A 72089-nucleotide genomic window follows, 5' to 3' on the forward strand; every position below is an offset into this window, starting at 1 on the left:
TCGCAAATTAAAATTAAATACTTGATTTTAAAACAATGATTTATGATTTGACTCTAACAACAATAACTCTATGATTAGAAGTAAAAATCCTCGAATTTGGTATTATAGTGACTTTTTCACTTTTTTCATGTAGGGTGATTTCAGGTAAAATTTTCGAAATTACTAATATTTTGATATTGCTTCATGTTGTCTCTCTATTTGTGATTTGGCCTACGAATCTCAGAATTTCACATAATATTGCGTTTTTAATCAAGTTTTTTTGCATTGTGTCTTGTACATATAATCATCGAATTTAGCAATATTTTTAGTTTTTTTTAATCGATGTTTCCTTTATGAACTTTCATCCAAATATCTACGATTTAGGCAAAATTTGACGGTTTTCCACGTTTTCAAGCATTTTCGGTTAATATCATTATTCATTAAATTTACGATAAAAATGATGCAAACACGAATATAATTGCAAATTAACCTTAAATACAAGTTTTTCAATCAACTATTTGTACCTCGTTAAAATAATAAGTTAGGCATTGATAAGGAGAGAATTTCGGTTTTAATTGCATATTTCGACGTTTCAGCCGGATTAGAGTGGTTTTACAAGTACCTCTTCTTTCAGTAATATAAACGGAAATTCAGAAACATTTTAGTTAATTCTATTGAAAACACATTGTTTATTATCATTTGAATTGAAAACAACGTTTTCATGTGCCTTTTTATTGATAAAAATAATTCGCAACCTCGCTATATGATTTGAAGTAAAAATCCTCGAATTTGGTATTATAGAGACTTTTTCATATTTTTCATGATCTTAGGTAAAATTGTTCGAATTTACTTATATTTTGATACTACTTCATGTTGTCTCGCGATATGTAATTTAGCCTATAAATGTCAGAAATTCGAAAAATATTGCGTTTTAAAGAAAGTTTTCTTGCATTGTGCTTTGTACTTAATATCATTGAATTTAGTAATATTTTGAGGTTTTTCATGTTTTTTTTTATGAGATTTAAACCAAATATCAACGATTTGGGAAATATTTTGCCGTTTTTCTGCGTCTTCTAGCCCTTTCGGTTTAGTGTCAATAATTCAATAAATTCACGATAAATATGATGCAAACACGTAATTAATCGCAAATTAAAATTAAATACTTGATTTTAAATCAACTATTTGTACCTCGTTAAAATAGTATGATATTGATTAAGAGAGATTTTCTGTTTTATTGCATATTTTGACGTTTCAGCCAGATTAGAGCGGTTTTACGAATTCAGTAATACGAACGGAAATTTAGGAACATTTTAGTTAACTCTAAAGAGAACACATTGATGTTTGTCATTTAAATTGAAAACATCGTTTTCATATGCCTTTTTCAATGATCAAAATAATACGCAACCTCGTTATATGATTTGAAGTAAAAATCCTCGTATTTGGTATTATAGTGATTTTTTCACGTTTTTCATGTAGGGTGATTTTAGGTAAAAATGTTCGAATTTACTTATATTTTAATACTACTTCATGTTGTCTGGCGATATGTAATTTAGCCTCCAAATCTCAGAATTTCGCACAATATTGCGTTTTTAAGCATGTTTTCATGCATTGTGCTTTGTACTTAATATCATCGAATTTATTAATATTTTGAGGTTTTTCATCCTTATTTTTTTTATGAGAATTAAACAAAATATTGGCGATTTAGGAAATATTTTGATGTTTTTCCGCGTTTTCAAGTCTTTTCGGTTTATTGCCATAAATTCAATAAATTTATGATAAATATGATGCAAACACGTAATTAATCGCAAATTAAAATTAAATACTTGATTAAATCAACTATTTGTACATCGTTAAAATAGTAAGATTTTGATTAGGAGAAATGTTCTGTTTTATTGCATATTTTGACGTTACAGCCAGATTAGAGCAGTTTTACGAATTGAGTAATATAAACGGAAATTCAGGAACATTTTAGTTAACTCTAAAGAGAACATATTGATATTTATAATTTCAATTGAAAACATCTTTTTCATATGCCTTTTAATGATCAAAATAATACGCAACCTCGCTCTATGATTTGAAGTAAAAATCCTCAAATTTGGTATTATAGTGACTTTTTTCACTTTTTTCATGTTGGGTGATTTTAGGTAAAATTTTCGAAATTACTAATATTTGGATACTACTTTATTTTGTCTCTCTATTTGTGATTTGGTCTACGAATCTCAGAATTTCACATAATATTGCGTTTTTAATTAAGTTTTCTTGCATTGTACATAAAATCATCGAAATTAGCAATATTTTGAGTTTTTTTAATCGTTGTTTCCTGTATGAAATTTCATACACATATGAACGATTTAGGCAAAATTTTGCAGTTTTCCACGTTTTCAAGCATTTTTGGTTAATTGCCATTAATTCATTAAATTTACGAGGAAAATGATGCAAACACGTAAATAATTGCAAATTAACATTAAATACAAGATTCTCAATCAACTATTTGTACCTCGTTAAAATAGTGAGTTAGGCATTGATTAGGAGAGAATTTCGGTTTTTATTCCATATTTCGACGTTACAGTCGAATTAGAGTGGTTTTACGATTACCTCTTCTTTCAGTAATATAAACGGAAATTCAGAAACATTTTAGTTAATTCTATTGAAAACACATTGTTTATTATCATTTGAATTGAAAACAACGTTTTCATATGCCTTTTTTCATGATCAAAATTATACGCAACCTCGCTATATGATTTGAAGTAAAAACCCTCGAATTTGGTATTATAGTGAATTTTTTCACGTTATTCATGTAGAGTGATTTTAGGAAAAAATGTTCGAATTTACTTATATTTTAATACTACTTCATGTTGTCTGGCGATATGTAATTTAGCCTCCAAATATCAGAATTTCGCACAATATTGCGTTTTTAAGCATGTTTTCATGCATTGTGCTTTGTACTTAATATCATCGAATTTATTAATATTTTGAGGTTTTTCATCCTTATTTTTTTTATGAGAATTAAACAAAATATCGACGATTTAGGAAATATTTTGCTGTTTTTCCGCGTTTTCAAGTCTTTTCGGTTTATTGCCATTAATTCAATAAATTTACGATAAATATGATGCAAACACGTAATTAATCGCAAATTAAAATTAAATACTTGATTTTAAAACAAATATTTGTTCCTCGTTAAAATAGTGAGTAAGATATTGATTAGGAGATATTTTTTGTTGTTATTGCATATTTCGACGTTTCAGCCAGATTTGAGCGGTTTTACCAATTCAGTATTATAAACGGAAATTCAGGAACATTTTAGTTAATTCTAAAGAAAACACATTGATTTTTATCATTTGAATTGAAAACAACGTTTTCATATGCCTTATTAATGATCAAAATAATACGCAACCTCGCTCTATGATTTGAAGTAAAAGTCCTCGAATTTGGTATTATAGTGACTTTTTCACGTTTTTCATATAGGGTGATTTTAGGTAAAAATGTTCGAACTTACTAATATTTTGATACTACTTCATGTTGTCTCTTGACCTACAAATCTCAGAATTTCACATAATATTGCGTTTTTAAGCAACTTTTCTTGCATTGTGCCTTGTACATAAAATCAATGAATTTAGCATTATTTTGAGATATATCATCGTTGTTTCCTTTATGAGATTTCATCCAAATATCAACGATTTAGGCCATATTCGGCCGTTTTTCACGTTTTCAAGCATTTCCGGTTTATTGCCATTAATTCATGAAATGTACGATAATTATGATGCAAACACGTAATGAATTGCAAATTACCCTTAAATACTTGATTTTCAATCAACTATTTGTACCTCGTTAAAATAGTGAGTCAGATATTGATTAAGAGAGATTTTCTATTTTTATTGCATATGTCAACGTTTCAGCCTGATTAGAGCAGTTTTACGAGTACCTCTTCTCGCAGTAATATAAACGGAAATTCATAAATTTACGATAAATATGATGCAAACACGTAATTAATCGCAAATTAAAATTAAATACTTGATTTTAAAACAATGATTTATGATTTGACTCTAACAACAATAACTCTATGATTAGAAGTAAAAATCCTCGAATTTGGTATTATAGTGACTTTTTCACTTTTTTCATGTAGGGTGATTTCAGGTAAAATTTTCGAAATTACTAATATTTTGATATTGCTTCATGTTGTCTCTCTATTTGTGATTTGGCCTACGAATCTCAGAATTTCACATAATATTGCGTTTTTAATCAAGTTTTTTTGCATTGTGTCTTGTACATATAATCATCGAATTTAGCAATATTTTTAGTTTTTTTTAATCGATGTTTCCTTTATGAACTTTCATCCAAATATCTACGATTTAGGCAAAATTTGACGGTTTTCCACGTTTTCAAGCATTTTCGGTTAATATCATTATTCATTAAATTTACGATAAAAATGATGCAAACACGAATATAATTGCAAATTAACCTTAAATACAAGTTTTTCAATCAACTATTTGTACCTCGTTAAAATAATAAGTTAGGCATTGATAAGGAGAGAATTTCGGTTTTAATTGCATATTTCGACGTTTCAGCCGGATTAGAGTGGTTTTACAAGTACCTCTTCTTTCAGTAATATAAACGGAAATTCAGAAACATTTTAGTTAATTCTATTGAAAACACATTGTTTATTATCATTTGAATTGAAAACAACGTTTTCATGTGCCTTTTTAATGATAAAAATAATTCGCAACCTCGCTATATGATTTGAAGTAAAAATCCTCGAATTTGGTATTATAGAGACTTTTTCATATTTTTCATGATCTTAGGTAAAATTGTTCGAATTTACTTATATTTTGATACTACTTCATGTTGTCTCGCGATATGTAATTTAGCCTATAAATGTCAGAAATTCGAAAAATATTGCGTTTTAAAGAAAGTTTTCTTGCATTGTGCTTTGTACTTAATATCATTGAATTTAGTAATATTTTGAGGTTTTTCATGTTTTTTTTTATGAGATTTAAACCAAATATCAACGATTTGGGAAATATTTTGCCGTTTTTCTGCGTCTTCTAGCCCTTTCGGTTTAGTGTCAATAATTCAATAAATTTACGATAAATATGATGCAAACACGTAATTAATCGCAAATTAAAATTAAATACTTGATTTTAAATCAACTATTTGTACCTCGTTAAAATAGTATGATATTGATTAAGAGAGATTTTCTGTTTTATTGCATATTTTGACGTTACAGCCAGATTAGATCGGTTTTACGAATTCAGTAATATAAACGGGAATTTAGGAACATTTTAGTTAACTCTAAAGAGAACACATTGATGTATGTCATTTGAAATGAAAACATCGTTTTCATATGCCTTTTTCAATGATCAAAATAATAAGCAACCTCGCTATATGATTTTAAGTAAAAATCCTCGAATTTGGTATTATAGTGACTTTTTCACGTTTTTCATGTAGGGTGATTTTAGGTAAAAATGTTCGAAATTAATTATATTTTAATACTACTTCATGTTGTCTTGCCTTGTACATAAAATCATTGAATTTAGCAATATTTTGAGATATTTCATCGTTGTTTCCTTTATGAGATTTCATCCAAATTTCAACGATTTAGGCCATATTTGGCCGTTTTTTCACGTTTTCAAGCATTTTCGGTTTATTGCCATTATTTCATGTAATGTACGATAAATATGATACAAACATGTAATGAATTGCAAATTACCCTTAAATACTTGATTTTCAATCAACTATTTGTACCTCGTTAAAATAGTGAGTCAGATATTGATTAAGAGAGATTTTCTATTTTTATTGCATAATTTCAGCCGGATTAGAGCAGTTTTACGAGAACCTGTTCTCTCAGTAATATAAACGGAAATTCATAAATTTACAATATATATGATGCAAACACGTAATTAATCGCAAATTAAAATTAAATACTTGATTTTAAATCAATGATTTATGATTTGACTCTAACAACAATGACTCTATAATTTGAAGTAAAAATCCTCGAATTTGGTATTATAGTGACTTTTTTCACTTTTTTCATGTAGGGTGATTTCAGGTAAAATTTTTGAAATTACTAATATTTTGATACTACTTCATGTTGTCTCTCTATTTGTGATTTGGCCTACGAATCTCAGAATTTCACATAATATTGCGTTTTTAATCAAGTTTTCTTGCATTGTGTCTTGTACATATAATCATTGAATTTAGCTATATTTTGAGTTTTTTTTAATCGTTGTCTCCCTTATGAAATTTCATCCAAATATCTACGATTTAGGCAAAATTTGGCGGTTTTCCACGTTTTCAAGCATTTTCGGTTAATATCATTAATTCATTAAATTTACGATAAAAATGATGCAAACACGAATATAATTGCAAATTAACCTTAAATACAAGTTTTTCAATCAAATATTTGTACCTCGTTAAAATAGTGAGTTAGGCATTGATTAGGAGAGAATTTCGGTTTTTATTCCATATTTCGACGTTTCAGTCGTATTAGAGTGGTTTTACGATTACCTCTTCTTTCAGTAATATAAACGGAAATTCAGAAACATTTTAGTTAATTCTATTGAAAACACATTGTTTATTATCATTTGAATTGAAAACAACGTTTTCATATGCCTTTTTTCATGATCAAAATAATACGCAACCTCGCTATATGATTTGAAGTAAAAACCCTCGAATTTGGTATTATAGTGAATTTTTTCACGTTATTCATGTAGAGTGATTTTAGGAAAAAATGTTCGAATTTACTTATATTTTAATACTACTTCATGTTGTCTGGCGATATGTAATTTAGCCTCCAAATCTCAGAATTTCGCACAATATTGCGATTTTAAGCATGTTTTCATGCATTGTGCTTTGTACTTAATATCATCGAATTTATTAATATTTTGAGGTTTTTCATCCTTATTTTTTTTATGAGAATTAAACAAAATATCGACGATTTAGGAAATATTTTGCTGTTTTTCCGCGTTTTCAAGTCATTTCGGTTTATTGCCATTAATTCAATAAATTTACGATAAATATGATGCAAACACGTAATTAATCGCAAATTAAAATTAAATACTTGATTTTAAAACAAATATTTGTTCCTCGTTAAAATAGTGAGTAAGATATTGATTAGGAGATATTTTTTGTTGTTATTGCATATTTCGACGTTTCAGCCAGATTTGAGCGGTTTTACCAATTCAGTATTATAAACGGAAATTCAGGAACATTTTAGTTAATTCTAAAGAAAACACATTGATTTTTATCATTTGAATTGAAAACAACGTTTTCATATGCCTTATTAATGATCAAAATAATACGCAACCTCGCTCTATGATTTGAAGTAAAAGTCCTCGAATTTGGTATTATAGTGACTTTTTCACGTTTTTCATATAGGGTGATTTTAGGTAAAAATGTTCGAACTTACTAATATTTTGATACTACTTCATGTTGTCTCTTGACCTACAAATCTCAGAATTTCTCATAATATTGCGTTTTTAAGCAACTTTTCTTGCATTGTGCCTTGTACATAAAATCAATGAATTTAGCATTATTTTGAGATATATCATCGTTGTTTCCTTTATGAGATTTCATCCAAATATCAACGATTTAGGCCATATTCGGCCGTTTTTCACGTTTTCAAGCATTTCCGGTTTATTGCCATTAATTCATGAAATGTACGATAATTATGATGTAAACACGTAATGAATTGCAAATTACCCTTAAATACTTGATTTTCAATCAACTATTTGTACCTCGTTAAAATAGTGAGTCAGATATTGATTAAGAGAGATTTTCTATTTTTATTGCATATGTCAACGTTTCAGCCTGATTAGAGCAGTTTTACGAGTACCTGTTCTCTCAGTAATATAAACGGAAATTCATAAATTTACGATAAATATGATGCAAACACGTAATTAATCGCAAATTAAAATTAAATACTTGATTTTAAAACAATGATTTATGATTTGACTCTAACAACAATGACTCTATGATTTGAAGTAAAAATCCTCGAATTTGGTATTATAGTGACTTTTTTCACTTTTTTCATGTAGGGTGATTTCAGGTAAAATTTTCGAAATTACTAATATTTTGATATTGCTTCATGTTGTCTCTCTATTTGTGATTTGGCCTAAGAATCTCAGAATTGCACATTATATTTCGTTTTTAATCAAGTTTTTTTGCATTGTGTCTTGTACATATAATCATCGAATTTAGCAATATTTTTAGTTTTTTTTAATCGATGTTTCCTTTATGAACTTTCATCCAAATATCTACGATTTAGGCAAAATTTGGCGGTTTTCCACGTTTTCAAGCATTTTCGGTAAATATCATTAATTCATTAAATTTATGATAAAAATGATGCAAACAGGAATATAATTGCAAATTAACCTTAAATACAAGATTTTCAATCAACCATTTGTACCTCGTTAAAATAGTGAGCTAGGCACTGATTAGGAGAGAATTTCGGTTTTTATTGCATATTTCGACGTTTCAGCCGGATTAGAGTGGTTTTACGAGTACCTCTTCTTTCAGTAATACAAACGGAAATTCAGGAACATTTTAGTTAATTCTATTGAAAACACATTGTTTATTATCATTTGAATTGAAAACAACGTTTTCATATGCCTTTTTAATGATAAAAATAATACGCAACCTCGTTATATGATTTGAAGTAAAAATCCTCGAATTTGGTATTATAGTGACTTTTTCATATTTTTCATGATCTTAGGTAAAATTGTTCGAATTTACATATATTTTGATACTACTTCATGTTGTCTCGCGATATGTAATTTAGCCTATAAATCTCAGAAATTCGAAAAATATTGCGTTTTAAAGCAAGTTTTCTTGCATTGTGCTTTGTACTTAATATCATTGAATTTAGTAATATTTTGAGGTTTTTCATGTTTTTTTCCTTAATGAGATTTAAACCAAATATCAACGATTTAGGAAATATTTTGCCGTTTTTCTGTGTTTTCTAGGTTTTTCGGTTTACTACCATTAATTCAATTAATTTACGATAAATATGATGCAAACTCGTAATTAATCGCAAATTAAAATTAAATACTTGATTTTAAATCAACTATTTGTACCTCGTTAAAATAGTATGATATTGATTAAGAGAGATTTTCTGTTTTATTGCATATTTTGACGTTACAGCCAGATTAGATCGGTTTTACGAATTCAGTAATATAAACGGGAATTTAGGAACATTTTAGTTAACTCTAAAGAGAACACATTGATGTATGTCATTTGAAATGAAAACATCGTTTTCATATGCCTTTTTCAATGATCAAAATAATAAGCAACCTCGCTATATGATTTTAAGTAAAAATCCTCGAATTTGGTATTATAGTGACTTTTTCACGTTTTTCATGTAGGGTGATTTTAGGTAAAAATGTTCGAAATTAATTATATTTTAATACTACTTCATGTTGTCTTGCCTTGTACATAAAATCATTGAATTTAGCAATATTTTGAGATATTTCATCGTTGTTTCCTTTATGAGATTTCATCCAAATTTCAACGATTTAGGCCATATTTGGCCGTTTTTTCACGTTTTCAAGCATTTTCGGTTTATTGCCATTATTTCATGTAATGTACGATAAATATGATACAAACATGTAATGAATTGCAAATTACCCTTAAATACTTGATTTTCAATCAACTATTTGTACCTCGTTAAAATAGTGAGTCAGATATTGATTAAGAGAGATTTTCTATTTTTATTGCATATTTCAACGTTTCAGCCAGATTAGAGCAGTTTTACGAGAACCTGTTCTCTCAGTAATATAAACGGAAATTCATAAATTTACAATATATATGATGCAAACACGTAATTAATCGCAAATTAAAATTAAATACTTGATTTTAAAACAATGATTTATGATTTGACTCTAACAACAATGACTCTATAATTTGAAGTAAAAATCCTCGAATTTGGTATTATAGTGACTTTTTTCACTTTTTTCATGTAGGGTGATTTCAGGTAAAATTTTCGAAATTACTAATATTTTGATACTACTTCATGTTGTCTCGCTATTTGTGATTTGGCCTACGAATCTCAGAATTTCACATAATATTGCGTTTTTAATCAAGTTTTCTTGCATTGTGTCTTGTACATATAATCATTGAATTTAGCTATATTTTGAGTTTTTTTTAATCGTTGTCTCCCTTATGAAATTTCATCCAAATATCTACGATTTAGGCAAAATTTGGCGGTTTTCCACGTTTTCAAGCATTTTCGGTTAATATCATTAATTCATTAAATTTACGATAAAAATGATGCAAACACGAATATAATTGCAAATTAACCTTAAATACAAGTTTTTCAATCAACTATTTGTACCTCGTTAAAATAATAAGTTAGGCATTGATAAGGAGAGAATTTCGGTTTTAATTGCATATTTCGACGTTTCAGCCGGATTAGAGTGGTTTTACAAGTACCTCTTCTTTCAGTAATATAAACGGAAATTCAGGAACATTTTAGTTAATTCTATTGAAAACACATTGTTTATTATCATTTGAATTGAAAACAACGTTTTCATGTGCCTTTTTAATGATAAAAATAATTCGCAACCTCGCTATATGATTTGAAGTAAAAATCCTCGAATTTGGTATTATAGAGACTTTTTCATATTTTTCATGATCTTAGGTAAAATTGTTCGAATTTACTTATATTTTGATACTACTTCATGTTGTCTCGCGATATGTAATTTAGCCTATAAATGTCAGAAATTCGAAAAATATTGCGTTTTAAAGAAAGTTTTCTTGCATTGTGCTTTGTACTTAATATCATTGAATTTAGTAATATTTTGAGGTTTTTCATGTTTTTTTTATGAGATTTAAACCAAATATCAACGATTTAGGAAATATTTTGCCGTTTTTCTGCGTCTTCTAGCCCTTTCGGTTTAGTGTCAATAATTCAATAAATTTACGATAAATATGATGCAAACACGTAATTAATCGCAAATTAAAATTAAATACTTGATTTTAAATCAACTATTTGTACCTCGTTAAAATAGTATGATATTGATTAAGAGAGATTTTCTGTTTTATTGCATATTTTGACGTTACAGCCAGATTAGATCGGTTTTACGAATTCAGTAATATAAACGGGAATTTAGGAACATTTTAGTTAACTCTAAAGAGAACACATTGATGTATGTCATTTGAAATGAAAACATCGTTTTCATATGCCTTTTTCAATGATCAAAATAATAAGCAACCTCGCTATATGATTTTAAGTAAAAATCCTCGAATTTGGTATTATAGTGACTTTTTCACGTTTTTCATGTAGGGTGATTTTAGGTAAAAATGTTCGAAATTAATTATATTTTAATACTACTTCATGTTGTCTTACCTTGTACATAAAATCATTGAATTTAGCAATATTTTGAGATATTTCATCGTTGTTTCCTTTATGAGATTTCATCCAAATTTCAACGATTTAGGCCATATTTGGCCGTTTTTTCACGTTTTCAAGCATTTTCGGTTTATTGCCATTATTTCATGTAATGTACGATAAATATGATACAAACATGTAATGAATTGCAAATTACCCTTAAATACTTGATTTTCAATCAACTATTTGTACCTCGTTAAAATAGTGAGTCAGATATTGATTAAGAGAGATTTTCTATTTTTATTGCATATTTCAACTTTTCAGCCAGATTAGAGCAGTTTTACGAGAACCTGTTCTCTCAGTAATATAAATGGAAATTCATAAATTTACAATATATATGATGCAAACACGTAATTAATCGCAAATTAAAATTAAATACTTGATTTTAAAACAATGATTTATGATTTGACTCTAACAACAATGACTCTATAATTTGAAGTAAAAATCCTCGAATTTGGTATTATAGTGACTTTTTTCACTTTTTTCATGTAGGGTGATTTCAGGTAAAATTTTCGAAATTACTAATATTTTGATACTACTTCATGTTGTCTCTCTATTTGTGATTTGGCCTACGAATCTCAGAATTTTACATAATATTGCGTTTTTAATCAAGTTTTCTTGCATTGTGTCTTGTACATATAATCATTGAATTTAGCTATATTTTGAGTTTTTTTTAATCGTTGTCCCCCTTTGAAATTTCATCCAAATATCTACGATTTAGGCAAAATTTGGCGGTTTTCCACGTTTTCAAGCATTTTCGGTTAATATCATTAATTCATTAAATTTACGATAAAAATGATGCAAACACGAATATAATTGCAAATTAACCTTAAATACAAGTTTTTCAATCAACTATTTGTACCTCGTTAAAATAATAAGTTAGGCATTGATAAGGAGAGAATTTCGGTTTTAATTGCATATTTCGACGTTTCAGCCGGATTAGAGTGGTTTTACAAGTACCTCTTCTTTCAGTAATATAAACGGAAATTCAGGAACATTTTAGTTAATTCTATTGAAAACACATTGTTTATTATCATTTGAATTGAAAACAACGTTTTCATGTGCCTTTTTAATGATAAAAATAATTCGCAACCTCGCTATATGATTTGAAGTAAAAATCCTCGAATTTGGTATTATAGAGACTTTTTCATATTTTTCATGATCTTAGGTAAAATTGTTCGAATTTACTTATATTTTGATACTACTTCATGTTGTCTCGCGATATGTAATTTAGCCTATAAATGTCAGAAATTCGAAAAATATTGCGTTTTAAAGAAAGTTTTCTTGCATTGTGCTTTGTACTTAATATCATTGAATTTAGTAATATTTTGAGGTTTTTCATGTTTTTTTTATGAGATTTAAACCAAATATCAACGATTTAGGAAATATTTTGCCGTTTTTCTGCGTCTTCTAGCCCTTTCGGTTTAGTGTCAATAATTCAATAAATTTACGATAAATATGATGCAAACACGTAATTAATCGCAAATTAAAATTAAATACTTGATTTTAAATCAACTATTTGTACCTCGTTAAAATAGTATGATATTGATTAAGAGAGATTTTCTGTTTTATTGCATATTTTGACGTTTCAGCCAGATTAGAGCGGTTTTACGAATTCAGTAATACAAACGGAAATTTAGGAACATTTTAGTTAACTCTAAAGAGAACACATTGATGTTTGTCATTTAAATTGAAAACATCGTTTTCATATGCCTTTTTCAATGATCAAAATAATACGCAACCTCGTTATATGATTTGAAGTAAAAATCCTCGTATTTGGTATTATAGTGATTTTTTCACGTTTTTCATGTAGGGTGATTTTAGGTAAAAATGTTCGAATTTACTTATATTTTAATACTACTTCATGTTGTCTGGTGATATGTAATTTAGCCTCCAAATCTCAGTATTTTGCATAATATTGCGTTTTTATGCAAGTTTTCTTGCATTGTGCTTTGTACTTAATATAATCGAATTTATTAATATTTTGAGGTTTTTCATCCTTATTTTCTTGATGAGAATTAAACCAAATATTGACGATTTAGGATATATTTTGATGTTTTTCCGCGTTTTCAAGTCTTTTCGGTTTATTGCCATAAATTCAATAAATTTATGATAAATATGATGCAAACACGTAATTAATCGCAAATTAAAATTAAATACTTAATTAAATCAACTATTTGTACCTCGTTAAAATAGTAAAATTTTGATTAGGAGAAATGTTCTGTTTTATTGCATATTTTGACGTTACAGCCAGATTAGAGCAGTTTTACGAATTGAGTAATATAAACGGAAATTCAGGAACATTTTAGTTAACTCTAAAGAGAACATATTGATATTTATAATTTCAATTGAAAACATCTTTTTCATATGCCTTTTAATGATCAAAATAATACGCAACCTCGCTCTATGATTTGAAGTAAAAATCCTCAAATTTGGTATTATAGTGACTTTTATCACTTTTTTCATGTTGGGTGATTTTAGGTAAAATTTTCGAAATTACTAATATTTGGATACTACTTTATTTTGTCTCTCTATTTGTGATTTGGTCTACGAATCTCAGAATTTAACATAATATTGCGTTTTTAATTAAGTTTTCTTGCATTGTACATAAAATCATCGAAATTAGCAATATTTTGAGTTTTTTTAATCGTTGTTTCCTGTATGAAATTTCATACACATATGAACGATTTAGGCAAAATTTTGCAGTTTTCCACGTTTTCAAGCATTTTTGGTTAATTGCCATTAATTCATTAAATTTACGAGGAAAATGATTCAAACACGTAAATAATTGCAAATTAACATTAAATGCAAGATTCTCAATCAACTATTTGTACCTCGTTAAAATAGTGAGTTAGGCATTGATTAGGAGAGAATTTCGGTTTTTATTCCATATTTCGACGTTTCAGTCGTATTAGAGTGGTTTTACGATTACCTCTTCTTTCAGTAATATAAACGGAAATTCAGAAACATATTAGTTAATTCTATTGAAAACACATTGTTTATTATCATTTGAATTAAAAACAACGTTTTCATATGCCTTTTTTCATGATCAAAATAATACGCAACCTCGCTATATGATTTGAAGTAAAATCCCTCGAATTTGGTATTATAGTGAATTTTTTCACGTTATTCATGTAGAGTGATTTTAGGAAAAAATGTTCGAATTTACTTATATTTTAATACTACTTCATGTTGTCTGGCGATATGTAATTTAGCCTCCAAATCTCAGCATTTTGCATAATATTGCGTTTTTATGCAAGTTTTCTTGCATTGTGCTTTGTACTTAATATAATCGAATTTATTAATATTTTGAGGTTTTTCATCCTTATTTTCTTGATGAGAATTAAACCAAATATTGACGATTTAGGAAATATTTTGATGTTTTTCCGAGTTTTCAAGTCTTTTCGGTTTATTGCCATAAATTCAATAAATTTATGATAAATATGATGCAAACACGTAATTAATCGCAAATTAAAATTAAATACTTAATTAAATCAACTATTTGTACCTCGTTAAAATAGTAAAATTTTGATTAGGAGAAATGTTCTGTTTTATTGCATATTTTGACGTTACAGCCAGATTAGAGCAGTTTTACGAATTGAGTAATATAAACGGAAATTCAGGAACATTTTAGTTAACTCTAAAGAGAACATATTGATATTTATAATTTCAATTGAAAACATCTTTTTCATATGCCTTTTAATGATCAAAATAATACGCAACCTCGCTCTATGATTTGAAGTAAAAATCCTCAAATTTGGTATTATAGTGACTTTTATCACTTTTTTCATGTTGGGTGATTTTAGGTAAAATTTTCGAAATTACTAATATTTGGATACTACTTTATTCTGTCTCTCTATTTGTGATTTGGTCTACGAATCTCAGAATTTCACATAATATTGCGTTTTTAATTAAGTTTTCTTGCATTGTACATAAAATCATCGAAATTAGCAATATTTTGAGTTTTTTTAATCGTTGTTTCCTGTATGAAATTTCATACACATATGAACGATTTAGGCAAAATTTTGCAGTTTTCCACGTTTTCAAGCATTTTTGGTTAATTGCCATTAATTCATTAAATTTACGAGGAAAATGATGCAAACACGTAAATAATTGCAAATTAACATTAAATACAAGATTCTCAATCAACTATTTGTACCTCGTTAAAATAGTGAGTTAGGCATTGATTAGGAGAGAATTTCGGTTTTTATTCCATATTTCGACGTTTCAGTCGAATAAAAGTGGTTTTACGATTACCTCTTCTTTCAGTAATATAAACGGAAATTCAGAAACATTTTAGTTAATTCTATTGAAAACACATTGTTTATTATCATTTGAATTGAAAACAACGTTTTCATATGCCTTTTTTCATGATCAAAATTATACGCAACCTCGCTATATGATTTGAAGTAAAAACCCTCGAATTTGGTATTATAGTGAATTTTTTCACGTTATTCATGTAGAGTGATTTTAGGTAAAAATGTTCGAAATTAATTATATTTTAATACTACTTCATGTTGTCTTGCCTTGTACATAAAATCATTGAATTTAGCAATATTTTGAGATATTTCATCGTTGTTTCCTTTATGAGATTTCATCCAAATTTCAACGATTTAGGCCATATTTGGCCGTTTTTTCACGTTTTCAAGCATTTTCGGTTTATTGCCATTATTTCATGTAATGTACGATAAATATGATACAAACATGTAATGAATTGCAAATTACCCTTTAATACTTGATTTTCAATCAACTATTTGTACCTCGTTAAAATAGTGAGTCAGATATTGATTAAGAGAGATTTTCTATTTTTATTGCATATTTCAACGTTTCAGCCAGATTAGAGCAGTTTTACGAGAACCTGTTCTCTCAGTAATATAAACGGAAATTCATAAATTTACAATATATATGATGCAAACACGTAATTAATCGCAAATTAAAATTAAATACTTGATTTTAAAACAATGATTTATGATTTGACTCTAACAACAATGACTCTATAATTTGAAGTAAAAATCCTCGAATTTGGTATTATAGTGACTTTTTTCACTTTTTTCATGTAGGGAGATTTCAGGTAAAATTTTCGAAATTACTAATATTTTGATACTACTTCATGTTGTCTCTCTATTTGTGATTTGGCCTACGAATCTCAGAATTTCACATAATATTGCGTTTTTAATCAAGTTTTCTTGCATTGTGTCTTGTACATATAATCATTGAATTTAGCTATATTTTGAGTTTTTTTTAATCGTTGTCTCCCTTATGAAATTTCATCCAAATATCTACGATTTAGGCAAAATTTGGCGGTTTTCCACGTTTTCAAGCATTTTCGGTTAATATCATTAATTCATTAAATTTACGATAAAAATGATGCAAACACGAATATAATTGCAAATTAACCTTAAATACAAGTTTTTCAATCAACTATTTGTACCTCGTTAAAATAATAAGTTAGGCATTGATAAGGAGAGAATTTCGGTTTTAATTGCATATTTCGACGTTTCAGCCGGATTAGAGTGGTTTTACAAGTACCTCTTCTTTCAGTAATATAAACGGAAATTCAGGAACATTTTAGTTAATTCTATTGAAAACACATTGTTTATTATCATTTGAATTGAAAACAACGTTTTCATGTGCCTTTTTAATGATAAAAATAATTCGCAACCTCGCTATATGATTTGAAGTAAAAATCCTCGAATTTGGTATTATAGAGACTTTTTCATATTTTTCATGATCTTAGGTAAAATTGTTCGAATTTACTTATATTTTGATACTACTTCATGTTGTCTCGCGATATGTAATTTAGCCTATAAATGTCAGAAATTCGAAAAATATTGCGTTTTAAAGAAAGTTTTCTTGCATTGTGCTTTGTACTTAATATCATTGAATTTAGTAATATTTTGAGGTTTTTCATGTTTTTTTTATGAGATTTAAACCAAATATCAACGATTTAGGAAATATTTTGCCGTTTTTCTGCGTCTTCTAGCCCTTTCGGTTTAGTGTCAATAATTCAATAAATTTACGATAAATATGATGCAAACACGTAATTAATCGCAAATTAAAATTAAATACTTGATTTTAAATCAACTATTTGTACCTCGTTAAAATAGTATGATATTGATTAAGAGAGATTTTCTGTTTTATTGCATATTTTGACGTTTCAGCCAGATTAGAGCGGTTTTACGAATTCAGTAATACAAACGGAAATTTAGGAACATTTTAGTTAACTCTAAAGAGAACACATTGATGTTTGTCATTTAAATTGAAAACATCGTTTTCATATGCCTTTTTCAATGATCAAAATAATACGCAACCTCGTTATATGATTTGAAGTAAAAATCCTCGTATTTGGTATTATAGTGATTTTTTCACGTTTTTCATGTAGGGTGATTTTAGGTAAAAATGTTCGAATTTACTTATATTTTAATACTACTTCATGTTGTCTGGTGATATGTAATTTAGCCTCCAAATCTCAGCATTTTGCATAATATTGCGTTTTTATGCAAGTTTTCTTGCATTGTGCTTTGTACTTAATATAATCGAATTTATTAATATTTTGAGGTTTTTCATCCTTATTTTCTTGATGAGAATTAAACCAAATATTGACGATTTAGGAAATATTTTGATGTTTTTCCGCGTTTTCAAGTCTTTTCGGTTTATTGCCATAAATTCAATAAATTTATGATAAATATGATGCAAACACGTAATTAATCGCAAATTAAAATTAAATACTTAATTAAATCAACTATTTGTACCTCGTTAAAATAGTAAAATTTTGATTAGGAGAAATGTTCTGTTTTATTGCATATTTTGACGTTACAGCCAGATTAGAGCAGTTTTACGAATTGAGTAATATAAACGGAAATTCAGGAACATTTTAGTTAACTCTAAAGAGAACATATTGATATTTATAATTTCAATTGAAAACATCTTTTTCATATGCCTTTTAATGATCAAAATAATACGCAACCTCGCTCTATGATTTGAAGTAAAAATCCTCAAATTTGGTATTATAGTGACTTTTATCACTTTTTTCATGTTGGGTGATTTTAGGTAAAATTTTCGAAATTACTAATATTTGGATACTACTTTATTTTGTCTCTCTATTTGTGATTTGGTCTACGAATCTCAGAATTTCACATAATATTGCGTTTTTAATTAAGTTTTCTTGCATTGTACATAAAATCATCGAAATTAGCAATATTTTGAGTTTTTTTAATCGTTGTTTCCTGTATGAAATTTCATACACATATGAACGATTTAGGCAAAATTTTGCAGTTTTCCACGTTTTCAAGCATTTTTGGTTAATTGCCATTAATTCATTAAATTTACGAGGAAAATGATGCAAACACGTAAATAATTGCAAATTAACATTAAATGCAAGATTCTCAATCAACTATTTGTACCTCGTTAAAATAGTGAGTTAGGCATTGATTAGGAGAGAATTTCGGTTTTTATTCCATATTTCGACGTTTCAGTCGTATTAGAGTGGTTTTACGATTACCTCTTCTTTCAGTAATATAAACGGAAATTCAGAAACATATTAGTTAATTCTATTGAAAACACATTGTTTATTATCATTTGAATTAAAAACAACGTTTTCATATGCCTTTTTTCATGATCAAAATAATATGCAACCTCGCTATATGATTTGAAGTAAAAACCCTCGAATTTGGTATTATAGTGAATTTTTTCACGTTATTCATGTAGAGTGATTTTAGGAAAAAATGTTCGAATTTACTTATATTTTAATACTACTTCATGTTGTCTGGCGATATGTAATTTAGCCTCCAAATCTCAGAATTTCGCACAATATTGCGTTTTTAAGCATGTTTTCATGCATTGTGCTTTGTACTTAATATCATCGAATTTATTAATATTTTGAGGTTTTTCATCCTTATTTTTTTTATGAGAATTAAACAAAATATCGACGATTTAGGAAATATTTTGCTGTTTTTCCGCGTTTTCAAGTCTTTTCGGTTTATTGCCATTAATTCAATAAATTTACGATAAATATGATGCAAACACGTAATTAATCGCAAATTAAAATTAAATACTTGATTTTAAAACAAATATTTGTTCCTCGTTAAAATAGTGAGTAAGATATTGATTAGGAGATATTTTTTGTTGTTATTGCATATTTCGACGTTTCAGCCAGATTTGAGCGGTTTTACCAATTCAGTATTATAAACGGAAATTCAGGAACATTTTTTCTAAAGAAAACACATTGATTTTTATCATTTGAATTGAAAACAACGTTTTCATATGCCTTATTAATGATCAAAATAATACGCAACCTCGCTCTATGATTTGAAGTAAAAGTCTTCGAATTTGGTATTATAGTGACTTTTTCACGTTTTTCATATAGGGTGATTTTAGGTAAAAATGTTCGAACTTACTAATATTTTGATACTACTTCATGTTGTCTCTTGACCTACAAATCTCAGAATTTCACATAATATTGCGTTTTTAAGCAACTTTTCTTGCATTGTGCCTTGTACATAAAATCAATGAATTTAGCATTATTTTGAGATATATCATCGTTGTTTCCTTTATGAGATTTCATCCAAATATCAACGATTTAGGCCATATTCGGCCGTTTTTCACGTTTTCAAGCATTTCCGGTTTATTGCCATTAATTCATGAAATGTACGATAATTATGATGCAAACACGTAATGAATTGCAAATTACCCTTAAATACTTGATTTTCAATCAACTATTTGTACCTCGTTAAAATAGTGAGTCAGATATTGATTAAGAGAGATTTTCTATTTTTATTGCATATGTCAACGTTTCAGCCTGATTAGAGAAGTTTTACGAGTACCTCTTCTCGCAGTAATATAAACGGAAATTCATAAATTTACGATAAATATGATGCAAACACGTAATTAATCGCAAATTAAAATTAAATACTTGATTTTAAAACAATGATTTATGATTTGACTCTAACAACAATAACTCTATGATTAGAAGTAAAAATCCTCGAATTTGGTATTATAGTGACTTTTTCACTTTTTTCATGTAGGGTGATTTCAGGTAAAATTTTCGAAATTACTAATATTTTGATATTGCTTCATGTTGTCTCTCTATTTGTGATTTGGCCTACGAATCTCAGAATTTCACATAATATTGCGTTTTTAATCAAGTTTTTTTGCATTGTGTCTTGTACATATAATCATCGAATTTAGCAATATTTTTAGTTTTTTTTAATCGATGTTTCCTTTATGAACTTTCATCCAAATATCTACGATTTAGGCAAAATTTGACGGTTTTCCACGTTTTCAAGCATTTTCGGTTAATATCATTATTCATTCAATTTACGATAAAAATGATGCAAACACGAATATAATTGCAAATTAACCTTAAATACAAGTTTTTCAATCAACTATTTGTACCTCGTTAAAATAATAAGTTAGGCATTGATAAGGAGAGAATTTCGGTTTTAATTGCATATTTCGACGTTTCAGCCGGATTAGAGTGGTTTTACAAGTACCTCTTCTTTCAGTAATATAAACGGAAATTCAGGAACATTTTAGTTAATTCTATTGAAAACACATTGTTTATTATCATTTGAATTGAAAACAACGTTTTCATGTGCCTTTTTAATGATAAAAATAATTCGCAACCTCGCTATATGATTTGAAGTAAAAATCCTCGAATTTGGTATTATAGAGACTTTTTCATATTTTTCATGATCTTAGGTAAAATTGTTCGAATTTACTTATATTTTGATACTACTTCATGTTGTCTCGCGATATGTAATTTAGCCTATAAATGTCAGAAATTCGAAAAATATTGCGTTTTAAAGAAAGTTTTCTTGCATTGTGCTTTGTACTTAATATCATTGAATTTAGTAATATTTTGAGGTTTTTCATGTTTTTTTTATGAGATTTAAGCCAAATATCAACGATTTGGGAAATATTTTGCCGTTTTTCTGCGTCTTCTAGCCCTTTCGGTTTAGTGTCAATAATTCAATAAATTTACGATAAATATGATGCAAACACGTAATTAATCGCAAATTAAAATTAAATACTTGATTTTAAATCAACTATTTGTACCTCGTTAAAATAGTATGATATTGATTAAGAGAGATTTTCTGTTTTATTGCATATTTTGACGTTTCAGCCAGATTAGAGCGGTTTTACGAATTCAGTAATACGAACGGAAATTTAGGAACATTTTAGTTAACTCTAAAGAGAACACATTGATGTTTGTCATTTAAATTGAAAACATCGTTTTCATATGCCTTTTTCAATGATCAAAATAATACGCAACCTCGTTATATGATTTGAAGTAAAAATCCTCGTATTTGGTATTATAGTGATTTTTTCACGTTTTTCATGTAGGGTGATTTTAGGTAAAAATGTTCGAATTTACTTATATTTTAATACTACTTCATGTTGTCTGGCGATATGTAATTTAGCCTCCAAATCTCAGAATTTCGCACAATATTGCGTTTTTAAGCATGTTTTCATGCATTGTGCTTTGTACTTAATATCATCGAATTTATTAATATTTTGAGGTTTTTCATCCTTATTTTTTTTATGAGAATTAAACAAAATATTGACGATTTAGGAAATATTTTGATGTTTTTCCGCGTTTTCAAGTCTTTTCGGTTTATTGCCATAAATTCAATAAATTTATGATAAATATGATGCAAACACGTAATTAATCGCAAATTAAAATTAAATACTTGATTAAATCAACTATTTGTACATCGTTAAAATAGTAAGATTTTGATTAGGAGAAATGTTCTGTTTTATTGCATATTTTGACGTTACAGCCAGATTAGAGCAGTTTTACGAATTGAGTAATATAAACGGAAATTCAGGAACATTTTAGTTAACTCTAAAGAGAACATATTGATATTTATAATTTCAATTGAAAACATCTTTTTCATATGCCTTTTAATGATCAAAATAATACGCAACCTCGCTCTATGATTTGAAGTAAAAATCCTCAAATTTGGTATTATAGTGACTTTTTTCACTTTTTTCATGTTGGGTGATTTTAGGTAAAATTTTCGAAATTACTAATATTTGGATACTACTTTATTTTGTCTCTCTATTTGTGATTTGGTCTACAAATCTGAGAATTTCACATAATATTGCGTTTTTAATTAAGTTTTCTTGCATTCTACATAAAATCATCGAAATTAGCAATATTTTGAGTTTTTTTAATCGTTGTTTCCTGTATGAAATTTCATACACATATGAACGATTTAGGCAAAATTTTGCAGTTTTCCACGTTTTCAAGCATTTTTGGGTAATTGCCATTAATTCATTAAATTTACGAGGAAAATGATGCAAACACGTAAATAATTGCAAATTAACATTAAATACAAGATTCTCAATCAACTATTTGTACCTCGTTAAAATAGTGAGTTAGGCATTGATTAGGAGAGAATTTCGGTTTTTATTCCATATTTCGACGTTACAGTCGAATTAGAGTGGTTTTACGATTACCTCTTCTTTCAGTAATATAAACGGAAATTCAGAAACATTTTAGTTAATTCTATTGAAAACACATTGTTTATTATCATTTGAATTGAAAACAACGTTTTCATATGCCTTTTTTCATGATCAAAATTATACGCAACCTCGCTATATGATTTGAAGTAAAAACCCTCGAATTTGGTATTATAGTGAATTTTTTCACGTTATTCATGTAGAGTGATTTTAGGAAAAAATGTTCGAATTTACTTATATTTTAATACTACTTCATGTTGTCTGGCGATATGTAATTTAGCCTCCAAATCTCAGAATTTCGCACAATATTGCGTTTTTAAGCATGTTTTCATGCATTGTGCTTTGTACTTAATATCATCGAATTTATTAATATTTTGAGGTTTTTCATCCTTATTTTTTTTATGAGAATTAAACAAAATATCGACGATTTAGGAAATATTTTGCTGTTTTTCCGCGTTTTCAAGTCTTTTCGGTTTATTGCCATTAATTCAATAAATTTACGATAAATATGATGCAAACACGTAATTAATCGCAAATTAAAATTAAATACTTGATTTTAAAACAAATATTTGTTCCTCGTTAAAATAGTGAGTAAGATATTGATTAGGAGATATTTTTTGTTGTTATTGCATATTTCGACGTTTCAGCCAGATTTGAGCGGTTTTACCAATTCAGTATTATAAACGGAAATTCAGGAACATTTTAGTTAATTCTAAAGAAAACACATTGATTTTTATCATTTGAATTGAAAACAACGTTTTCATATGCCTTATTAATGATCAAAATAATACGCAACCTCGCTCTATGATTTGAAGTAAAAGTCTTCGAATTTGGTATTATAGTGACTTTTTCACGTTTTTCATATAGGGTGATTTTAGGTAAAAATGTTCGAAATTACTAATATTTGGATACTACTTTATTTTGTCTCTCTATTTGTGATTTGGTCTACGAATCTCAGAATTTCACATAATATTGCGTTTTTAATTAAGTTTTCTTGCATTGTACATAAAATCATCGAAATTAGCAATATTTTGAGTTTTTTTAATCGTTGTTTCCTGCATGAAATTTCACACACATATGAACGATTTAGGCAAAATTTTGCAGTTTTCCACGTTTTCAAGCATTTTTGGTTAATTGCCATTAATTCATTAAATTTACGAGGAAAATGATGCAAACACGTAAATAATTGCAAATTAACATTAAATACAAGATTCTCAATCAACTATTTGTACCTCGTTAAAATAGTGAGTTAGGCATTGATTAGAAGAGAATTTCGGTTTTTATTCCATATTTCGACGTTTCAGTCGAATTAGAGTGGTTTTACGATTACCTCTTCTTTCAGTAATATAAACGGAAATTCAGAAACATTTTAGTTAATTCTATTGAAAACACATTGTTTATTATCATTTGAATTGAAAACAACGTTTTCATATGCCTTTTTTCATGATCAAAATTATACGCAACCTCGCTATATGATTTGAAGTAAAAACCCTCGAATTTGGTATTATAGTGAATTTTTTCACGTTATTCATGTAGAGTGATTTTAGGAAAAAATGTTCGAATTTACTTATATTTTAATACTACTTCATGTTGTCTGGCGATATGTAATTTAGCCTCCAAATCTCAGAATTTCGCACAATATTGCGTTTTTAAGCATGTTTTCATGCATTGTGCTTTGTACTTAATATCATCGAATTTATTAATATTTTGAGGTTTTTCATCCTTATTTTTTTTATGAGAATTAAACAAAATATCGACGATTTAGGAAATATTTTGCTGTTTTTCCGCGTTTTCAAGTCTTTTCGGTTTATTGCCATTAATTCAATAAATTTACGATAAATATGATGCAAACACGTAATTAATCGCAAATTAAAATTAAATACTTGATTTTAAAACAAATATTTGTTCCTCGTTAAAATAGTGAGTAAGATATTGATTAGGAGATATTTTTTGTTGTTATTGCATATTTCGACGTTTCAGCCAGATTTGAGCGGTTTTACCAATTCAGTATTATAAACGGAAATTCAGGAACATTTTAGTTAATTCTAAAGAAAACACATTGATTTTTATCATTTGAATTGAAAACAACGTTTTCATATGCCTTATTAATGATCAAAATAATACGCAACCTCGCTCTATGATTTGAAGTAAAAGTCTTCGAATTTGGTATTATAGTGACTTTTTCACGTTTTTCATATAGGGTGATTTTAGGTAAAAATGTTCGAAATTACTAATATTTGGATACTACTTTATTTTGTCTCTCTATTTGTGATTTGGTCTACGAATCTCAGAATTTCACATAATATTGCGTTTTTAATTAAGTTTTCTTGCATTGTACATAAAATCATCGAAATTAGCAATATTTTGAGTTTTTTTAATCGTTGTTTCCTGTATGAAATTTCACACACATATGAACGATTTAGGCAAAATTTTGCAGTTTTCCACGTTTTCAAGCATTTTTGGTTAATTGCCATTAATTCATTAAATTTACGAGGAAAATGATGCAAACACGTAAATAATTGCAAATTAACATTAAATACAAGATTCTCAATCAACTATTTGTACCTCGTTAAAATAGTGAGTTAGGCATTGATTAGAAGAGAATTTCGGTTTTTATTCCATATTTCGACGTTTCAGTCGAATTAGAGTGGTTTTACGATTACCTCTTCTTTCAGTAATATAAACGGAAATTCAGAAACATTTTAGTTAATTCTATTGAAAACACATTGTTTATTATCATTTGAATTGAAAACAACGTTTTCATATGCCTTTTTTCATGATCAAAATTATACGCAACCTCGCTATATGATTTGAAGTAAAAACCCTCGAATTTGGTATTATAGTGAATTTTTTCACGTTATTCATGTAGAGTGATTTTAGGAAAAAATGTTCGAATTTACTTATATTTTAATACTACTTCATGTTGTCTGGCGATATGTAATTTAGCCTCCAAATCTCAGAATTTCGCACAATATTGCGTTTTTAAGCATGTTTTCATGCATTGTGCTTTGTACTTAATATCATCGAATTTATTAATATTTTGAGGTTTTTCATCCTTATTTTTTTTATGAGAATTAAACAAAATATCGACGATTTAGGAAATATTTTGCTGTTTTTCCGCGTTTTCAAGTCTTTTCGGTTTATTGCCATTAATTCAATAAATTTACGATAAATATGATGCAAACACGTAATTAATCGCAAATTAAAATTAAATACTTGATTTTAAAACAAATATTTGTTCCTCGTTAAAATAGTGAGTAAGATATTGATTAGGAGATATTTTTTGTTGTTATTGCATATTTCGACGTTTCAGCCAGATTTGAGCGGTTTTACCAATTCAGTATTATAAACGGAAATTCAGGAACATTTTAGTTAATTCTAAAGAAAACACATTGATTTTTATCATTTGAATTGAAAACAACGTTTTCATATGCCTTATTAATGATCAAAATAATACGCAACCTCGCTCTATGATTTGAAGTAAAAGTCCTCGAATTTGGTATTATAGTGACTTTTTCACGTTTTTCATATAGGGTGATTTTAGGTAAAAATGTTCGAACTTACTAATATTTTGATACTACTTCATGTTGTCTCTTGACCTACAAATCTCAGAATTTCACATAATATTGCGTTTTTAAGCAACTTTTCTTGCATTGTGCCTTGTACATAAAATCAATGAATTTAGCATTATTTTGAGATATATCATCGTTGTTTCCTTTATGAGATTTCATCCAAATATCAACGATTTAGGCCATATTCGGCCGTTTTTCACGTTTTCAAGCATTTCCGGTTTATTGCCATTAATTCATGAAATGTACGATAATTATGATGCAAACACGTAATGAATTGCAAATTACCCTTAAATACTTGATTTTCAATCAACTATTTGTACCTCGTTAAAATAGTGAGTCAGATATTGATTAAGAGAGATTTTCTATTTTTATTGCATATGTCAACGTTTCAGCCTGATTAGAGCAGTTTTACGAGTACCTCTTCTCGCAGTAATATAAACGGAAATTCATAAATTTACGATAAATATGATGCAAACACGTAATTAATCGCAAATTAAAATTAAATACTTGATTTTAAAACAATGATTTATGATTTGACTCTAACAACAATAACTCTATGATTAGAAGTAAAAATCCTCGAATTTGGTATTATAGTGACTTTTTCACTTTTTTCATGTAGGGTGATTTCAGGTAAAATTTTCGAAATTACTAATATTTTGATATTGCTTCATGTTGTCTCTCTATTTGTGATTTGGCCTACGAATCTCAGAATTTCACATAATATTGCGTTTTTAATCAAGTTTTTTTGCATTGTGTCTTGTACATATAATCATCGAATTTAGCAATATTTTTAGTTTTTTTTAATCGATGTTTCCTTTATGAACTTTCATCCAAATATCTACGATTTAGGCAAAATTTGACGGTTTTCCACGTTTTCAAGCATTTTCGGTTAATATCATTATTCATTAAATTTACGATAAAAATGATGCAAACACGAATATAATTGCAAATTAACCTTAAATACAAGTTTTTCAATCAATTATGTCCTCTCGTTCTACTGATCCTTAATTCGAATATTGCTTCTATATTCTACTTTGTCAATCCACCTTAGTATCTTGCACGTCGTTATCATGTCTGCCCTGTTCCTAATATACTATATAATATACAATTTTCATATACTATACAACTATTTGGAAGCGAGATGTGGGATGTATCTCCTTGCATGATGATTATATATTCATACACATACATATTCATACACATTCATACACATGTACAAGAATGTAACAACTCTTGTATATATCTCAAAAAAAAAAAAAAAAAAATTATCTCCACAGGCAAAAAGTTACAGCCCCGCTCCTGTGCCAGGTAAGTTCATTATGGGCTCACCACAGCCCGTGCTACTTGGAGCATTTTGTTTCCAGTAGCTGAATCTAAAATATCACCATCATCTCCACAGGAACTCTGTGTATGAGAACGCCAACGACTCGACAAGCGGCGCCAGCCCGACCCCGCCACACTACGCCCACCCGACGTACGCCCTCGGCATGCCCGCGCCCTCCAGCCCATCCCGTCAGTCCTCTACAGACACCAAGAAGGTACACTTTAACCTGGCGGGGACCCAGGGCCACGGCGGCCATGCTGACGAGCGTGTGTATGAGGCCAGGAACGAGGAGGTAGGCGCTGTTGCGGGGCTCTCCTCTCCCCCTCTTCTTCAGTACTTCTTGCATGCCCCTTCTCCTCCCCCAGCACCGGGCACGCTGTACCCAGACACCAGGCAACTCTTCCCTCCATACCCACCACACACTAATTCATTTTTCTGTTCTGCCTTCGCGAGTTCCAACAATTATTCATTGCACCCTGAATAATTACAAAGGGGCCTCGTAGCCTGGTGGATAGCGCGCAGGACTCGTAATTCTGTGGCACGGGTTCGATTCCTGCACGAGGCAGAAACAAATGGGCAAAGTTTCTTTCACCCTGAATGCCCCTGTTACCTAGCAGTAAATAGGTACCTGGGAGTTAGTCAGCTGTCACGGGCTGCTTCCTGGGGGTGGAGGCCTGGTCGAGGACCGGGCCGCGGGGACACTAAAGCCCCGAAATCATCTCAAGATAACCTTCCCTTGCTAAGTCAAGATAACCCTAATGGTACATTCCGAGAACATGACAACCCTCGCATCATGGAACATGGCAATAAGATAATTTGTACCAAAACTTCCCCCTCAGGGATGAAGAGATATAGATCTCTAACAAACTTCTGGCATATGTATCAAGTGCCGGTAAAGTGACATTACCCGATGGGAAGGAATCCCGCTTCTTGCTGAGTTTAGTAATACAGAGTATATTTATCTGGTCAGCCAGTGACAGTATAACAATTTGGTTCTTGGTACGTTTAGAGAGAGAGAGAAGCGCACACCACCACCACACGCTTGTCTTGGCAAATGTTATTTTGCATTGCACGCTGTTTGACACATTTTACTTGTAATTTACACTTTGCTTGTTTTGTAACTAGCATCTGCAGTCAATCTTACACAACTATACAGTGGTTGTGAATCTTACCAAATCTGCCCTGTAGTTCCTTGTAGGTAAAAGAAATTTAACTGGTACGTATATTTTGGTAATACTGTTGGTACATTTCATGACAGATACTGTAGTGAATGACACCATACTTTCCTCCAGTTTTGAGGAGACACAGGGGTGGATTACATAAAGGGAAAGCACCAAGCCATTATGACTATATAGCACTTGGAAGGGATCAGGATAAGGATTTGGGATGGGACGGCGGAAAGGTATGGTGCCCAACCCCTTGGGCACCTGAATGAAGGGAGGAATCTGACCTGAATGAAGGGAGACCGTTGCTCTTCCGTCTAGCCCAAGTGGTTGGGCTGGACAGTATAGATGGTTGGGCTTTGAACCAAGTGTTTCAAATGAAGCAGCTCCAAAATTGGAGTTGGACCTAATTCTGCCAAGTTTCTAGTGTATATAAATGACTTACCCAATTGAATATACTGTACAGTACTGTACTGTTCTATTTGATGCTTGCTTATGATAAAATAATTGTGACATTTAAATAACTAAGATTTCAAACTGCTACAAGAAGACCCAGATGAGATGTTCAATTAGTGGCAAGGATAGCAAACAGAATTAAAACCAGAGAAGTGCCAGATGCAGTGGAACTGGGAAAGGGTAAACCCCATTTGACACAAGCTGGGAGATGAGATACTTATCTCCTCTGAAAAAGAAAATTCTATGAGTGTTATAAATAACAAGCCATCTTTAGAATACCAAATAAATGAAACTGTATCAAGTTCTCGTATACTGATAGCCAAATACTGGTTGGCACTCAATTATATGGGGGAAAAATGTTGGAAACCTTATTAAAAATGTTCATCAAACCAAAGTTGGCATATTCAGAGGGTGTGTGATGTCTTCACAACGAAAACATATCAACTAGATAGAGGGGAGGGGCAGAGGTATGATATATATACCAAACATTAGATGGAGAAGAAAGGTGAACAAATGTTAAGACTAAAACTACCAAAAATCTGCAGCTGAGGTATGAAAAAGTATTTCTCAAATCATATTGTGACTGGATAATACTGCAAAATAAGGTGGCATGTATAAAAACAGACAATTTAATGAGTAAATATGATAAATAAGTAAAGGAAAACAGAACACACAGCTTAAATTATATCCTTTAAACCACAAATAAGAGATCATGCAACATATTGTGGGAGTGGATGAGACATCAGCATGCGTTGATGGTAGGGACACACCAGTGAGGCAATGGTCGGGTCACGACAGTATGTCATGGTTTTAGGGACACACTATAAGGAAACACAGCAACATGCGGAACACTTGCCCGGTGCCCGGAGATGTGGTAGTGATATCATTAGCTGCAGGTGCCGCAGCATGATTGTGATTGCACCTCCTCTTCTCCTGAGCCGTCCCCAGCAGTTTGTACATCCCTGCAGCTCTTGTTCCCGCCTTTAATGTCTAAGGGTGACCTGATGATCTGGTAGTGGTGACCTTGCTTATGCCTACTGTCACCTGTCAAACTCGCCTGTCATGGCCTAGCTGCTGTCTTTAGTTTCAAGGTTTGTAGGTTCACGTTGAGGCTCATTCATTCATTTATCGGAACTATATTAGTCTTGTGGTCAATGTGAAGATCTTGGTATTTTCCACTACGTATATTGTTGGGGAAACACCTCTTCCATTTCAAATCTCCAGATCATTACTTATGCTCTGGTAAGATAACTTGGGCCATTGAAAACATGTGAGTTTTTGTATTTTATTTGTAATCTTATCATAATTTACCTGAGAAGGTTACAGTAATTAAGTTCATTTAGTGGCCAAGGAGGCACAGGATGGTGCAGTGACAAGGGAATGCAATACATTAAATATAATAAAGACTATAATAATGTACAGTACTGTACTCAGATGGAAAGGAAAACAAAGCAATAAATTAGGCAATAGATTATGTACCTTAGTGTGTCTTCCTCAAACACTTCAAGTTAATCTTCAGATTGAGATACTTGCTGTTTTCACTTGTGTGTCACAATTTGAGTTTATTTACATAAATGATATAAAAATATTTAAAAATATTTATATTATAAAAATATTTTCACATTTTATAATATTTGAGCAACACATCAGTGTATTACACATTTTCACATTTTATTATATTTTGCATATACAGTATAGTGTAAAGGTAGGTGTATAGGCCAACTGGCTTTATAGTATTTGAAATTGGCAGTACACATTGTTCTGTATATTAAATTATTTCATCCGAGTGTTGTCTATTGTAGAAATAGTTTTTTTAATGAAGGCATTTTTTTTTAAATTCTGCATGCAGAATTTAACATACAGAATTGATTTCTGTATATGGAACAGATTTCCACAATAGGAATTGAGTTGCATTTGTTGGTATTTACCTGAATTATCTTAGGGCCACTATATCTCGAGTGGTTTTAATGAGGACAGGAGCCTGGCAGTTTTTCAAAGCTCTGTTTGTCCTGAGGATCTTTTCCAATTAGATTTTAAAATGTAACAGTTTTGACACTCACAGCTTCGGTGGGTAGGCGATTCCATGGGTTTATAACCTGTGGGTGAAAAAGTATCTCTTGTTCTCATTTCTCATTGTGGTTTGTTGAGCTTGAAACTGTTGCTACTTGTTTGCATTACAGCTGATCTTTTGCTGGCAAATAAAGCTCGTATCGAGGTGGATTTTGAAATTTACCATTGTTTTGGCATTAGTGGCTTTGGTGGGTATAGGCACTTCTGTGGGTTTATAACCATATGGGTGAAAAAGCATCTCTTGTTTTCCATCCTACATTGTGGCTTATTGAGCTTGAAACCGTAGCTCGTTACTTGTGTTACATCTGACCTTTTAAAGAAGCTGTATGTATCTAGGCGCTGATGCACTGGGTCATTGAACTTTAATCCTGGCCTGGGTATGTTGATATTTGTTTACTTGCCTTACCAACTCCTCTAGGAAGCAGCTCATCTTTCATCTTGTATGTTATTGGTTTTATACGGTTGGCCTGTTAGGGATCCAAGATGTATTGAAATGTTGTCACTCATTTCATGTGGGATGTTCTGATTTGTATTTATCATAGTTGTTTGTACTTTTTCTTTTGTTTGTGCAGTTAAGAGCAATACAGTAGATTGTGGTTTCTGGAAATATTTTGTGTGTATGGAAGGTAAATTTAGTGAAGGCAGAAGCGATGGAAGTGCTGGCAGGTCACCTCACCAGTGCTGGAGGTATGTGGCTGACTAACCCTAATAAATTACATATTAACCAGTTGAGTCAAGTTACTAATACAGTATATTTTTGCACATGTAGAGTTGCAACTGAAATAACATCAATAGCCGTATTTTGAATAGATGCACTCAAACCTTGCATGTAGTTTATATATGATACTAACACAAGCACAGCCTAATTAGCAGTCCACTAACATAGTACCCGGCATGACTAGGCTCTCGTCACCTTTACGAGCTGCTGTTTTAACAGATGCTTACCCAGTTAGATTATAGCTTTAACCCAAACAATGTATTGTAGATCATGATGTAATGTGTCAGTGATTAAATAACTTTATACCTTTTAACATTCAAAATACAAAACATATCTTTAGTCTCAGACTACTTTGACATTGCTTAATGTAAATACAGTATCTACAATATTTAATAGTCTTGAAGCAAATGAAGTTGTTTAAGAGCTATTTAACCATGGTTAACTTAGTTATCAGGTAACACTAATTAAATTACAGAATATATTAATAAGGATCATAGATTCTTAACGGGTCTAACACAGTTACTGAGCGAGTGAAATTTAGTAGTCTTTAAGGGAGCTTATAAGTGTGTGTATCATGAGTGAAATATATCACAGTTGTATCACAAGACTAATCAGCCTACAGCTTCTGTAAAATATAATGACATTCAAAAAAGCTAACTATATTATTTTGATGTTGAGGTGATCAAGCGTGTGGCAGAACTACAGCAGCTGGTGGAGGATGCTGAGAACTACCTGAGTGACGCGGACGGCGAGACTACCGAGACGGAAAGCGTACGCTCTGATCAATATGGCAGATTAAAGCACTCTGATTCTCTCCTACTTCTGACCCAGGTACTGTACTGTATTCCCAACTTGATTACTTTTCTGGCTTCAATTTTTTTTATGAACTGAAATCAGGCACATTGCTGCTAAACTTTTCCATCTAACTCTTAAATCACAGTTGCAGGCTACCATTCTCATATTAATGTCTCATGTATCCTGACTTGTGTATTTCACATGATCAATAATTGAGTTTAAATTATTTACAACACAATTATTTAGTAAATAATAAATTAAATAATTGTGTTGAGCTTTCATAATGAAGAATATAGTAATAGGCTATAATCATGTTTTTATAAATTGAATTTGATGGTAATTTTACAGTACAGTGGTACCTCAGCTTACGAATTTAATCCGTTCCCAGAGACGGCTCGTAAGCCGAATATTCGTAAACTGAAGCGAATTTCCCATAAGAAATAATGTAAATTGGATTAATCCATTCCAGACTCCCCAAAAAATTAACTTCAAAGTATATTTTATTCCTAATTCACCCAAATCTTCAGTACTAAAGTATGTACAAGTTATTATCTACCTTTACTGATGACTCTTTTTGGCGTATGGAAGACAGTGAGGAGGAGGTAGGAGGATAGGTGTTAGTGTTTGGAAGGGGACTCCCCTTCCATTATAACATCAGGCAGTGATGACTTCTTTGGGGTACACACTCTGGTACGTTTTGCCTGCATACCACTATAGGACCTGCTTGTGGCTCACTGCTTGTTTTTCTCACTAAAAATATGTCTAGCAACACTTGTTTTTCCCTACATTGTAACACTTGGCTGAAGTGAGACATCACACTGTCATTATAAAGGTTAACACAACGGTCTGCTACAGCTTGATTTGAGTGACACTTTTCAGCAAAACTTTGCAATTCTTCCCATACTTCACACATTTTCTTAATAAATGAGAAAGGGACATCCTCTACTCTACATCAACAACCCTCATACCATTTTCATGTTTATGAATGATCTCTTGTTTTTCCTCTATGGTCATTCTCACATGTGTTTTCTTGGCTTGAACCTTACCACTGGCTTTCTTGGGACCCATGGCGAGATATATAATAACAACTTTTATGTTCAAATACCAAAAAATCTGATAAAAACTAATTCTTTACAAAGAATTCAGACACGATTAGGGAGCCGGTCGGCCGAGCGGACAGCACACTGGACTTGTGATCCTGTGGTCCCGGGTTCGATCCCGGGCGCCGGCGAGAAACAATGGGCAGTTTCTTTCACCCTATGCCCCTGTTACCTAGCAGTAAAATATAGGTACCTGGGTGTTAGTCAGCTGTCACGGGCTGCTTCCTGGGGTGGAGGCCTGGTCGAGGACCGGGCCGCGGGGACACTAAAAGCCCCGAAATCATCTCGAGATAACCTCAAGATAACGATTGTCATTAGCCGGGAGGCACTGGTAAACTGAGGTGCGATCGCCGTGCCACCACACGCTAGGTCGGCCATACGTGTATCAACAAATTTTATTTCCAGAGGCAAAGCTCGTAACTCGATTCAGATTTTACGAAGAAATTGAGCTCGTTACCCGAAAAGTTTATAAATAGGGGCATTTGTAAGCCGAGGTGTCACTGTACTACATTTGGCAGTACAGTACTGTGCTGCTAAGAGAAACATGACTTTTTAACATAGTGGTTTTGCAGGGTCAGAAGCTATTGCCAAATGGCGAGGTAGTGGAGAGTGAAGAACGCTCGGGCAGTGATACGGACTCGCAGGCAACGCCCAATCAGAGCCCGGCACACAGACCCGGTGAGATATCTGTGTAATCTTCCAACATACACTTCTGACAGTTATGTTCAGATGAGAATGCAGTATTGTATTTTTACCTGATTTACCTGAGGGCCCCTAACTCTAGTGGCCTCGATGAGGACAAGAAGACATTTATTTGTCAACACAGATAAATTGAGTATGCTTGAATTAGTATTTTGCTTCATCACCACCACCACCATTATTATTGTAGTTTCCCCTCCACCACAATCCCATCACGCCCTAAACATTTATACTGTGCTAACAAGGGTATATAAACATTATTAAAAGCCTAATCTAATTTTCCTCTTGACAGCTGCCAAGCCTCCGCAACGTCCCTCATCAGTCCTCAAGCCAAGTGGGTCATCCTTTGGCCTGCACTCCCCAGACAACCTGCCCATCACTTTACAGAGCCGTGAAAATGACATCAAGGCACTCATTAAGCAGCTAGAAGACAACTCTGGTCTTCCCTACACCTTTGCAGAGGGCACACTTTATCTCGATCCAGATATCATCGACCTTACTATGATCCCACCTCCTATCACTCCAGATGAGGTCAGTCTCTCGTACTCTAATCACTCCTGCATTTAGTTTCTCTAGCATAATGCATGCTGTAATAATTATATATATATATATATATATTTAGAAAATTTAATGTGTTTTGTATCCTCAGTAAAGGATACTAAGTTTCAACATTTGTATGTCACAAAAAAGGATCCCTATTGTTGCTTCACAATGTTTCTGATTGAGAAAACTTAAGCCAAATTTTAGCCTAGGTAAGCCCATAGGAACAAGACTTAAATTGCAGGTTATGGGTGCTTTCAATCTTTACAACTTTATACAAATATTTCTGTTACATTAACAGAGCTATGAGGTCACATAAGCTACCATTATACAAGGAAAGCTCCTATACATAAAAAGCCTTGCACACAAAGTTTACATTGTATTTTTTTTTTTAAAGCAGTACCTATTTATATATTGGAGCTCAAGATAAATATTTCCTTTATGTTGCTAGATGACTTAGTACTAGAACACACATTATAGAGGCTCTTCTCTAGTTACGGAGCCACACGAGGCTCCCTGTAGTCTCTGTTGCATTTGCTACTCTGAGAATTTTTTCATTACACTTAATGTTACTTTCTAGCCAGAAATATAGTATAAATGAAGTACAGAATATTTGGAATTGCTTGATGCAAGAATACAACACAGTGTTTATTGCACTAGATAATTGTAAAGGGGGAGTTTGAAGTCAATATTTATTTATTTATTTATAAATATACAAGAAGGTACATTGGGTTTGTGAGAATACATTGGATAGTACAGTATATACATTCTTGTAAAGCCACTAGTACGCGCAGCGTTTCGGGCAGGTCCTTAATCTAACAGATAATTTTAAGTAGGTAATTTCTATCAGAATTGATAAATGATAAAGATACATTGCAAGAGAAAATGAGATGAGAAAGCTTAGTAAGTATATTAAAGCACATTGTTATATTAAAGCTCTGATTGATTACATTGACAGCTTGATTAGTAATTTAAACAAGATTAATAGACACCATACAGCAGATTGACAGCACATATAAGACAGCAATGATCACAATGGTAAAGATATTCAGATTGGGTACTTATATGTGCTTGTCTTCTTATATGTGCTTATATTGTCTTCTTATATGTGCTGCCAATCTGCTGTATGGTGTTTATAAATCTTGTTTATCTGTATAAATAAATAAATTTATTTATTTATTTATTTATTTATTTATACAGATAACAAGATTTATAAACACCATACAGCAGATTGGCAGCACATATAAGAAGACAGCAATGATCACAATGGTAAAGATGTTCAAATTGGGAACATAAAGGTTGGGAGATTGGGTAGCAATAGATACAGTGCAATTTTAAGGCAAAAAGTGAAAAACTATGAAGATGAAATTAGGTACTTTTAGTATTGATTTTGAATGATGTAAAAGTTGGACAGTTTTTCAATTCAGTAGGGAGTGAGTTCCATAAACTGGGTCCCTTTATTTGCATAGTGTTTACACAGATTAAGTTTAACTCTGGGGATATGAAAGATATATTATTTCTGGTGTGGTGATAATGGGTCCTATTACATCTGTCCAGGAAGAGTTTCAGAGCAGGATTTGCATTTAAGAACAGGGTTTTGTAAATGTAGTTGACACAAGAGAATTTATGGAGTGAGATTATGTTTAGCATGTTTAGGGAGTTAAACAAGGGGGCTGAGTGTTGTCTGAAAGCAGAATTTGATATTATTCTGATAGCAGATTTTTGCTGGGTGATGATGGACGTGAGGTGGTTTGCAGTGGTTGAACCCCATGCACAGATACCATAGTTGAGATAGGGATAGAGTAGTGCATAATATAGAGAGATGAGAGCAGAGTTAGGTATATAATATCTGATTTTGGAGAGTATACCAACTGTTTTAGAGACTTTCTTAGTTATGTGTTGTATGTGGGTACTGAAGTTGAGTCTCTTGTCTAGGAATAGGCCAAGAAACTTTCCATCATTTTTATTGCTAATGTTTACATTGTCTATCTGAAGCTGAATTGCATTTGTAGATTTGCTTCCAAATAGGATGTAGTAGGTCTTTTCTATGTTAAGTGTTAGTTTGCTGGTTGATATCCATCAGTGGACTTTTTTTAGTTCATTATTAACATCATTTAGTGTATGTGGGTTGGGTTGGAGTAGATGAGGGTAGTATCATCAGCAAACAAAATAGGTTTCAGAATGTTAGAGACATTAGGCAGATCATTGATGTATATAAGAAATAGAAGAGGTCCCAAGATGCTGCCCTGTGGCACTCCAACGGTTATTGGTAGAATGGGAGAAGTTATATTATTGATGGCTACACATTGGTGTCTATCACTAAGATAGGATTGGATATAGTCCAGTGCATGGCCTCGGATTCCATAATGATGGAGTTTACATAAGAGGTAATCGTGATTAACAGTATCAAAGGCCTTTCTCAGGTCAATGAAGAGTCCAATCGGAAACTCATTTTTGTCAAGGGCTGAGTAAATTATATCAAGGAGACTAATAATTGCATCGTTGGTACTCTTTTGAGAGCGGAAGCCAAACTGACGGGCTAAGAATGTCGAATTTTACGAGGTAGGAGTAGAGCTGTTTGTAGATAATTTTGTCAAATATTTTTGATAGTATGGGTAGGTTCGATATTGGTCTATAGTTGTTTATGTCTGCCGGATTACCTCCTTTATGAACTGGCGTTACTCTTGCTTTTTTAAGGATATCAGGGAAGGTATGACACTCAAGGGATTTGTTGAACAGCAGAGCTATAGGTGGCGCAAGGGCATGGGAGGCGCTCTTGTATACAATGGATGGGATTTCACTGATGTTCTCAGCTTTTGTTTTTAGTGAGTGTATGATGGACACAACATCTGTCGGGCTGACTGGTGAAAGGAGAAGATAGTTTGGATAGCTGCCTGAGAGATATGTGTTGATATGTGTCTGAGTCTGTGGGATTTTACTTGCAAGGTTAGCACCAATCGATGAAAAGAAGCTATTAAATTCATTCGCCATTTCTAAGTCAGATGACGGTGTAAGGCCATCCTTAGAGAGTGTTATCGGGTTGTGGGAGTGTTGTTTAGTTCCTAGGATATTAGAGATGGTATTCCATGTGCTTTTCATGTTGCCTTTTGCTTCTTTGAATCTAGTCTCATAATATGAAAGTTTTGCTTTTCTTATGATACTGGTAAGCACTGATGAGTACCTTTTAACTACTTCCTTTGAAACTAGGCCACTCCTAAATTTCTTTTCATATTCATGTTCTTTGTTGATTGATTTAATTATGCCACTTGTGAGCCACGGGTTATTTTTTCTTCTTTTATCAGTTACTTGTTTGGTAAGGAGGGGACAGTGAGTGTTGTAGAGGCTTAGAGTTTTGGAGAGAAAGAGGTTAGTTGATGAGTTTATATCCTGTGAATTATTAAATTCAGATTCCCAGTTAATATTGTGAAGTGCATTGGAGAGATTGCCTAAAGCTGATTCACTATGTAGCCTGAATGAGAGTTTCTTGGTTTCTGGTGGTGATGTGTCCATGTTTGCTATGAGGAAGGTAGGATAGTGGTCAGTTGTTCTGTCATAAATTACCCCAGATGTAAGGGGAGCTGTTATATTAGTCCATAGGTGATCCAGGGTAGTGGCAGATGTTTGAGTGACTCGGGTGGCTTGGTGATTGTGGGGATTAGCATACAGGAGTGCATGCTGTTACGGAAATAGTCAACTTGAGGGTTGTTTTGAAGACCCAGGTCAATATTGAAATCACCTCCCAGAATGTGATTTTTGTTAAGATTGTTATTTATGATAAGATTCCTTACATTGTCTGAGAATAAAGCTATGTTGGTACTGTATTAGGAAATCTATAGATGGCACCGATAGTCAGGGAGGATTTAAGGGATTTACTGGAGAACTTGGCAAAGGTATATTCACAATAGTCGTCTCTATCACTAATAACACTTGCAAATGAAGGTATCTTTGTAATATATTGCTGTACCGCCACCTTTTTTATTAGGCCTACAGTTATGAATGGCTTTATAACCAGCTAGATTGTAGAGTTGGGTATAGTCATTACTTAGCCAAGTTTCTGTTAAAATGATGAATGATAATTTAGTACCTAGTGCTGTAAGTAGTGCATTTATATCATCAAAATGTTTACCAAGTGACCTAACATTTTGGTTGTAAACTGATAAGCAGGTGCTATTTAGGAGTTTGTTTCTTGCAAGATTTGCTGTGTAATACCTGCAATAATGATGATCAATGTGCTGATTTGTGTGGATATGGGACAGAAGATTTGATCAGGATCAATATCAGTAAGCATATAGATAAAATAATGTCACGATACAATATGATAAGCAATTACAGGAACAGATAAATACTAAATCTGCTGTAAAATAGAAAGTAATTATAGCAAAACACAATACAATAATATAACAATACAATAAGAGCTTACAAAGTATTAAGTCTACTAAAATTAGAGAATAATTATAGCAAAACACAACAATAAATGCAAGTAAACAAAAGAATTGAAACAATTAGAGGTAGAATAAAGGTCACTAGATAGCCATGGAGGATACACAAGTTTGGTGGAGAGAACAAAAAATCAGTAGAGACTGTCAAGATGAATATATAAAAATTTGACAAATGATAATTGTAAAGTAAAATAATCTTAAAGATAATAAATTTTATTTAGCTTAGTTTTTAACCTATAATTAGTATGAACTTAATTAAGAGAACAAAATGAGATCAATAATTGATTTCAATAAATGACATAAATCAATACAATTAAATTTAAAATTTAAAAAGAATAGGGTAGGATTAGATTTAAGAGTAAAATTTTACAATGATACTGAGGTAGATGCTTGCATAAGTGCATGGAGACTTGACGGATTATTTAGGAAATTATATGAATGAGAGAACATTAGGTAAATGGTAAGGCAGAGACAGCACCTTGGACAAAGTTAGATTAAGTTAGGTTAGGCTCAGGCACTGAAAGAGTTATTTTAAGTACTGGCATTGGTCGGGTTCAGGTTTTCAGATATACCACAATCACTAAAGAAGGCCAGTAGTTGTTGGTCACACTTTATTTCATATCTTTTTCCTGCACTTTCCTTCTTTGCAATAATCATTCCATTCCTAGTGTAGCACTGCTTGATAAGACTAGGGTTTAGTTTGCGAATTTGACGCAGCCTGTAGAGGAGGGATCCACGCTGCTTTGTAAGACACTCATTTATATAGAGGTTGGTTTTATGCTTAGCAGCTGATTGTATGAGGTCAAACTTAACAGAGGGATTTGCAAGTTTGATGAGCATTCTCCTACTGCTACGGGAACTGTTTTTATCTATCCTGATAGCTGATTTGATATCAACATTGACTTTGATCTTTGAATTAATTAGGGTGTGGGCTATGTTACAACAATTCTCACCTTGTTGTTCATCAGGTAGATCAGTAGAGCTAATTATCAGGGAGTCATGAAGTTGTTGTTGCTCTTGGTCATCTTCGGAAGCCGCCTGGTGAATCTGAAGGAGATTGATCTGTTTTTCCAGCTTTTGAAGGAGGTCACTTTGAGCTGAGAGGGTTTCCTCGGCCTGAATCTTATGTATTTGATCCATTGCATCATTTGCAACAGTTTGTAAGTTGAGAATTTCTTGGTTGTTGTTCGTCGACGATTCAAGGAGGCGGTCTATGGTTTGTTGTTGTCGGGTGACTGTGGCTTGGAGGGCCGAAATAGCTTCAGATTGCATTAGCACAAGGTTGTGCAGTTTCTGCAGCCATGGGTTACTTCTGAGAGGTTTGAAATTTAGACAGGGAGCCATAGATTGAATGAATTCTAGAGCTTGAGATTCGAGTTGAAGGGGGGGGAGTGAGGAGGGGGAGCGGATGCTGTGTTTACCAACATCGGCGAGGATTGCAGCGTTGCCAGTGTTCCATTCAGATCTCTAGGAGTAATGGATGCAGAGCGAGAGGCACCCCTACCTTGCTTGTTGCTATGTTTGGGCATGTTTTCGGCGATAGATTCAGTATGTAGTACAGTATAGTACAGTATGCAGGGACTATAGTACAGTAGTATAGTACAGTATGCAGGGACTGCATACCAAAGCATCTTGTTACATAAATCTTTTGCATCGCCTTGCATTTAAAGGACCTCGTCTTGTGAATTTACAATTTTGTGTTAAGAAATTCATGGAAGTCTGAATTTAAGTTATTGAATCTCTCACAGAGTGAGAATTGTCTACATATTTAATTTAACTTGATACAGTTTTGTGTATATATATATATATATATATATATATATATATATATATATATATATATATATATATATATATATATATATATATATATATATATATATATATATATATATATATATATGTCGTACCTAGTAGCCAGAACGCACTTCTCAGCCTACTATGCAAGGCCCGATTTGCCTAATAAGCCAAGTTTTCCTGAATTAATATATTTTCTCTAATTTTTTCTTATGAAATGATAAAGCTACACATTTCATTATGTATGAGGTCAATTTATTTTTATTGGAGTTAAAATTAACGTAGATATATGACCGAACCTAACCAACCCTACCTAACCTAACCTATCTTTATAGGTTAGGTTAGGTTAGGTAGCCGAAAAAGTTAGGTTAGGTTAGGTTAGGTAGGTTAGGTAGTCGAAAAACAATTAATTCATGAAAACTTGGCTTATTAGGCAAATCGGGCCTTGCATAGTAGGCTGAGAAGTGCGTTCTGGCTACTAGGTACGACATATATATATATATATATATATATATATATATATATATATATATATATATATATATATATATATGTATGTATATATATATGTATATATATATATATGTATATATATATATATGTATATATATATATATGTATATATATATATATGTATATATATATATGATATATATAATATATGTATATATATATATATGTATATATATATATGTATATATATATATATGTATATATATATATATGTATATATATATATATGTATATATATATATATGTATATATATATATATGTATATATATATATATGTATATATATATATATGTATATATATATATATGTATATATATATATATGTATATATAATATATGTATATATATATATATATGTATATATATATATATGTATATATAATATATATATGTATATATATATATATATGTATATATATATATGTATATATATATATATGTATATATATATATATGTATATATATATATATGTATATATATATATATGTATATATATATATATGTATATATATATATATGTATATATATATATATGTATATATATATATATGATATATATATATATGTATATATATATATATGTATATATATATATATGTATATATATATATATGTATATATATATATATGTATATATATATATATTGTATATATATATATATGTATATATATATATATATGTATATATATATATATGTCTAACTATATATATTGTATATATATATATATGTATATATATATATATGTATATATATATATATGTATATAATATATAATTTATTGTGTCAGGGGACAGGCAGCAAGTACAAACATACATGTTTGGCTTATATCGAGGTCCCCTCCAAGGTTGAACTACTTACCCTCCCAAGGGTGCAACCCCACAACAAGCCGACTAATTCTTGAGTACCTATTTACTGCTAGGTAAACAGGGGCATTAGGTGATAGGAACTGAAATCAGGCACATTGCTGCTAAACTTTTCCATCTAACTCTTAAATCACAGTTGCAGGCTACCATTCTCATATTAATTATCATATTAATGTACCCCCGTAGTAGTAAGCATAGCCTAGTGACATGGCAAACATGTTCTGCAGAAACCTAATGGCAGATGAAATGTAATTAGAACTAGGTATAACAGTCAGGACACAACCATTTCTGTCCCACCTGGGGTTCAAACCCAGAATTCCCAATTGTGAGTCGAGAACAAACCCAACTGTATTACCGGGACTCTTAGTTTGTCTTTGTATTTATAACCTGCCAGGCTTATTGTGTGCACCCGAAGTTAAGTTTCAATGATTACATTTCGGTACAGTATTACTTTCACTAAAGCTAACATATATTTTCTTTCTTCAGGATGGCACAAAGGTATTCCCACCACAGGTTAGCACCCCACCCACACCCTTTGCTGATCGGGAAACTTTGGAAAAGGAATTGAAGGCCCTTGAGCAAGATTTGGGTGACTTGAGATCACTCACCAACCCAAGTTGGCTCGAGCAGGATACTGTAGCCAGCTACTCTGATTCGACTACCACGGGTCAGTCATATTTTTTTAATCATTAGTTGAGACATTATTATTATTGTTACAATTCCATTCAATGTTAAAATAACTTGTAAAATGGAATACTACTAAGATCTATCAAGTGCATGTTTAGTCATCACCATAATGAACATAATCACCATAATTCAGAACATACATATGACTTCCATAGTGTTAGTCTTGCTGATATTTTGTAGGTACGCTTCTTGAGTGTAAGATAATTTCATGTCTATTTCTTCTGGTGTTGAACAATCATAATAGCTAAACAGATACAAATTTCAGTATAGTTTTTTAGTAATTTGAAAATATAAATTCTCTTACAAATACTGTACAGTAATATAGTACTGGGTATTGTTTAGAGAAATAAAAAAAAAACATTTAAAGAGCTTATTTAATTGGTTTCTGTAAAACCAATTAAACCAATTCTGTAAAACCAATCATTTTCGATTAAAAAATGGCAACAAATAAAAGCTTTTAATTAACATACTCCAGGAGCGAGTGACACGGAGGACAGCACATCGCTGAGCAGTCTCAACACCAGCATCACCTCCAATGACTCTCTCTTTTCCCCACTCAATGGATCGGGCATCAATAGAGGCTCAGGTGGCAATGGAGGCACCAAAGGCCCAGCTTCACCCTAGCAGCCCTCCGCCAGCTTGGTATTCATCTGGAGGAAGGTGAAGATATTGACTCCTTCATTGCTAACCTTACCATTCCACCACCACCTGAAGGATGTGTAGTAAGTCAAAGAGCATTTACCAATAAGCAAAGAGCTTTATCAATAATACACAGTATACACAAGGTAATTTCATTTTGTACATTACATATGATAGGTACACAGTATGATATATGGTTTTACAAACTCTACACTAAATTAATCTTAGTTTCAACATTAAGAATTATCATGTGGTATTCTTATAAATTCTCTAAGGAAGTGTAATGCTTGTATTCCCAGGACCTTCAAACATGTGCTGAAAACCGCAGAATGGGAAACGAGTATGACATATCCGCTTTTATCATCCCTCCCCCTCCAACTTCAGATGAGAAAGACAACAGGTCATCAGATATCATAAGAAGACTATATGAAGCCAAAGAAGGCATCAGTAGGGTAAAGATTATCTTTTTCTTTTGGTAATTTACATTTACTGGAACATTTTCATGAGCATATTTGCTTCATTGTACCTTAGTACCCATATGTTATTTTGTGTAGTGTTTAATGGCCTACAATAGGAAATGTTACTGTTAGGAACACAGATCTTACTTTGTGCTGGTATTTACCAAGTAGCAACCATCTCCAGTGGGGGTAGGAAGCATGTCTCACCCTTCTTCCTGATGAGCTCTTTCATTTTTGTTTTGAAGTGAAGCCCCAGCTTTCACAGCTTTAGTGAGTAGGTAAAAGAGTGTTTATTGTCTGTCTAACCTCGTATCGAGGTTTGGCGAGCCTTGATGGTGCTCTTGGCGAGGATCACATTGGACTTACTTATGCAGTATTGCAATATTGTCAGAACATCAGTGTAACAGATGTTCAATTGCAACTACTTCAATTGCACCAATTCCCTTGATATCACATATGCAAGTATTGAAACTGATTGACCACTTCTAGTATGCAATTCATATTTATTTCACACGATTTCCTATTCTCTTAATTAGCATATAACATGAGTATTGCCCACATTCACTTTAAACCGTCTTCTCATACATCAATCAAAACTTTCAGCTTATCTAAGTAAATTTTTTACAGTAACACACTGCTAAAAGAATTATCATCTTCATTCATCAGATCTTCATATTAGGTTTACAACTTTTTCTGATACTGTACTGTATTCTTAGCTTGACATCTTTCATGACCCATCCATGAATTACAGTATAATCTCGCTTATCTGAAGCCCGCTTTTCCGAATCTTTGGGTTATCTGGCAGTTTTTGAGGCTGGATAAAAACTTCACCATATCTGAATAGGAATTCAGATAACCAAAGATTTTGCTGGATAATGCAGTCAGCCATCAGGTCATACTGTAGCAGTGGGTCGAGGCGTGGGTATGGGGAATTTTGGAGGTGGCAGGTTTCAAGGTCGAGGGTTTTGGAGAGAGAGGGGAGAGTCTGGAGGGACTGTTTGGGATGTGGTGGTGTAGGCTGGTGTGGAGATTTGGGATGTGGGTGAGTGTGTTTGTGAGGTGCATGTGTGAGTGTACATGTATCGGAGTTTGGGATATGCTGGGTGTGTATAGGGGTGCTTTTGTGGAGGGCGAGTGAGAGATTCACAACCATTTTCTTGACGTGTCCTTATAATGACTGCTGGTGGTGGCTGAGACGGTTCCGGAAGAGCTGGGAGGGAGAGGACGGCATGTGTAGGAAGGGAAGGATTGAGTGTACGTGAGGGTTGGGAGGGTGGTGGAGGAAGGGAAGGAGGGAACCTTCAGGCGAGAGGGGAGTATGGAGTGGGTGTGGGTGTGTTTTTGAATGTTGTGTGCCTGCCTGCCTGCCTCCCACCCCATACCTGACAGCCAGTTAGTTATCCATCTATTCATCCAGCCCGTCTGTCCACCCACTTGCCCCACACACTAGCCAACCAATCAACCAACCAACCAGCTAAACTACCCAGCCAGTCACACAGTAATTATTATGTGTATGTGTTATTACCTAAGTATTATTACCTAAGTATAATTAGAGGATGAGAGTTACACTCGTGGTGTCCCGTCTACCTAGCACTCTTTGTTATGTAACGCTTTGAATCTTCTAACGGTTTTGGCCTCCACCACCTTCTCACTTAACTTGTTCCAACTGTCTACCACTCTGTTTGCAAAAGTAAATTCTTATATTTCTTCGGCATCTTTGTTTAGTTAGTTTAAATCTATGCCTTCTTGTTCTTGAAGTTCCAGGTCTCAGGAAAGCTACCCTATCAATTTTATCGATTCCTGTTACTATTTTGTATGTAGTGACCATATCATCTCTTTTTCTTCTGTCTTCTAGTTTTGGCATATTTAATGCCTCTAACATCTCCTCGTAGCTCTTGCCCTTCAGTTCTGGGTGCCACTTAATAGCATGTCTTTGCACTTTTCCAGTTTGTTGATGTGCTTCTTAAGATATGGGCACCACACAACCGCTGCATATTTTAGCTTTGGCCTAACAAAACTCGTGAACAATTTCTTTAGTATTTCACCATCCATGTACTGTATTTAAAAGCAATTCTAAAGTTAGAAAGCATAGCATAGGTTCCTCGCACAATGTTCTTTATGTGGTCCTCAGGTGATAGTTTTCTATCTAGAACCACCCCTCGTTGGGCCTCGTAGCCTGGTGGATAGCGCGCAGGACTCGTAATTCTGTGGCGCGGGTTCGATTCCCGCACGAGGCAGAAACAAATGGGCAAAGTTTCTTTCACCCTGAATGCCCCTGTTACCTAGCAGTAAATAGGTACCTGGGAGTTAAGTCAGCTGTCACGGGCTGCTTCCTGGGGGTGGAGGCCTGGTCGAGGACCGGGCCGCGGGGACACTAAAGCCCCGAAATCATCTCAAGATAACCTCAAGATAACCCCTAGATCTCTTTCTTTATCAAAATTCTTTAAAGATTTCTCACATAATTTATAGGTTGTGTGGGGTCTATGTTCTCCTATTCCACATTCCATAACATGGCATTTATTCACATTAAATTCCATTTGCCAAGTGGTGCTCCATATACTTATTTTGTCCAGGTCTTCTTGAAGGGCATGACAATCATCTAGGTTTCTTATCTTCCCTATTATCTTAGCATCATCAGCAAACATGTTCATATAATTCTGTATTTCATCTAGTAGATCATTTATGTAGACAATGAACATCACTGGTGCAAGAACTGAACCCTGTGGTACTCCACTTATGACATTTCTCCAGTCCGATACATTGCCTCTGATTACTGCCCTCATTTTTCTATGTCAGAAAATTTTTCATCCATGTTAGCTTACCTGTCACCCCCTCCAATATTTTCTAGTTTCCAGAACAACCTCTTATGTGGCACTTGGTCAAAAGCCTTTTTTAGGTCCAGATAGATGCAGTCAACCCAACCATCTCTTTCCTGTAAAATCTCTGTGGCTCGATCATAAAAACTGAGTAAATTTGATACACAGGATCTTCCAGATTGAAAACCATACTGTCTGTCTGATATTATATAATTTCTCTCCAGGTGTTCTACCCATTTAGTTTTTATTATTTTTTCCAATATTTTGACTATTACACTTTTGAATGATACAGGTCTATAATTGAGGGGGGTCTTCCCTGCTGCCACTTTTGTAGATTGGAACTATGTTAGCCTTTTTCCACACATCTGCTACGACTCCTGTACACAGGGCTGTCTGAAAAATCAGCGTAACACTGAAAATAGGAGATGCTTTTTAACCCATAGGGTTATAAACCAGTAGAACTGCTTACCCACAGAAGCTGTAAATGACAAAACACTGTTGAACTTTAAAATCCAGATTGAAAAAATTTGTCAAGACAAATAGGGGACCATTGACAATGTTCCGGCTTATCTTTGTCTTGGCCACTATAGTGTGCTAGTGGCCCTCTAGTAAATGCAATCACTTCCATACATGCTTATCACTTTCAAGACTATGTCATAGTTCCCATCTGTCAGGGAAAGAAAGCTTATTAGGCCTAATGAGATCCCTCTAAGCGATCCCTCCCTAAATGGATCTTCCCTTGGATGGAACCCATAAGAGTTGCCTAACTCTTGGCACCTATATACTGCTCATCAGTGTGCAGAGACAATGGTGCAAGGAACTGTACCCAAATGTTTCACCCAGCCCAGGAATAGAACTCTGCTCTAGTCGGTTGAGAGCAGACTGTGCAAGCCACTTTCTTTGTCACTTCAAGTATAATAAACCATGAACACCTTACAAGCTTTCTCACATACTTTCTCTATAAACCGACTCAATGTAATCATCTGATCTACATATCTTATTTCACCTGAGAGCCCACTAAGTTCATTACTGACCAATTTCTCTATCATTTCCTATTCTCTTCCATTCACTATCATGTAATGCACTTTGCTAATTACACATGATACATGTGTATCATGTAAGCCTTTAGAATTCTTACACTCACTAATTTATAAATGTTTTAAATTTCTAATTAGCTAACATGAGTAATAAATTTTCTAGATGGTGTGTGAAGACAACAGTGATGTTGAAGAAGGAGAGAAGGACCACGAAATTGCAGAGGTGCGTGTCAGCTCAGAAACAGTGCCCAAACGTACCGCTCTGGCGGGGAAGGTAGCGTCCCTTCAAAGACGCTTTGAAACTTCTCCTCGGACAACACACAATAATTCATCTAACTCTAGTGCCTCCATAGACAATAGACAGTTGCTGCTGAAGCTTAGCAAAGAAAGCTCTCATTCTCCAAGTGATTCGTCGGGTTATGATAGTCTCAAATCAAATAGTTCTAATGTAGGACATGAACTTGATGCCAAATTGGCACAGGCGTTGGAAGAAAATGATAAGATGTTCAAAAGTTTTGACACTCTCAAGAGACAACAACTCATGAATGCCAAAATTACGGGTGGAGGTCAGGAAAAAGGAAAAGAGTGCAGTGATTTCAAACATCCTTCAGTAATGTCCAGAGTGCGAACCTTTAGTTCTGGAGGAAAGTGGGGTACTGGTTCTCTACAACGACCTTCAACACTTCAACGCCAAATGACTGTGCCAACCAGTAAGGCAGATGTAAAGGAAGAGGAGTCTCCTCCTCCTCCTCCTCCACGCACTCCTATTACTCGAACAGGTACTCTTACTAATCCAAAGAAATCTAACCCATTTCCTCCCTCATCAAAAATCCAAAGAAGCATTTCTATGAGCACCGGTAACCTTTCAAAGTCTGCCTCTGAAGATGACATGACAATTCACTCTAGTTATAACACCATCTTAAAGTCACCCACCCAAACCACCATGTCTTCAGCCTCCAGTGAAGATATCAGTAGTCAAGCCAAAGCCTCCCCAGGGTCGCCTTCCAAACAGAGTGTAGCTTCTAGCAATGACTCGCTCACTTCGTCTTCAAGTATGGTAACTGTCAAATCAGCCTCTCTCAAAAGCTTAGACAATGATGAGGACCCTCCAGAACTGCCTCCAAGAAATGGACCTAAAACTGCCATGAAGCCTCCTCTTCCAAGAAGTCCATCGCAGGTGAGGTCACATTCCTAGTAAATAAACATTTATTTTGTAGTTGTCACATGACATCATATAATATAATGAAACTGGACCATGCAATGTATGCATTGAAGGTTACATGATTCTTCTACTTGATGTATTGTAACAAATTATACTTTACAACTAATCTTTACCATAATTCTTAATGTTTAAATTTACCAATATAAACCTTAGGCACTTTACCTATCTAGGAGCTCTCCATCTCTAACCCGTAAAATGTGGCTATCATCACAATTGTCACCTCGCCTGTGGGGGGGGGAATTGTTCTTATAGGATAATACATCTGCATGCAAAACCAAGAAAAAAAAACAAATATAATTGGGGGGGGGGAGGTTTAAGAGCTGTAGCGGGCATTCTCTTTCAATGTCATACACCATGGTCGCTGACTGGTGTGGGTTGGAGGAAATTGTATATTCATCTTGTTATTTCACTTATTAGTTTATACAATGTAGTGTTTGCATTGACTGTCACCTATTGCATGAAAAGTATGATGACTGCAAACTTCATTACATAGTAAGCAACTGAAAAATGACAACAGAATTTTTTCATGGTCATTGGTTAACTCCATTACATCCATATTTATCTGAATTCACTTGAGGGCCACTATCACCTGTGGCCTCGAAAGGGACAGGAAGCCAGCATCTTTTCAAAGGATTCTCCCCCCCCCTCCCCATTGTTCTTGATTATTTCTTCCCATTTGGATTGGCATAATAATATAATTTTATGAAAAGGACATTGAAGTCTTACAAAATCTACATGAACTCCACAAATGGTCAAAAGACTTGCAAATGCTTTTTAATATAGAAATATGCAAGACTTTGCACATGGGACATAACAAGCCATGTCACAATTACCACATTAATAACATTACCTTGCAGCAGATTGATGAACAAAGACCATGGAGTCAAAATCTAATTTTATTGAACGTTGCACAACAGGTAGAAGCAGCAGTAAAAAAAAATAGCTAACCAAACCCTAGGAATAATCAAGTGTACCTTTGACTTTAAGGAAGAGAAGGTAATGATTCAATTCGATAAATGTCTGGTTCACCCCATATATGTATCCAAGTAGGGAGACCTCATCTTCTGAAAGACATAGCTGCTTTGGAGAAAAGTGCAACACCAGGCAATAAAAATCATTCCGGAACTAAGTCAATTCATGTACCAGGAACACTTGAGGACCACAGGGCTAAGAACACTGCAAACCAGGCATGACAGGGTGGATCTCACTAAAATGTTTAAAATACTGAACAATTTGCCAGATGTTGATACAAACAATTTCTTCAAAAGGTTAGATGTAACACAAACAAGGAGCAAGGAATTCAAGCTGAACAAGCCACTATATAGGACTGAAAACAGGAGATGCTTTTTCACCCAAAAGTTTATAAACCAATGAAACTGCCTACCCACTGAAGCTGTAAATACCAAAAACTGTTAAATGTTAAAATCCAGCTGGAAAAAATAATCATGGCTAATAGAAGGGGGGGGGGGGCCTTTAACAAGCTGCGAGCTTCCTGTTATCATTGAAGCCACTAGGGTTATCTTGAGGTTATCTTGAGATGATTTCGGGGCTTTTTAGTGTCCCCGCGGCCCGGTCCTCGACCAGGCCTCCACCCCCAGGAAGCAGCCCGTGACAGCTGACTAACACCCAGGTACCTATTTTACTGCTAGGTAACAGGGGCATAGGGTGAAAGAAACTCTGCCCAATTGTTTCTCGCCGGCGCCTGGGATCGAACCCAGGACCACAGGATCACAAGTCCAGCGTGCTGTCCGCTCGGCCGACCGGCTCCTAAGGGTGTTCATGACTCTCAGGTAAATTCAAGTACAGTATGCAAACTGAGGAATAACAATAATGATCGTTATTATTAAATGATAACCATTTAGCCCAGGTGATAAAAAAAAAGAAAAAAAAAGATAATCACTGCATGATAAGGGTTAACGGAATGGTGGTTTATATAATTTTTCTGTTGTAAGTTTTGTTGGCCATTTCAAGTTCACCAAATAATTAAAATGCACAAAGGCCTTGTTATCACATTACTTAACACTTTCGCTCACCCCGCGCGCCACCCTCGACAGGGCGATATGGGCCCCAGAGTGTCACAGAAGCGCGTGTTAATTCCGAAAAGTGTATACTCTCTTCAACTTTGTCACCTCAATTCTCCTTCTACGAGATTAAATTTGGTATCATTGTGTTCGCAATAAAATTCTCTACAGCACTAAATGCATATAAACTCCAAAAGCCCGGCTAATTACCCGCAGCAAACAGAGAAAGTGCGAACGAGTTACCCGGGAGCACGCAAACGGGATAAAATGTTTTCACTATTTTCACTCTGGTCACCTCAATTTTTGTCCTAGGTCTTTCATTTTGGTCTCAATGGGTTCGTAATACAATTCTCTAGAGGAACATTAGCCTATAAAAAAAAAAACCTGGTCACGCTCCAACCGCCGACGAGTTGAAGACGGGCCACGTGTTAGCCGTGAGTGAGTGCTCAGAGGCCTTCCTGCTACACTCCCAATTCCTACCCTTTTCAAGCCTTTCTTTCGCAATTTTCTTCCTGGAAGGGCCTTGTTCATGATTACTATCCATCGTGGAGTAAGCGTAGATAGTTTCTAAAGCCGCAGTAAGAAATATAGCCACGGAAAATAGCCGAAATGTTCACACGTTTGAGATGCGAGGGGAAGCGACATTGGTCACAACAGTGGAGCAAAGACAATGGGTCCACGGCGTGTGCCAAGCAGCCTGAGGGCGACGAGGCTCAACAAAGAAAATGGGAAGACATCGGCGCACATTTTAAAACCAGTCCCCAAAAATCGGATAAAAACCTGATTTTTGGCGAATTTTTAAAGTGGATGACGCAATGCTGCGTCATCCCCGGCATTACCGCCAGTAAACGGATGACGCAATGCTGCGTCATCCCCGAGCGAAAGTGTTAAGCAGTCAATGATGGCCTGGTTATCTTGTCAGTCAAGCAGCCACCGATGGCCTGATATCATGTCAGTCAAGCAGTCACCAATTCTTCCACTGAAAATTTAGAAGTTGTCTAATGGCTCAAAACTTCCTAGACATGCATGTTTAATTGTAAAAGTATCAGCAAATAATGAGGAAAATATAACATGCATAGTTAAAGATGGAAAAGAAAGAATGAGCAAATACCAGCCCATTCCATTCAGCTGCAGCCCAAGTATACCCAGGTTACCAGAGTATACCAAGTATACCCAGGAACTATCAGAGAGAAATGGTTACTCATTTCAATTCCCCATTCTGGTGCTTCCAAAGTCAGCTAGTCTGTAAAGTGCAGTATTAAAAAAAAACAAAAAAACTTTTTGTTTGGAAATTTAAAAAACCTGCATTGAATATACTGTAATGAAACGCCATTTTCTGGGTGAGATCCGGAAGCACTCCCGGAGCTATCCAGGCTTATATGGATATATTAGACTTTGGCATCAATGTGCATGGAGTTCTAGGTCTACCAGGAGCACAATCCAGAACCTGGCCCCCTCAGAGAGACATGAGGAGCAATGGTCTAATAGAAACCCCTGTGTGGTTAGAAGCATTCTATGTCTGCCATCGACCGGGTCAGGCACCCAGAAAGGTAATCGCCCCAAAAACAAACCGCTATTCTGGTTAAATATTGCTACTGAAAGCCAAACTAGTGGACAGAACTCCCCAAATGAAAACGATCAAACGCACATGACGTCACGACGTTGCCGCTCCACTATCAGCACAATCCCCCCATCCTCCCTGGGAGGGGGAAGGGAAAGCCGCAATCCCTCATGCCGGCTATCCACCCTGCAGTTCTGAGGCTGGATGTCAAAACCCGTGAAAAAATGCCAACCGAAGGGAGGGAGGGTTGCCGGGAAGCCTCTGGATCTCGCCCAGAAAATGGAGTTTTGTTACATTTAATGTTAGTTATTTTGGGGGAGCCCCGTTGGCTTCCCGGAGCTACTTACCCAAAGATAACACAAGAGGGATAAACCCGGGAGGCGATCGCCAACAGAGCAAACATACTGTACAATGTCACGGGCACGAGGATAGACTGCAGGTAGGCCGTACCAAAGGACCCAGCGGACAACCTGGGAGACCCGAACCCCAGAACAGGGAAGAAGGGAAACCGGTCAACCCACAGCACGTTCCCGGCCACCAAGGCCTTGGCCCGCCGGAAACGGCGGAGAGCCATAACCGGACACAACACACGATGCACCCCTGGCCACACCAACCAGGAATCAAAAACCCAAGGACTCCTCTGGAAAACAGCAGTCTCACTCCTCGCCAGAAAATAAGAAGACAGCTCCAAACGAAGAAAACAACTACCAGGACCAAAAGAGCCCCCTGCACCAGGAGGCAAGCATGAAGCTTCCCGACCCGACCCCCAGAGGCCAATGCCAACAAGAGCCTTTGCCAAACAAACCTGAACCTAAGGGGCCACCACAAACCTGAACCTAAGGGGCCACCACAAACCTGAACCTAAGGGGCCACCACAAACTTGAACCTAAGGGGCCACCACAAACCTGAACCTAAGGGGCCACCACAAACCTGAACCTAAGGGGCCACCACAAACCTGAACCTAAGGGGCCACCACAAACCTGAACCTAAGGGGCCACCACAAACCTGAACCTAAGGGGCCACCACAAACCTGAACCTAAGGGGCCACCACAAACCAAGGAGAAGAGCCCGGTCCAACAACCATTACAATTCCGGCAGTGCATGAGCAGGCCGGAGGTGAAACAACGCATGAGACAGCTTGTGGAATGGAGCAGAAGTAACATCAATACCGAACACAAGCTGCAGCAGCTCCGCAAGTACAGCACGATATGAGGAACAGTATTCGGCACAAGATGACCGCCCTGGAACAACCACGAAAGGAAGGTCAAGACAACCCCATCTGAGACAGAAGTACTCCTACGCAGAGATAAGAAATAACAAAGGGACCGCCTGGAAACTTCATACTGCCGCCGAGACGAAGCATGCAGGTGGGACACTATCAACGAAGCCACCCGCGCACAACATAAGTGATGATAGACCCCAAGGCAGAAAGCCTAGACGTGAAGACTCGAGGAGAATAGCGAACCATCCACGTACCGGGCTGGACCGATCTGCTGAAAGAGGCAGAGCCGCAGGAAGACCCTAGGGGTTTGGACACTGAGCAAGCAGCACCTGAAACCAAGGCTGGGCCAGCCACCAAGGGGTCAGAAGGACAACTCTCCCCTGGTAAGTCTCCAAGTGAGCCCAAAACACACGACCAATCACATGAGCCGAAGAATTGCAGGATGGATAATGGACGTGAGGGTCTGGGGTTTCCCCTTCCCCTTCCTGGGGAGGTGGGGTTGTGCAGACAGCGGCGCGGTAATGTGGTGACATCATGCTCATTCGCTCATTTTCATTTGGGGAGTTCTGTCCACTAGTTTGGCTTTCAGTAGCAATATTTGAACCAGAATAGGGGTTTGTTTTGGAACGCTTACCTTTCTGGGTGCCTGACCCAGTCGATGGCAGACATAGAATGCTTCCAAACACACGGAGGTTTCTATAAGCCATTGCTCCTCATGTCTCTTTGAGCGGGCCAGGTTCTGGCTCGTGGTTCCCGGTAGGCCTAGAACTCGATGCACATTGACTGATGCCAGAGTGTAATATATTCCCTATCAGCCTGGATAGCTAGCTCCAGGGAGCCATGGGGCTCCCCTCAGAAATATAGGTAAAGGGTAATGCAATTTTTATTTGATTGTGAGAATAACTTCATTTCAGTAGGCGATAAGATAGTAATTGTAAGCTGTATTATTTTTACTACAGAAAGAGTATCAAGAAAAACATTTTCTTAAATAATTTACAATACAGTACTGTATATGCAATACTGTACATCCAATGAAATATGAAAGATTTTGTTAAAGAAAATTTTTATTCACAGGACAATGTGAAGGCAGCGATTCCAAACAAGGGCCTGCGTTCTCCATCACCAGCACGCAAGGCAGTAAGGAGTCCCTCACCAGACAACACAGAACGGCCCTCCCTCGGTGCCTTCCAGACTGCGCAAGCCCCAGCTCAGTCCAACAACTTCTCCAACAAATAATTTACCAGGCACACACCGTCCGCGTCCTTCAAGCAAATTAAATGCACCTTCATACACCTACCAGTGGTAAAGCTCCTGCTGCCAGTCCAACGTCCCCTAGAGGTGGTACACGTTCTCCTCAGAAGAGTCCTAAAGTTAGCCGTAAGTCAGCTGCCACTGAGGAACATAAGCCTCTGCTTCCAGCTAAGACTAGTCAGTCACCAAGCTCGAAGAGTTCCTGCATCAACACCAGCATCAAATGGTGTCAAAAGTCCCGTAAGAAGTGCCGACAAAAACTCTACAACCTCAAGATTGCCCAGACCAGATAACTCCAGTGTGGTCCTTAAGAACAGCCTTAACCAAGAAGTGCTCCTCTTCAGACGTCCTCACCAAAACTATCACCTAAAAACAAAATGGTAAATGGCAAGACTCCAAATGGTATGGAGCTTGATGATTCTTTAGACTCTGGTAGCTTTGATCAAGATTCATTAGAAGAAACAGAGGATATTGAAGTGATGCCTCCAGCGTCAAGAGATGCCTTCCGTCGTTTTTCAGTAGTAGTTAGTCAATCCTTAAAATCCTTAACAGAGATGGCATGCAGCTTGTGCAGAAGCACAGCGTTCTGGAGGCACTGCCACTCAAGATGAAGCAAAATTTCAAGAAGCCAGAGAGGCCCTTACAAGTGAATCAAGACAATTTGTAACTGCCCTCTAAATTATTTGTAAAGTCAGCCACAGAATCAGAAGATACTTTACTTAACTGTCTGGCCACGTGTATAACTCTGATGCAACGCATGGTTGATGTTACCCATCAAAGTAGTGCGGCATACAACCACACCACTACAGACACAGAATTGTGGTGGTGAAGGGTGAGGATGTGGCTACCACCTACAGTCCACAGTACGGGCAGCACTCTCTGCTGCTGGCAGGGGAATGGACCACCCTTCCATGAACACCCTCATGACTCAGGCCACCAACCTGGCTGGTGTACTCCACTGCTCTCATGCGTACACTCAGAGTATTCAGCCCGTGAATCCTCTAATGCTGTGAAATTTTCCATATATCATAGAATTGTGTGCATTATCATATTTAAGTTAATATTTGAAGTAATTGACAATAACAATCCACCAGTGACAGTTCAATGAATGCAGACTTACAAAAAAAGTACTTAATGTATTTACACGTTTGTAGATATAGAAGTAGCAACAAACGATATGCATAATGTCATCACTGTAGCCTGACCAGTTTCTGTAAATAATGATAGAAATCTCAGGTATTATGAACAGTTTGGAGAACATGAGTGTCAGCAGCTGAAGAAGCAAGCCTTTGGTACAGGTGATGAAGTTGGGAAAAGTGGAGGGTGACCTAACCATCAGTAGAGTTGTATATTTCAATACAATGATATAAACATAATTGTGTGTATAACATAATGCCTAACTTACCCACAGTCTTGCATTTGAAGATAACTTTCCAAGTGTATGTTTGTATCTCAAATGTACTTACAGTAATTATTTTAGTTACTTTTTTATTCCAAGATCATAGTCATGATTTGCAATTGTCCTTAGTCCTGACTATTTTCATTGTTATATCTTACGTAACTTACACTTTGCATCTATTTCTCTTTACACTACCTTACATTTTGCCTACAAGTCATTTTAGCCCCTCCCTCAAATCCCTCTGTTGATGTATATAATATCTGTACAGCAAACTTGTGACATGTCAGCCCAAGTTAGGAGTGTAATTCAGTGTTTTTTTAGTGTAACTGCTGTATTTTCTGCTAAATATAGTGTTACAGAGTATATTGTGAATGTTTTCTTATCCTTTGGTTTATAATTGTATGTTAAGATTTAAATAAGCACTATAATGGTCTGTCATATTCAAACTGCTGAAGCAGTTTTATTCTTCTTCGATTGTCAGTTATCACCATCCATCTCCCGTCTCCCTCACCCCGTTGACCCATGATCGTCCTTGTCCATTACACGCCATATCTATATCCCTTCTGCAGGGGGTTTGGGCAAAATATGACCCATCGCCGTTTTCAGTAATTGGCATATTTTCGGTATAAAAAGTCGTAATTTGAAATGAAAATAGGTGCAGATATTCAAATTACGACTTTTTATACCGAAAATATGCCAATTACTGAAAACGGCGATGGGTCATATTTTGCCCAAACCCCCCTGCAGTTTTCAAAATATCTGAAATGTCCGAAATTTGACTCCTGAGCGTGATTTTTTAGCCGAATTCCTGACTCTCTGCACCTATTTCATTTTCAAATTACGACTTTTATTCCGAAAATATGCCAATTACTGAAAACGGAGATGGATCATATTTTGCCCAAACCCCCCTGCAGTTTTCAAAATATCTGAAATGTCCGAAATTTGACTCCTGAGCGTGATTTTTGAGCCGAATTCTGACTCTCTGCACCTATTTTCATTTTCAAATTACGACTTTTTATAAGGACCATATAAGTACCATACACATGCCAATATATGTACCTTTTACTTGGCCTTATAAGTACCATACATATGCTCGTGTAATTGCCATATATATGCCCATATAAGTATAATCCATGTGCCGTTTTAAGTACCATACATATGCATTTATAAGTATCATACATATGCCTTTATAAGTACCATAGATATGCCGTTATAAATATCAGACATATGTCTTTATAAGTACCATACATATCTTTAAATGTACCTTACATAAGTACCATACATATGTCAATTTAAGTACCATATATATACCCATATAAGTACCATACTGTTATGATCTCAGCCTGCAGGAGAAACGAGTCTCCCTCCTTGAGAGTTATTCATCAAGCCTGACCTAACCAGAAGGTCTAAGAAATATAGAGGTGATAACCCATATGTAAAATGGTTGCTTGGATATATATAACAATTTAAGATTATGGGCAATGAAGAAGAAAACAGATAAATGACTGGCTAGGAGATACGGACATTTTGCTGGAGGCGTGAGGCTCGTTTCTGGAGGGCTTTGACCTCACTTGAGTGCCAGACATCGCAGGGAGAAGCCGCGCTCCGTTGGAGCTCCCGTCAGAAGGGAACCCCTAGTGATATATCTCGAAGAGAAGAGAAGTATGCAGATGTGCCAGCTGTAGAATCGAGCTGGGAACGTTGTGGTCTCAAGTCCTGGTCGACGAGCAGATATTAAATCGCCCAGAGGCATTATTGTGGGCCGTGAAAGCGCCGTGACCAAGCTCTGTCAGAGGAATAGTGCCCTCACTAGACAATCTGTGGTAAGCACGATATACGCCAGTTCATAGTGATTACTTGTAGTTGGTCGTGTGCCCAGCGACAGTAGCGATGTTTATTTATAAGTTAGACATGTTTTAATAAGGCAGAAGGCCTGAAATAAGAGAGTGGAGAGGGAGGAACACGGAGCGACGTCCGTCCCCTCTGAGCGGTGGCGGGCCACTGAGGGAGCCCGGCTCCTGACGGCGAAGGACCCTCCCAGCGTGAGTGAGGACCGCCGGGCGACGTGGAGTATGGACCCGCCTAAAACGGGGGAGTCCACTCTCACTGTATGTAGAGGACAGATAGAGGTTTGAGGCAAAACATATTGTGTGATTATTTGCGTTTATGTGTTAAAGGGGAAACAATTTCATTGGAGTGTCGATGGGTTGCAGGTTTGTCTTTGGGGAAGAAGTTGCTGAGAACTTCGATGCCAGCACAGATGAAGTAGTTTATTTTATTTTATTTTATTTTATTTATATATATACAAGAAGGTACATTGGGTTTGTGAGAATACATTGGATAGTACAGTATATACATTCTTGTAAAGCCACTAGTACGCACAGCGTTTCGGGCAGGTCCTTAATCTAGCAGGTAATTTTAAGTAGGTAATTTCAATCAGAATTGATAAATGATAAAGATGCATTACAAGAGAAAAATGAGATGAGAGAGCTTAGTAAGTATATTAAAGCATATTGTTATATTAAAGATCTGATTGATTACATTGACAGCTTGATTAGTAATTTAAACAAGGTTAATAGACACCATACAGCAGATTGACAGCACATATAAGACAGCAATGATCACAATGGTAAAGATGTTCAGAATGGGTACATAAAGATTGGGAGACTGGGTAGCAAAAGATACAGATAAACAAGATTTATAAACACCATACAACAGATTGGCAGCACATATAAGAAAACAGAATGATCACAATGGTAAAGATGTACAAATTGGGAACATAAAGGTTGGGAGATTGGGTAGCAATTGATACAGTGCAATTTTAAGGCAAAAAGTGAAAAACTATGAAGATGAAATTAGGTACTTTTTAGTATTGATTTTGAATGATGTAAAGGTTGGACAGCTTTTCAATTCAGTAGGGAGTGAGTTCCATAAACTGGGTCCCTTTATTTGCATGGAGTATTTACACAGATTAAGTTTAACTCTTAATTAACTTTATTTTAACTTTAATGATCAATCGATCACCCTATCAGTCCTAGAACGCATACATCTGTAGGTAATCCAGCCTACGACTGTAACTCTAAATTTTAACTTTAACTTTAACTTTAACTTTAACTTAATTTTAACTTTAGTTGATGAGACTCCAAGGTAGTGGAGCAGAGGACCTCGAGTTGTGAGGAGAAGCAGCGAAGAGGAGTGTCACGTGCTTCTGTAGAGGCGGTGAAGCACCATAATTGCTCGAGGAAACTTCATGGCGTAGCAGCCAGGAGAGCTGTGGAGGACCCCAGCAGAAGGGTGAAGCACCATAGTTGCTCAAGGAAACTTCATGATAGCAGCCTGGAGGAGCTGCAGAGGATCCTGGTAGTGAAGCCCGGAAGAACCTAAAGATATCAGGGTAGTGAACTTCCAGAGGTGGAAGGGAAGTTCTGGTGGATTACTTGTAGGGTGTTGATAGTGTTTTGGTTGTCATTAGCGTGCAAGACGCAGTGAGAGGTGAGTGATTGTTGGCATTCTTATGTCAAGGAGTGTTTTTATACTGAAGTTTAGAGTTACAGTCGTAGGCTGGATTACCTACAGATGTATGCGTTTCTAGGACTGATAGGGTGATCGATTGATCATTGCAGTGTAGCAAGGAACATTTAGGCCTGATATATGTTTATTGCAATTCAAATGCCAATTTCTTTGCACACATTTATAGATACATATATATATTCTCTTGCTGATGGTGCAACAGTGTATATGTAGACTTGATCTACTTGAGAAGGTTGATAGTATCAGGTGGTGAATCAGAAGATAGGATACCACTTGATAAGCTGATGATAGAGTTCTGATGGTGTTGGAGTGCAACCTGATTGTAATATTATAGAGTATAGGATTCATTATTATTATTATATGTGTGTATGTATCGTGTATGTGTTTTGTACAGTAAATGTATCCCAATTTGCCGGTGTTTGCCCTTGTCCTAGTGAGGCTTCCCAGGAGGTAGTAAAGAAGGAGAGAGAGAAAGAACCAAGAACCACTGCTGTGGACAGGGTAGAAGGAAATACTAATAAGTCAAAAGGGGATTGAGGAGATCATATCACCTAAGGAGAGAGTGGGGAGTCACAGCGGCTCGAGTGGGTGTGTGCACGTGACAACGAGGCTAAGTGTTGGAGCCGCATTCCCTAAATGTGTGACGTTGAGCCGTCCAAGGGCCAGTCTCCAAGGGCCAGAAGCGCCTAGTGTGATCTCCTAGCGAGGTATAAGCACTCTACCGAGTTGTGGGTTGAGTTGTCTGTAAAGGAGGAAACAACGACGACAACACCACCAACCCACGACTATAATAATACATATACAGTACCCATATAAGTACCATACGTATATGTTTAAAAGTACCGAACTTTTATCTTTATTAGTACCATACATATGCTATTATATGTACCATACATAAACCATATAATTATCATACATATGCTATTATAAGTACCATACATTTGGCATTATAAGTGCAATACATATGCCATTATAAGTACCATACAAATGGCCATAAAATTTACCATTCAAAATAATCTCTAAGCAAAGGAATAATATAGAAATTACTTTATTTTCATTACCCATTTTTGAATTAGCTGTTTATAATTATTATTACATGTTTTTCAACTCATTTTCCCTAATAATTTGTTGAGAAAACACGATGATATATCTGATATTTGAGATGGCTGTATCTCGGTAAATATGGGTGTTTGGGCCTTGATATTGAAAATTAGCAAAGAAAGCCTTTACAGAAAGAAATGTAAATTGCTGTGGTAAACACAATGGTACCATTTTCAAAACGATTCTATGGCTGGTTTTGATTTTGAGTTTTGAGAAAAATGACGATTTCGCCCGGGCTGCGATTCTTTCCTGGCAAACGGCTGTGTGGCAGAAAATGTAAGCTCCTCGACAAAGTGACGTACTGTCCCGTTTTCTGAGTTTGGTCCTCTGGTAGGTTAGGATAGGACACTTACAATTTACTGTTTTCTTGACGCTAGGAAACATTAGAAGGACATATAAGTACCATACACATGCCCATATAAGTACCATACACATGCCAATATATGTACCTTTTACATGGCCTTATAAGTACCATACATATGCTCGTGAAAATACCATATATATGCCCATATAAGTATAATCCATGTGCCGTTTTAAGTACCATACATATGCATTTATAAGTATCATACATATGCCTTTATAAGTACCATAGATATGCCGTTATAAATATCAGACATATGTCTTTATAAGTACCATACATATCTTTAAATGTACCTTACGTAAGTGCCATACATATGTCCAATTTAAGTACCATATATATACCCATATCAGTACCATACATATACCCATATAAGTACCATACGTATATGTGTAAAGTACCGAACTTTTATCTTTATTATTACCATACAATATGCTATTATATGTACCATACATAAACCATATAATTATCATACATATGCTATTATAAGTACATACATTTGGCATTATAAGTGCAATACATATGCCATTATAAGTACCATACAATGGCCATAAATTTACCATTCAAAATAATCTCTAAGCAAAGGAATAATATAGAAATTACTTTATTTTCATTACCCATTTTTGAATTAGCTGTTTATAATTATTATTACATGTTTTTCAACTCATTTTCCCTAATAATTTGTTGAGAAAACACGATGATATATCTGATATTTGAGATGGCTGTATCTCGGTAAATATGGGTGTTTGGGCCTTGATATTGAAAATTAGCAAAGAAAGCCTTTACAGAAAGAAATGTAATTGCTGTGGTAAACACAATGGTACCATTTTCACAACGATTCTATGGCTGGTTTTGATTTTGAGTTTTGAGAAAAATGACGATTTCGCCCGGGCTGCGATTCTTTCCTGGCAAACGGCTGTGTGGCAGAAAATGTAAGCTCCTCGACAAAGTGACGTACTGTCCCGTTTTCTGAGTTTGGTCCTCTGGTAGGTTAGGATAGGACACTTACAATTTACTGTTTTCTGACGCTAGGAAACATTAGAAGGACCATATAAGTACCATACACATGCCCATATAAGTACCATACACATGCCCATATAAGTACCATTACACATGCCAATATATGTACCTTTTACATGGCCTTATAAGTACCATACATATGCTCGTGTAAATGCCATATATATGCCATATAAGTATAATCCATGTGCCGTTTAAGTACCATACTATGCATTTATAAGTATCATACATATGCCTTTATAAGTACCATAGATATGCCGTTATAAATATCAGACATATGTCTTTATAAGTACCATACATATCTTTAAATGTACCTTACATAAGTGCCATACATATGTCAATTTAAGTACCATATATATACCCATATCAGTACCATACATATACCCATATAAGTACCATACGTATATGTGTAAAAGTACCGAACTTTATCTTTATTAGTACCATACATATGCTATTATATGTACCATACATAAACCATATAATTATCATACATATGCTATTATAAGTACCATACATTTGGCATTATAAGTGCAATACATATGCCATTATAAGTACCATACAAATGGCCATAAATTTACCATTCAAAATAATCTCTAAGCAAAGGAATAATATAGAAATTACTTTATTTTCATTACCATTTTTGAATTAGCTGTTTATAATTATTATTACATGTTTTTCAACTCATTTTCCCTAATAATTTGTTGAGAAAACACGATGATATATCTGATATTTGAGATGGCTGTATCTCGGTAAATATGGGTGTTTGGGCCTTGATATTGAAAATTAGCAAAGAAAGCCTTTACAGAAAGAAATGTAAATTGCTGTGGTAAACACAATGGTACCATTTTCAAAACGATTCTATGGCTGGTTTTGATTTTGAGTTTTGAGAAAAATGACGATTTCGCCTGGGCTGCGATTCTTTCCTGGCAAACGGCTGTGTGGCAGAAAATGTAAGCTCCTCGACAAAGTGACGTACTGTCCCGTTTTCTGAGTTTGGTCCTCTGGTAGGTTAGGATAGGACACTTACAATTTACTGTTTTCTTGACGCTAGGAAACATTAGAAGGACCATATAAGTACCATACACATGCCCATATAAGTACCATACACATGCCCATATAAGTACCATACACATGCCAATATATGTACCTTTTACATGGCCTTATAAGTACCATACATATGCTCGTGTAAATGCCATATATATGCCCATATAAGTATAATCCATGTGCCGTTTTTAAGTACCATACATATGCATTTATAAGTATCATACATATGCCTTTATAAGTACCATAGATATGCCGTTATAAATATCAGACATATGTCTTTATAAGTACCATACATATCTTTAAATGTACCTTACATAAGTGCCATACATATGTCAATTTAAGTACCATATATATACCCATATCAGTACCATACATATACCCATATAAGTACCATAACGTATATGTGTAAAAGTACCGAACTTTTATCTTTATTAGTACCATACATATGCTATTATATGTACCATACATAAACCATATAATTATCATACATATGCTATTATAAGTACCATACATTTGGCATTATAAGTGCAATACATATGCCATTATAAGTACCATACAAATGGCCATAAATTTACCATTCAAAATAATCTCTAAGCAAAGGAATAATATAGAAATTACTTTATTTTCATTACCCATTTTTGAATTAGCTGTTTTATAATTATTATTACATGTTTTTCAACTCATTTTCCCTAATAATTTGTTGAGAAAACACGATGATATATCTGATATTTGAGATGGCTGTATCTCGGTAAATATGGGTGTTTGGGCCTTGATATTGAAATTAGCAAAGAAAGCCTTTACAGAAAGAAATGTAAATTGCTGTGGTAAACACAATGGTACCATTTTCAAAACGATTCTATGGCTGGTTTTGATTTTGAGTTTTGAGAAAAATGACGATTTCGCCCGGGCTGCGATTCTTTCCTGGCAAACGGCTGTGTGGCAGAAAATGTAAGCTCCTCGACAAAGTGACGTTACTGTCCCGTTTTCTGAGTTTGGTCCTCTGGTAGGTTAGGATAGGACACTTACAATTTACTGTTTTCTTGACTAGGAAACATTAGAGGACCATATAAGTACCATACACATGCCCATATAAGTACCATACACATGCCCATATAAGTACCATACACATGCCAATATATGTACCTTTTACATGGCCTTATAAGTACCATACATATGCTCGTGTAAATGCCATATATATGCCCATATAAGTATAATCCATGTGCCGTTTTAAGTACCATACATATGCATTTATAAGTATCATACATATGCCTTTATAAGTACCATAGATATGCCGTTATAAATATCAGACATATGTCTTTATAAGTACCATACATATCTTTAAATGTACCTTACATAAGTGCCATACATATGTCAATTTAAGTACCATATATATACCCATATAAGTACCATACATATACCCATATAAGTACCATACGTATATGTTTAAAAGTACCGAACTTTTATCTTTATTAGTACCATACATATGCTATTATATGTACCATACATAAACCATATAATTATCATACATATGCTATTATAAGTACCATACATTTGGCATTATAAGTGCAATACATATGCCATTATAAGTACCATACAAATGGCCATAAATTTACCATTCAAAATAATCTCTAAGCAAAGGAATAATATAGAAATTACTTTATTTTCATTACCCATTTTTTAATTAGCTGTTTATAATTATTATTACATGTTTTTCAACTCATTTTCCCTAATAATTTGTTGAGAAAACACGATGATATATCTGATATTTGAGATGGCTGTATCTCGGTAAATATGGGTGTTTGGGCCTTGATATTGAAAATTAGCAAAGAAAGCCTTTACAGAAAGAAATGTAAATTGCTGTGGTAAACACAATGGTACCATTTTCAAAACGATTCTATGGCTGGTTTTGATTTTGAGTTTTGAGAAAAATGACGATTTCGCCCGGGCTGCGATTCTTTCCTGGCAAACGGCTGTGTGGCAGAAAATGTAAGCTCCTCGACAAAGTGACGTACTGTCCCGTTTTCTGAGTTTGGTCCTCTGGTAGGTTAGGATAGGACACTTACAATTTACCGTTTTCTTGACGTTAGGAAACATTAGAGGACCATATAAGTACCATACACATGCCCATATAAGTACCATACACATGCCCATATAAGTACCATACACATGCCAATATATGTACCTTTTACATGGCCTTATAAGTACCATACATATGCTCGTGTAAATGCCATATATATGCCCATATAAGTATAATCCATGTGCCGTTTTAAGTACCATACATATGCATTTATAAGTATCATACATATGCCTTTATAAGTACCATAGATATGCCGTTATAAATATCAGACATATGTCTTTATAAGTACCATACATATCTTTAAATGTACCTTACATAAGTGCCATACATATGTCAATTTAAGTACCATATATATACCCATATAAGTACCATACATATACCCATATAAGTACCATACGTATATGTTTAAAAGTACCGAACTTTATCTTTATTAGTACCATACATATGCTATTATATGTACCATACATAAACCATATAATTATCATACATATGCTATTATAAGTACCATACATTTGGCATTATAAGTGCAATACATATGCCATTATAAGTACCATACAAATGGCCATAAATTTACCATTCAAAATAATCTCTAAGCAAAGGAATAATATAGAAATTACTTTATTTTCATTACCCATTTTTAATTAGCTGTTTATAATTATTATTACATGTTTTTCAACTCATTTTCCCTAATAATTTGTTGAGAAAACACGATGATATATCTGATATTTGAGATGGCTGTATCTCGGTAAATATGGGTGTTTGGGCCTTGATATTGAAAATTAGCAAAGAAAGCCTTTACAGAAAGAAATGTAAATTGCTGTGGTAAACACAATGGTACCATTTTCAAAACGATTCTATGGCTGGTTTTGATTTTGAGTTTTGAGAAAAATGACGATTTCGCCCGGGCTGCGATTCTTTCCTGGCAAACGGCTGTGTGGCAGAAAATGTAAGCTCCTCGACAAAGTGACGTACTGTCCCGTTTTCTGAGTTTGGTCCTCTGGTAGGTTAGGATAGGACACTTACAATTTACCGTTTTCTTGACGTTAGGAAACATTAGGAGGACCATATAAGTACCATACACATGCCCATATAAGTACCATACACATGCCCATATAAGTACCATACACATGCCAATATATGTACCTTTTACATGGCCTTATAAGTACCATACATATGCTCGTGTAAATGCCATATATATGCCCATATAAGTATAATCCATGTGCCGTTTTAAGTACCATACATATGCATTTATAAGTATCATACATATGCCTTTATAAGTACCATAGATATGCCGTTATAAATATCAGACATATGTCTTTATAAGTACCATACATATCTTTAAATGTACCTTACATAAGTGCCATACATATGTCAATTTAAGTACCATATATATACCCATATAAGTACCATACATATACCCATATAAGTACCATACGTATATGTTTAAAAGTACCGAACTTTATCTTTATTAGTACCATACATATGCTATTATATGTACCATACATAAACCATATAATTATCATACATATGCTATTATAAGTACCATACATTTGGCATTATAAGTGCAATACATATGCCATTATAAGTACCATACAAATGGCCATAAATTTACCATTCAAAATAATCTCTAAGCAAAGGAATAATATAGAAATTACTTTATTTTCATTACCCATTTTTAATTAGCTGTTTATAATTATTATTACATGTTTTTCAACTCATTTTCCCTAATAATTTGTTGAGAAAACACGATGATATATCTGATATTTGAGATGGCTGTATCTCGGTAAATATGGGTGTTTGGGCCTTGATATTGAAAATTAGCAAAGAAAGCCTTTACAGAAAGAAATGTAAATTGCTGTGGTAAACACAATGGTACCATTTTCAAAACGATTCTATGGCTGGTTTTGATTTTGAGTTTTGAGAAAAATGACGATTTCGCCCGGGCTGCGATTCTTTCCTGGCAAACGGCTGTGTGGCAGAAAATGTAAGCTCCTCGACAAAGTGACGTACTGTCCCGTTTTCTGAGTTTGGTCCTCTGGTAGGTTAGGATAGGACACTTACAATTTACCGTTTTCTTGACGTTAGGAAACATTAGAGGACCATATAAGTACCATACACATGCCCATATAAGTACCATACACATGCCCATATAAGTACCATACACATGCCAATATATGTACCTTTTACATGGCCTTATAAGTACCATACATATGCTCGTGTAAATGCCATATATATGCCCATATAAGTATAATCCATGTGCCGTTTTAAGTACCATACATATGCATTTATAAGTATCATACATATGCCTTTATAAGTACCATAGATATGCCGTTATAAATATCAGACATATGTCTTTATAAGTACCATACATATCTTTAAATGTACCTTACATAAGTGCCATACATATGTCAATTTAAGTACCATATATATACCCATATAAGTACCATACATATACCCATATAAGTACCATACGTATATGTTTAAAAGTACCGAACTTTTATCTTTATTAGTACCATACATATGCTATTATATGTACCATACATAAACCATATAATTATCATACATATGCTATTATAAGTACCATACATTTGCATTATAAGTGCAATACATATGCCATTATAAGTACCATACAAATGGCCATAAATTTACCATTCAAAATAATCTCTAAGCAAAGGAATAATATAGAAATTACTTTATTTTCATTACCCATTTTTAATTAGCTGTTTATAATTATTATTACATGTTTTTCAACTCATTTTCCCTAATAATTTGTTGAGAAAACACGATGATATATCTGATATTTGAGATGGCTGTATCTCGGTAAATATGGGTGTTTGGGCCTTGATATTGAAAATTAGCAAAGAAAGCCTTTACAGAAAGAAATGTAAATTGCTGTGGTAAACACAATGGTACCATTTTCAAAACGATTCTATGGCTGGTTTTGATTTTGAGTTTTGAGAAAAATGACGATTTCGCCCGGGCTGCGATTCTTTCCTGGCAAACGGCTGTGTGGCAGAAAATGTAAGCTCCTCGACAAAGTGACGTACTGTCCCGTTTTCTGAGTTTGGTCCTCTGGTAGGTTAGGATAGGACACTTACAATTTACCGTTTTCTTGACGTTAGGAAACATTAGAGGACCATATAAGTACCATACACATGCCCATATAAGTACCATACACATGCCCATATAAGTACCATACACATGCCAATATATGTACCTTTTACATGGCCTTATAAGTACCATACATATGCTCGTGTAAATGCCATATATATGCCCATATAAGTATAATCCATGTGCCGTTTTAAGTACCATACATATGCATTTATAAGTATCATACATATGCCTTTATAAGTACCATAGATATGCCGTTATAAATATCAGACATATGTCTTTATAAGTACCATACATATCTTTAAATGTACCTTACATAAGTGCCATACATATGTCAATTTAAGTACCATATATATACCCATATAAGTACCATACATATACCCATATAAGTACCATACGTATATGTTTAAAAGTACCGAACTTTATCTTTATTAGTACCATACATATGCTATTATATGTACCATACATAAACCATATAATTATCATACATATGCTATTATAAGTACCATACATTTGGCATTATAAGTGCAATACATATGCCATTATAAGTACCATACAAATGGCCATAAATTTACCATTCAAAATAATCTCTAAGCAAAGGAATAATATAGAAATACTTTATTTTCATTACCCATTTTTAATTAGCTGTTTATAATTATTATTACATGTTTTTCAACTCATTTTCCCTAATAATTTGTTGAGAAAACACGATGATATATCTGATATTTGAGATGGCTGTATCTCGGTAAATATGGGTGTTTGGGCCTTGATATTGAAAATTAGCAAAGAAAGCCTTTACAGAAAGAAATGTAAATTGCTGTGGTAAACACAATGGTACCATTTTCAAAACGATTCTATGGCTGGTTTTGATTTTGAGTTTTGAGAAAAATGACGATTTCGCCCGGGCTGCGATTCTTTCCTGGCAAACGGCTGTGTGGCAGAAAATGTAAGCTCCTCGACAAAGTGACGTACTGTCCCGTTTTCTGAGTTTGGTCCTCTGGTAGGTTAGGATAGGACACTTACAATTTACCGTTTTCTTGACGTTAGGAAACATTAGAGGACCATATAAGTACCATACACATGCCCATATAAGTACCATACACATGCCCATATAAGTACCATACACATGCCAATATATGTACCTTTTACATGGCCTTATAAGTACCATACATATGCTCGTGTAAATGCCATATATATGCCCATATAAGTATAATCCATGTGCCGTTTTAAGTACCATACATATGCATTTATAAGTATCATACATATGCCTTTATAAGTACCATAGATATGCCGTTATAAATATCAGACATATGTCTTTATAAGTACCATACATATCTTTAAATGTACCTTACATAAGTGCCATACATATGTCAATTTAAGTACCATATATATACCCATATAAGTACCATACATATACCCATATAAGTACCATACGTATATGTAAAAGTACCGAACTTTATCTTTATTAGTACCATACATATGCTATTATATGTACCATACATAACCATATAATTATCATACATATGCTATTATAAGTACCATACATTTGGCATTATAAGTGCAATACATATGCCATTATAAGTACCATACAAATGGCCATAAATTTACCATTCAAAATAATCTCTAAGCAAAGGAATAATATAGAAATACTTTATTTTCATTACCCATTTTTTAATTAGCTGTTTATAATTATTATTACATGTTTTTCAACTCATTTTCCCTAATAATTTGTTGAGAAAACACGATGATATATCTGATATTTGAGATGGCTGTATCTCGGTAAATATGGGTGTTTGGGCCTTGATATTGAAAATTAGCAAAGAAAGCCTTTACAGAAAGAAATGTAAATTGCTGTGGTAAACACAATGGTACCATTTTCAAAACGATTCTATGGCTGGTTTTGATTTTGAGTTTTGAGAAAAATGACGATTTCGCCCGGGCTGCGATTCTTTCCTGGCAAACGGCTGTGTGGCAGAAAATGTAAGCTCCTCGACAAAGTGACGTACTGTCCCGTTTTCTGAGTTTGGTCCTCTGGTAGGTTAGGATAGGACACTTACAATTTACCGTTTTCTTGACGTTAGGAAACATTAGGAGTACCATATAAGTACCATACACATGCCCATATAAGTACCATACACATGCCCATATAAGTACCATACACATGCCAATATATGTACCTTTTACATGGCCTTATAAGTACCATACATATGCTCGTGTAAATGCCATATATATGCCCATATAAGTATAATCCATGTGCCGTTTTAAGTACCATACATATGCATTTATAAGTATCATACATATGCCTTTATAAGTACCATAGATATGCCGTTATAAATATCAGACATATGTCTTTATAAGTACCATACATATCTTTAAATGTACCTTACATAAGTGCCATACATATGTCAATTTAAGTACCATATATATACCCATATAAGTACCATACATATACCCATATAAGTACCATACGTATATGTTTAAAAGTACCGAACTTTATCTTTATTAGTACCATACATATGCTATTATATGTACCATACATAACCATATAATTATCATACATATGCTATTATAAGTACCATACATTTGCATTATAAGTGCAATACATATGCCATTATAAGTACCATACAAATGGCCATAAATTTACCATTCAAAATAA

The 72089-nt window shown here is 34.0% G+C and overlaps 1 pseudogene; it reads left to right on the top strand.

Annotated features, from left to right (window-relative positions):
- Positions 1-27504: 27504 nt before the first annotated feature.
- LOC138370360 (uncharacterized) lies at positions 27505-57171 on the top strand (annotated as a pseudogene).
- Positions 57172-72089: the final 14918 nt, after the last annotated feature.

The sequence above is a fragment of the Procambarus clarkii genome, chromosome 31 (genome assembly GCF_040958095.1).
Source record: "Procambarus clarkii isolate CNS0578487 chromosome 31, FALCON_Pclarkii_2.0, whole genome shotgun sequence".
NCBI classification, from domain to species: Eukaryota; Metazoa; Arthropoda; class Malacostraca; order Decapoda; family Cambaridae; genus Procambarus; species Procambarus clarkii.